This window comes from Carcharodon carcharias, assembly GCF_017639515.1.
Source record: "Carcharodon carcharias isolate sCarCar2 chromosome 36 unlocalized genomic scaffold, sCarCar2.pri SUPER_36_unloc_1, whole genome shotgun sequence".
NCBI lineage: Eukaryota > Metazoa > Chordata > Chondrichthyes > Lamniformes > Lamnidae > Carcharodon > Carcharodon carcharias.
In genome coordinates this window covers 473457-528743 of record NW_024470726.1, presented here as the reverse complement: position 1 = coordinate 528743, position 55287 = coordinate 473457, and the positions used below count along the sequence as shown (strand labels likewise).

The window sequence follows — 55287 nt, the reverse complement described above, 5'->3', positions numbered from 1 at the left end:
ACCCACCACCACCACAGTTGCCAACGTCACATCCCTCCAGCAAAGCCAGGCTTGCAAATTATAGAAACAACGATCAAAAGAAAAAAAAAAAGTGCTCATGGGATCTTTCACCACCCCACGAGGGCGGGGGGGGGGGGCAAGAAGGGTGGCCATGGTGCGGTGCTTACTCAGCACCACCCCATGACCCACCCCTCCACGACAGGTTTGAGGTTCCCACGGCAAGGCTCCCCCACGCCCCTTCCTCCACCCAACAGGGCAGAGCTCCATCGGCACTGCCCCACACTACCCATCCCCTGCCTCCAATACAGTTGGAGCTCTCCCCGCACTGCCGACAGAGCTGAGGCTTCCTCTGCACTAGCACTGGGCTGTCAACCTGGATTTTTCCCCAGGTCTCTGGTGTGGATTTGAACCCACAACCTTCTGTTACGGAGATGTGCAAGGTGCCAAGCAACGCCAACGAGAGAATCAAGCCATCTCCCCCTGACATTCAATGGCATTACCATCACTGAATCCCCCATTATCAACATCCTGGGGGCTACCATTGACCAGAAACTGAACTGGACCAGCCATATAAATACTGTGGCTACAAGAGCAGGTCAGAGGCTGGGAATCCTGCGGTAACTCACCTCCTGACTCCCCAAAGCCTGTCCACCATCTACAAGGCACAAGCCAGGAGTGTGATGGAATACTCCCCACTTGCCTGGATGAGTGCAGCTCCCACAACACTCAAGAAGCTCGACACCATCCAGGACAAAGCAGCCCACTTGATTGGCACCCCATCCACAAACATTCACTCCCTCCACCATTGACGCAGTGTGTGTACCATCTACAAGATCCACTGCAGCAACTCACCAAGGCTCCTTCAACAGCACCTTCCAAACCCACAACCTCTACCATCTAGAAGGACGAGGGCAGCAGACACATGGGGACACCACCACCTGGAAGATCCCCCGAGCCACACACCATCCTGACTTGGAAATATATCGGCTGTTCCTTCGCTGTCGCTGGGTCAAAATCCTGGAACTCCCTCCCTAACAGCACAGTGGGTGAACCTACACCACAGGGACTGCAGCGATTCAAGGTGGCAGCTCACCCACCACCTTCTCAAGGGGCAATTAGGGGTGGGCAATAAATGCTGGGCCCGGTCAACAATGCCAATGTAGGGCACTCATTGTTGAGGAATGGGCAAAACGCGGTAGCCATTTTGAAAGTGAATGACTCAATCTGTTTCTTTCAATTGCGTGTTCCCGGCATAGAATTTGAACCCTTGGCCTTCAGACCCAGGAACGGTCAGCGAGCAGAGCCAACATCATCGAGTCCTTCCCACTGTCACAGTGCTGGGCAGAGTGGATGCTTTCTTACCCCCCTCCTCCTCAAACCAAAACCACTCAGATTTAACAGTTGAACTGCAAGGACTCGCCAAAGAAGAGTTGAAGGGTTGCACTTTTTTTTTGAAAAAGAAAATCTTTTGACGGTCATTTAAACTGGAGACCCCACGTGCCCTCTATGGTGGATGTAAAAGTTCCCACGGCCACTATTAAAAAGGTCATTGGGGGTAGGGGGAGAGAAAAAGAGAGATCTCCTCGATGCCCTGGGACCCATATTCATGCCTCAACCAACATCATTTGAGAGAGAGAAAAAGAAAATCATGATTGTCGGAGCTTCCTGTGCTCAAACTGGCTGCTGCATTTCCTTCATTACAACAGCGACTACACAATTCAAAACAATTACCTCATTGGCTGCAACGCGCTCCGGAATGTTCTGGAGGCTATAGAAGTGCACTATCCAGACGTTCAGCCCATCGACTCTTCTACTGGCTTTTCTGAGGAGCGATCTAGTTATTCCCACTACCCCACCCCACCCCCCCGCCCCTCCCCATAATCATGTACTCTTTTTTATTCAATTCCCTTTTGGGATTTATTGTGGAATCTGCAGCGAACATCCCATCGGGAAGCGACTTCCAAATCATCGCCACTTTCTCGTGTTAATAATGTTTTCCTTGTAGCCCCCACCGGTCCTTTCGCCAGTCATTTAAATCAGTGTCCCCCTGGATATCGATCCTTCAGCCACTGCAAGGAGTTTCTCTTTATTTGCGCTCTAAATCTTCGATTTTTAAGCACCTCGGCCTGAAACCAAAAAGCAGGATACTGCGGATGCAGGAAACCCGAAACGAAACCAGAAAAGTGCTGGAAAAACTCAGCAGGTCTGGCAGCATCTGTGGAGAGAGGAACAGAGTTAACATTTCGACTCCGTATCACTTTTCTAAAGCTTTGAAGAGGAGTCATACAGACTCAAAACGTTAACTCTCTCCGCAGATGATGCCAGACCTGCTGAGTTTTTCCAGCGTTTGCTGTTTTAGTTTCTGCTTTTACTCCTCCCTAGCCTCCTCTGCTCTCAAGGGCTGGAGTATCGTGTCCATTTCTGGGCATTTTAGGAGAGATGCAAAGACATCGGAGAGAGTGCAGAAAAGATTGACCAGAATGGTCCCGGGGGATGACAAATTCCCATTACGCAGATAGTTACGTGGAGAAGTTGGGACTGTTTTCCTTGAAGAGAAGGTTGAGAGGAGTTTTGCAGGAGGTGTTCAGAATCACAAGGGGTCTGGACAGAGTAGACACAAGGTTGGGGGTGGGACAGGAATCTGTTCCCATTGGTGGAAGGATTGAGAACGAGAGGACACAGATTTAAGGTCATTGGTAAAAGCAGCAAAAATTATAGGAAAAAAAAATTTTCACGCAGTGAGTGAATAGGGTCTGGAACACGCTGCCCGAGAGCGTGGGGGGGACAGGGTCAATTGAGTGGTTAGGGTCTGGAACGCAATGTCTGAGAGTGAGGTGGAGACAGGGTCAATTGAGTGGTTAGGATCTGGAATGCACTGTCTGAGAGTGTGGTGGAGGCAGGGTCAATCGAGGCAGTCATCTGAAAAGGAAGAATGTGCAGGGTTACAGGGAGGAGAATGGGAGAATGGCACCAAGTGAATTGCTCATTCGGAGAGCCAGTGCAGACACGATGGGCCGAATGGGCTCCTTCTGCGCCATAATAATCCTGTGATCCTTTGAACCTCAGCTTCCCTGGTCCGTCCACACGTCTGTAACCCCCTCATCCAGGCAGCCATTCGACTAAACGTCCTCCGTGCCCCTCTCCGCAGACGTCACATCCATCCTGAGTGTGCTGTCCAGGCCTGGGAGACAATGCGCCAGCTCGCACTCTCACTTTGATGCTGCAGGTTCAGGCCAGGGAAAGGAGGAAACCATTCAGGAGGAAGAAAACCCCAGTTAAAAAAAGGGTCAAGCTGTACTCACCGGTTGAGCCTTCTCCACCTCCGAGCAGCCAAAACACAACCAAAAGTCACTCATTTCCACAGGCCTGCACGTGCGGCTCCCAGGTTCTTGTTCAGGTTCGTGTAGCAGCCAATTTCCTCTGCAGCACCCTCTCCCTCCCTCCCCCCCACCCCCCACCCCACCCCACCCGCCCCGCCCCCCCACCCCCCACCCCCGACAAAAGACACGTGTGTCAATTGGGGTCAATGGAGTACATGGGGCTGTCCGGGACTGAGAGCCGGGTTTAAACACCCCCCCTCTGCTCTCTGACTGCAGTCAATGTTTGTGCCTCTGCGGGAGCTGTCGGATGTCGGAGTTCAGGACGCCGGCTCCCTGTGGTCGTAAAAATTCCTTCCCCCACTTCCAATCGGGTCCGCACCTGTTCAGGAGGAGAAGCGGGTTAGTAATTGTGGCTGGAGATGAACGCCGGGCAGGAAATGCAACAGAAACTGGGACAGGGGGAAAGACAATGGCACAGCGGTAACGTCGCTGGTCTAGTAACCCAGAGTCCCAGGCTAATGCTCCAGGTTCACGGGTTCAAATCCCCCCACGGGCAGCTGGGGTGGAATTTAAATTCAATGAATAAAATCTGGAATTGAAAAGCGAGTCTCAGTGATGGTAATCATGGCAACCATCATGGATTGTCGTAAAAACCCCCCATCTGGGTCACTCATGCCCCTTTAGGGAAGGGAAATCTGCCGTCCTCACCCGGTCTGGCCTACATGTGACTCCAGACCCACAGCCATGTGGTCAACTCTTAACTGCCCCCCTGAAATGGCCGAGCAAGCCCACTCAGTTCAAGGGGCAATTAGGAATGGGCAAAAAACGCTGGCCCTGCCAGTGATGCCCACATCCCGTGAAAGAATAAAAATGAACGAGGATGGAATTCTTTCCTGGCACCTAAAAAAATAATAATTTAACCCATGCAGGATTTGAGTGGTATCCTAAATGTGATCATTCTTTCTTTTCCTCTTCTACTGCCCTAGATGTTGAGTACCAAAACACCAGAACACCACCACCATGCCCCTCTCAATATCCCAATGCCTCTGATCCAAACGGCCAGTCTTCCTCATCTCCAAAGCCTCTCTGGGCTGTTCAACCTGTGCCTCTCCTCTCCCCACCCCCAACCCAGCTTCCCAATTTCCTGGAGGGGGCAACCAGAGAACGACCAAGGATCCCGGCAACCACCCCCACCCAACCCATCCACTGCCCTCACGGTCCAAGGGTTCTCCCTCCTGCTCTGTGGTGGGCCTCAGCACCACTGATGTTCCAAACAGGACAGGACTGACAAACACGGCAGGAACTAAACTGGGGCCACATGGCTTTGGGAAAAGGACCAGCCTTTCCCCTGTGCAACTCCCTCATTGATCTTTCCATTGGTGCCTGGTACCTCCTCCCCTTCCTCTGGGCTGGGGCTAGCAGTAAGAGCTGTTCAGAAATGGGGTCAAATCATCCAAGTACAACAGCGCGTCCACAAAAGACCAGACAGTTCCATCAATCGGGTGTCCTTTATGTACAGAAAGATCCCTCCCTAAACCTCTCCGTCTCTCTCTCTCTCTCTCCCCTCCTCTCCTCTCCTCTAAGACACTCCTTAAAATCAATGTCTTTGACCAAGCTTTTGGCCACCAGTCATGTTGTAGCTCGGGGTCAAATTTTGTTTGATAAGGCTCCTATGAAGTGCTTTGGGGATGTTTTATTCAGTTAGAGGTGCCACAGAAATCAGAGTTGTTGTTGTTGCAACGTTAACTTGGGCCATCAGAAGCCACTACTACGTTAAAGATCCCCTCCGAGCCCCACACCATCCCACCTTGGAAATATATTGGCCGTTCCTGTACTGTCACTGGGTCAAAGTCCTGGAACTCCCTCCCTAACAGCACAGTGGGTGTACCTACACCACGTGGACTGCAGCCGCTCAAGAAGGTGGCTCACCACCACCTTCTCAAGGGGGCAATTAGGGATGGGCGATAAATGCTGGCCCAGCCAGCACCACAGCCCATCAACAAACGATGTATATTAAAAAAAAAAATCAGCAAGGAATGGACTCTTGGTCAATCTCCCTCCTTATTCATTCCAGTCAGATTGGCTGACACGCCGAGGAACTACCATACCTACAAGACAGAATCTAACCATCGCCCACTGACGTTCAATGGCATTACCAACACTGAATCCCTCACTAATGAACATCCTGGGGGTTACCATTGACCAGAAACTGAACTGGACCCAGCCATATAAATACTGTGGCTACAAGAGCAGGTCAGAGGCTGGGAATCCTGCAGAGAGTAACTCACCTCCTGACTCCCCAAAGCCTATCCACCATCTACAAGGCACAAGTCAGGAGTGTGATGGAATACTCTCCACTTGCCTGGATGAGTGCAGCTCCCACAACACTCAAGGAGCTCGACACCATCCAGGACAAAGCAGCCCCGCTTGATCAGCACCCCATCCACAAAAATTCACTCCCTCCACCACCGACGCACAGTAGCAGCAGTGTGTGTACCATCTACAAGATGCACTGCAGCAACTCACCAAGACTCCTTAGACACCACCTTTCAAACCCGCGACCACTACCAACGAGTAGGACAAGGGCAGCAGACACATGGGGAACACCACCACCTGCAAGTTCCCCTCCGAGCCATTCACCATTCTGACTTGGAAATATACCGGCCGTCCCTTCACTGTCGCTGGGTCCAAATCCTGGAGCTCCCTCCCTAACAGCACGGTGGGTGTACCTACACCACAGGGACTGCAGTGGTTCAAGGCGGCAGCTCCACCACCACCTTCTCCAGGGAGCAATTAGGGATGGGCAATAAATGCTGGGCCCAGCCCAGCCCAGCAACACCCACATCACGTGAAAGAATTAAAAAAAATACTCCTCCTGACTGAAAGCAATTCCACCAGCCTTTCAGGCAGCGACTGCCAGATCCTAAGCAACCCCTCAAGTGCAGGAATCTCTCTTTCATTTCTGCCAAGTCAGTGGATCTCAGCAGGTTTTAGCACTCCGGCCCACCCACCTCTCCCTTCCTCCCCACCATCACGACCATGCTTCCGAACAAAACATTCCCAGCCATCTCTCAAAGTAATCTGATATGGGACTCCCGCTTCTCTTTTCAGGGTTGGGGGGGAGCAAGAACGAGGGGGGGGGGGAATGAGGAGAGAGGGGGGGGGGAATGAGGAGAGAGGGGGGGGGGGAATGAGGAGAGAGGGGGGGGGGGATGAGGAGAGAGGGGGGGGGGGATGAGGAGAGAGGGGGGGGGGATGAGGAGAGAGGGGGGGGGGATGAGGAGAGAGGGGGGGGGGATGAGGAGAGAGGGGGGGGGGGATGAGGAGAGAGGGGGGGGGGATGAGGAGAGAGGGGGGGGGGGATGAGGAGAGAGGGGGGGGGGATGAGGAGAGAGGGGGGGGGGATGAGGAGAGAGGGGGGGGGGGATGAGGAGAGAGGGGGGGGGGGATGAGGAGAGAGGGGGGGGGGATGAGGAGAGAGGGGGGGGGGATGAGGAGAGAGGGGGGGGGGATGAGGAGAGAGGGGGGGGGGATGAGGAGAGAGGGGGGGGGGATGAGGAGAGAGGGGGGGGGGATGAGGAGAGAGGGGGGGGGGATGAGGAGAGAGGGGGGGGGGATGAGGAGAGAGGGGGGGGGGGATGAGGAGAGAGGGGGGGGGGATGAGGAGAGAGGGGGGGGGGATGAGGAGAGAGGGGGGGGGGATGAGGAGAGAGGGGGGGGGGATGAGGAGAGAGGGGGGGGGGATGAGGAGAGAGGGGGGGGGGATGAGGAGAGAGGGGGGGGGGATGAGGAGAGAGGGGGGGGGGATGAGGAGAGAGGGGGGGGGGATGAGGAGAGAGGGGGGGGGGGATGAGGAGAGAGGGGGGGGGGATGAGGAGAGAGGGGGGGGGGATGAGGAGAGAGGGGGGGGGGGATGAGGAGAGAGGGGGGGGGGATGAGGAGAGAGGGGGGGGGGATGAGGAGAGAGGGGGGGGGGATGAGGAGAGAGGGGGGGGGGATGAGGAGAGAGGGGGGGGGGATGAGGAGAGAGGGGGGGGGGATGAGGAGAGAGGGGGGGGGGATGAGGAGAGAGGGGGGGGGGGATGAGGAGAGAGGGGGGGGGGATGAGGAGAGAGGGGGGGGGGATGAGGAGAGAGGGGGGGGGGGATGAGGAGAGAGGGGGGGGGGATGAGGAGAGAGGGGGGGGGGATGAGGAGAGAGGGGGGGGGGGATGAGGAGAGAGGGGGGGGGGGATGAGGAGAGAGGGGGGGGGGATGAGGAGAGAGGGGGGGGGGATGAGGAGAGAGGGGGGGGGATGAGGAGAGAGGGGGGGGGGATGAGGAGAGAGGGGGGGGGGATGAGGAGAGAGGGGGGGGGATGAGGAGAGAGGGGGGGGGATGAGGAGAGAGGGGGGGGGATGAGGAGAGAGGGGGGGGGATGAGGAGAGAGGGGGGGGGATGAGGAGAGAGGGGGGGGGGATGAGGAGAGAGGGGGGGGGATGAGGAGAGAGGGGGGGGGATGAGGAGAGAGGGGGGGGGGATGAGGAGAGAGGGGGGGGGATGAGGAGAGAGGGGGGGGATGAGGAGAGAGGGGGGGGGATGAGGAGAGAGGGGGGGGGATGAGGAGAGAGGGGGGGGGATGAGGAGAGAGGGGGGGGGGATGAGGAGAGAGGGGGGGGGATGAGGAGAGAGGGGGGGGGATGAGGAGAGAGGGGGGGGGATGAGGAGAGAGGGGGGGGGATGAGGAGAGAGGGGGGGGGATGAGGAGAGAGGGGGGGGGGATGAGGAGAGAGGGGGGGGGATGAGGAGAGAGGGGGGGGGATGAGGAGAGAGGGGGGGGGATGAGGAGAGAGGGGGGGGGATGAGGAGAGAGGGGGGGGGATGAGGAGAGAGGGGGGGGGATGAGGAGAGAGGGGGGGGGGATGAGGAGAGAGGGGGGGGGATGAGGAGAGAGGGGGGGGGATGAGGAGAGAGGGGGGGGGGATGAGGAGAGAGGGGGGGGGGATGAGGAGAGAGGGGGGGGGATGAGGAGAGAGGGGGGGGGGATGAGGAGAGAGGGGGGGGGGATGAGGAGAGAGGGGGGGGGGATGAGGAGAGAGGGGGGGGGGATGAGGAGAGAGGGGGGGGGGATGAGGAGAGAGGGGGGGGGATGAGGAGAGAGGGGGGGGGGATGAGGAGAGAGGGGGGGGGATGAGGAGAGAGGGGGGGGGATGAGGAGAGAGGGGGGGGGGATGAGGAGAGAATGGGGTCCAAGAGATTCCCAATCAAGTAGGCACTGCCCCAGATTTCTGCCCTGAACCATTGCGAGCAGAAGACATGTCCAGTCAAGATTAAGGAACAGGGTGTGATGTGTCTGGGAAAGTGTCATGAAGCTGAATTGCTCAGAGGAGGAAGGGGGGGGGGGGGCGGTGTGGTGGGTGCCAGTTTAACCCCTGCACCTTCCGAAGGCTACATTCCTGCTGTAAGGGGCAGGGGTTTTTTTTTTTCAAATTTGGGGCAAAAGAGAGCGCATTTAATCCCCACAAAACAGGCAACCCACACCACTCTCGAAGCAGGTTCAACCTTTTTTTTGTTGGTTGTTCATCCACTTTGAAGAGGTGGTGCCAACAACGAGGCAGGTGCCACCCAGTCAGAGGGCTGACGGGGGTTGGGGGTGGGTGGGGGTTCGAGGCCCCACTCCCAAGCTGGAGCACGAAACTCTAAAGCTCACACTCGATTGTGGGCCCAGGCTTGCTGCCCGAGGGACTAGGCCCAGGCCTGGGGGAGTGGGAGGGGGCGCGCCCTGTTTGAGGGGGACATGGAAGCCAGGTCCACGCCTGCTTATAAAAGTTCTCACATCTAAGGAGGGGTAGGTGTCCTGTGACATTTATCCCTCAAATCACCACCCCAAAAAAAAAAAAAAAACGCCAGCTGATCTGGGCCATTATCCCGTCACTGTTTGTGGGATCTTGCTGTGCGCAAATTGGCTGCCTCGTTCCCTACCTTACAACAGCGAGCACAGCTTCGAAAAGTACCTCACTGGCTGTAAGCGGCTTTGGGGATGCCCTTGCAATTCTCTCTCTTTCAATACCACTTTCTGACTGCAAACCCCACCCCCCCCCACCTCCAACACTCACCACCCCACCAGCCCGCCCCCCCACTCCCCAGAAGTAATTGATCCCTGCTCGGGTTTGTTCTGCCTTCCATTATCAAACAAGTGGCAGGGGTTGGGGGAAGGCGGGGGAGGGGTGCAAAAGTCGGTGGGCTGATCAACCGCGAGCGGCATCGCAGGCCAGCCCGACGCTGCTCGTGCAGGGTACCCCTGCGTACGTTCAACGGAGAGGCCATCAGCAATGGGAGCCCCGACTGATTTCTCCCTTCCCCGCACCCTCCCTCCCTCCCTCCAGCCCATGGTCATCAAGGTCAGTTAACAGGAGCCCTCTCCTGCCCGGTGTCAGCCTTACATAGCACAGGGCAGGGGCCTTCTCCAGTCTGTGCGACTCGGTGCCGCGTTGGGAGGTGCTGGTCGCTGGCACTTGGCGGGGTAGAGAGGCCGCGCAGTAATGAGTTATGCAAACAGCTGGAGCTCCACCAGCACCCCGAACCCAAACAGCAGCCCACCCCGGCCCAGCGCTCGCTCAGTAAACCAGCTTGCCCAGTTTAACATGGACCCAACGCATCAAACCCCGAGCAAGGCTGGGGGTTCATAGAGTGACCCAGCGCAGGAGGCCATTCGGCCCATCGTGCCTGTACCGGCTCTGGAAAGATCTAATTAGTCCCCATCTTCCCCTCCCTGCTCTTTCCACCACATCCCTGCAAATGTTTCCCCTTCGAGTATTTAACCGATTCCCCTTTTGAAAGTTCCTATTGAATCTGCTTCCACCGCCCTTTCAGGCAGCGCCTTCCAGATCACAACAACTCGCTGTGTCAAAAAAAAAAAAAAATTCTCCTCATCTCCCCCTCTGGTTCTTTCCCCGATTCTCTTCAATCTGTGTCCCCTCTGGTTTCCGACCCTCCTGCCCAGTGGAAACAGCTTCTCCTTATTTACTCTGTCCAAACCCCCTTCCTGATTTTGAACTCCGCTGTTTAATGTCTGATCCAAACGATGGTGCTGACAGCAGCGCAGCACGCCCTCAGCACTGGCGACCGGGGCTCAAGCCCGCCAGTCTCTGACGCAAGGAGTCGGGGGGGGGGTCGCCAATGGCGTTAGCAGCCCTCCGGCCACGCTCTTGGCTGAGGCCTGACCTGCGTCATGTTTTCCACTGGCACACAGGGGCCTCCGCAGCCTCTCCTCCCTCCGCCAGCACTTCCGACGGCGCTTCACTAAAAAGCCTCGCCTTCTGGAAAACACGCCACGACCTCTTCACCTCGCCCCAGACTGGAGCGTGAAAAACAACAGGAAGAAACACTGAGCCAGGTGCCCAGTCTAACACAGCTTCTGTCTGGCCTCATACACACTCCTGACGTTCATCCAGTTGGCCAGCTTCCTAATTTGGAAGCAGCGGGGGCGGGGGTAGGGTTGGAGGAGAGAAACGACACAGGAAGGAAAGGTTGGCTGAATTTTAAAGTGAACAGAATCCGAATTGACAAGGAATTAAAGAGTGCGGCCTAGTTCAGGCCTCGTGGCAAAGATGACACCGGAACGCCCGCTCGAGGTCTCGCACGAGGGAGTTAACTTCCCCCACCATGCGCAAGTACCCCTTGACAGGCTCGGTCGTTAGGTTCGAAAGGGTGTAGAATCGTAGAGAGTTCACGGCACAGGAAGAGGCCACTCGGCCCATCGCGTCCGTGCGCAGCCGAGCAACCAGGCCCAACCCCGCTTTCCAGCATTTGGTCCATGGTCCTGCCGGTTACGGCACTCAAGGGGCGCATTTCCCAGCGCCAGATCTGCATTTTTATAGCGCCCGCAAACGAATGACAAAGTGCAATCACGGTTGTCATGCAGCCAATTCGCACCCAGCAAGCTCCCCTCCACAGCATGATACAAGTGCCCAGACGCTGTGCGTTCTTGTGGTGCTCGTCGAGAGCTAAGCGATGGGGAGACCGGGCGTGGTTACAGTCATTAAAGTACTTTCGACGTGTGAAGTGCTGAGGGAGCATCAGCCATGGCTCAGTTGGGAGCGCTCTAGTCCCCGAGACCAGAAGGCCATGTGATCTAGTCCCATTCCAGGCTTCATTTTAGCACACAAAAAAAAAAATCAAGGCAGCGCTCCATTGGATAGAGTGCACTGCCAGGGGAGAAGGGGGTCAGTACTGAGGGAGCGGTGCACTGCCAGAGGTGCCATTATTCAGATGAGAACTAAGAATCAGGGGCAGGAGTAGACCACTCGGCCCATCGCCATTAAATACAACCATGGCTGATCTTGGGGTTCAACCCCATTTCCCTGCCCGCTCCCCATATCCCTTTATGCCCCGAAACCCCAAAAAACTCTCTATCCCAGCCTTAAATATATTCAGCGATGGAGCCTCCACAACCCTCTGGGGTAGAGAATTCCAAAGATTCACAACCCTTCGAGTGAAGTAATTTCTCCTCACCTCAGTCCTGAACGATCGGCCCCTTATCCTGAGACTGTGCACCCCCCCGTGTTTTAGATTCTCCGACCAGCAGGAAACAATCTCCCAGTGTCCACCCTGTCAAACCCCCCTCAGAATCTTGTAGGTTTCAACGAGATCGTCTCTCATTCTTCGAAACTCCAGGGAACATAAGCCCATTTCACTCAGTCTGTCTGTGTGTGCCTCTGTCTGTGAGCTTGCTGTTAGCAAACTGGCTGCCACAATCCCCACATTATTACAAAAACAGCGACCGCACTACAAAAACACTGAAGGAGGCGCCACGCTGCCCGGGGCGGGGGGTCAGTACTTTGACACATTAATAGTCCGACCTTTATATGTTCCCGAGATATTGCTGACAAATAAGCTCTTCCTTAAATATAATCAGGAAACTGCTAAGAGCTACAAAAAAAGTCAGCAAGTAAATTCGCCGACATTGCTGCCGATCCCTCGGGACTCAACACGCAAGCAGGGAAAAAGAAAAAAGCTGCAGGACCGGTTTCTCCTGTGACAGGCACATGAGGAGACAGTAACTCAATCCGAGACACAAAACCCTGGAGCGGGGCCAAGGGCGCCCACAACCAGTTCGCTGCGAGCTGAGCAAGTTAAAACACTTCCAGTTCTCGTTTCACTTGCCTCAGCAGCTAAGATTCATGCCTAAGGGTGGCCGAGCAACCAGAATGAGGAACTTGCTAGCTCCCGGCCCCAGCTGTTTGTGGCTTTCTCGCAGCGGAAGGGAGTCAGAACTCGCACGGTCATGGTTCAGCAAGTCCTCCCTCTGCCCCAACCTTTGGTCTCCAGCGGCCTAGCCACCCACCCAACCTTTAGTAACGTCAGTCTGAGCCCCACACACCCCCCCCTCTGCTACCCACCTCCCGCCCTCCTCTTCCCCTCAACGCATTAGCCGGCCACCTCCACGTCTGCCCCCTCTCGGGGAAGGTCGTCGATTCAACTCCCACCCCAGGGGCTCGAGCGCGCCATCTGCGCCACGGACTGCACCAAGAGGCGCCGGGAGTAGGGGTTTGGGGGGGGGGGGGGGGGGCAGCTGCCACACCGGCGGAGGGAGCACCTCCGTGCTGAGGGAGAGCTGCACTGCTCTCTGGGAGGTGCCGCCCTCCGGGCGAGGCATTAAGCGGAGGCCCTATCTGTCCCGTCAGGGGGGTATAAAGAAGATCCCATCTGAAGAAGAGCAGGATGGGGGGGGGGGGGGCGTTCCCCCAGCTGTCCTGGGCCAAAACTTAACCACTCAACCAACGTCACTACAAACAGGTGATCTGGGTCATTTGGAGGAAGTGGTGGCCTAGTGGACTAGTAGCCCAGAGTCCCAGGCTAATGCTCTGGGGACACGGGTTCAAATCCCCCCACGGCAGCTGGGGTGGAATTTAAATTCAATGAATAAAATCTGGAATTGAAAAGCTAGTCTCAGTGATGGGAATCATGGCAACCATCATGGATTGTCATAAAAACCCATCTGGGTCACTAATGCCCCTGCCGTCCTTACCCCAGTCTGGCCCTACACGTGACTCCAGACCCACAACCACGTGGTTGACTCTTAACCGCCCCTCTGAAATAGCCGAGCAAGGCCACTCATTTCAGGGGGCAACTAGAGGCGGGCAACAAATGCTGACCTTGCCAGGGAAAGAATAATGATGAAATGTATCAGGTTGGTGTTTGTGGGATCTTGCCGTGCACAAACTGGCTGCCCCGTTTCCTACGTTACAACAGTGGCCGCACTTCAAACGGTAATTCACTGGCTGTGAAAGGCGCTAGAGAAATGCAAGTCTTTGCTCTCACTTTCTTCAGTGTATTATCGACCGACCGTCCCCCTTTCCTTGCACCCCCCCACGCGACCTGATTAATTTAACACAGACCAGGGCAAAAGTCTCAAGGCTCGACAACACAACTGGGTCCGCAATTAGGAACGCAGGACTCAGGAGCAGGAGTAGGCCATTCGGCCCCTCGAGTCTGCTCCGCCATTTGATAAGATCACGGCCGATCTGGTTGTGCCTCAACCCCACTTTGTCGTCTGCCCCCCAAATAACCCTTCACTCCCTTGTCGATCAAAAAGCTTCGAATATATTCAATAACCCAGCCTCCACTGCTCTCTGGGGAAGAGAACTCCACAGAGTAATGACCCTCAAGAGAAAATTCCTCCTCCTCCCCTCAGTCCATCTTGAACGGTAGACCTCTTATTCTTAAACTCTGTCCCCTGGTTCTAGTCCCTCCCACAAGAGGAAACATCCTCTCAGTATCCACCCCATCAAATCCCTTCAGGGACTTCAACGTTTCAATAAGATCACCTCTCTAAACTCCAGTGGATACAGGCCCAACCTGTTCAACCTTTCCGCATAAGAAAACCCCCTCACTGAACCGCATGAACCTTCTCCGAACTGCTTCTAATGCAGTTATATCTTTTTTTTTAAAAACGAATGGAGATCAAAACCGTACCCAATTGTGCTGCTTAATCCTCGCTTTCCTCCATCACTACCCCCCTCTGCCACCCGCCCTCCCACCCTCCCCCCCGCCAAGTATTGTCCTGATGGAGGCCAAGGGAAGCTGCAGAGGAACTCCTGTGGGTGAGGGCTGAGGTGGTGAAGCACAGGCACGCAGAACGAAAGCATGCGTTACGTCCGAGTGTTGGGTTTGCCATCAGTTGGCTGGGATAGATCAACGGACGCCCAAGAATGACGTGCAAGACTGGAACCTGATCGAGGTGGTTCAGTGGTATATGGGAAGCCAGCCCTAAAAGGCTCCCCTGGAACCTTCAGGAATTAAAAGATTAACCCTGCAGACACCGACGGTCAGGAAACATCCAGTTAGGCAAGAGAGAGAGAGAGAGAGAGAGAGAGAGAGAGGATGCTTGCGTTCTGATTGGCCAGGGGTGCGGCAGGGCACCTTGAGGATTGGTGCATGGGGCAAGGGGGCGTGGTTGGAGGTTGGGAGATCCACAGGGTAATGTTGCAGAATGATTACAGCGCAGTAGGCCACTTGGTCCATCACCTCTACACTGGCTCTCCAAACGAGCAACTCGCCTCGTGCCATCTCTCTGCCTTCTTCTGTAACCCTGCACGTGCTTCCTCTTCAGGTATAATCCAATCCCCTCCCGAACGCCTCGATTGAACCTGCCTCCACCACACTCTCTAGGCAGCGCATCCCAGCACTCGCTGCATGAAAATGTCTCTCCTCATGTGCCTCCTGAGTCTCGAGCCCCCTCGTTCACAGCTCTTCCACCAATGGGAACAGTTTCTCCCTATCCTACTTTGTCCAGGGCCCTCGTATAATTACGAACACCTCAATGGGATCTCCTCTCCCCCTTCCCTTCTCCAATCTTCACCAGGAGTTGGCAACTTATTTTTAGAACAGCAACGATGACCCAGGGTGAGTTACAGTAACTTTGGAATCTAATCCAGGGTTCAGACATCATAAATATTTGGAACAAAGTTCAAGATTCCCTACAGCCATTTCTCGAGCACTGAGCTTGGATTTAGTGTCGGGAATTCCAAGAGGGGTTAAAAAGAAATTGCTGATTTTGTACTTTGAAACACAGTTACTTCTTTATTGAGAATGTTATTCCATCCACGCCTGTTAGTGTGGCAATGCCAACTGCAGAACAGACTGGGCCTGCCCCTGGGCTGTGGACCACTGAGCAGGGTTTAATGATTAATGCAACACGTTGAATATAACGTCACAAGAGGAGCTACAATCACCGCTGTTGGGGGTGGGGGGGGGGGGGGGTGATGTGGGTGTGTGGAGAGGAGGAGGAGGAGGGAGGGAGGGAGGGAGCAGCCCCACCTTGTCCCAAGACCACGCCAAGGGTGACCCAACACAACAACACCACTAACAGGCCAGGTCAGTGTCGTCCTACGGTGAGCTGAACTGGCCAAAGCTTAAGCTGCAATGTGTAGCAAGGTCTACTGAAAGGGGGGGGGATGGGAATCATTCATTTTATGTGAATGCAGCGAGCTTTCTTGTCTTACCTACTCTACTCGATTGGGAGGTGGGCATCACCGGCAAGGCCAGCGATTGTTGCCCATCCCCAACTGCCCCTTGAACTGAGTGCCTCGCTTAGGCCATTTCGGAGGGCAGTTAACAGGCTTGCCAACTGCGATTAAGTGCATTCCTGGGAGGTGTCATCACATGACTTGCCCCCTCACGCTCCAGCCATTAGTTGGCCAACACATCCATCCTTGTGACGCACTGCCTTCCGGCGTCAATTGGAAAGCGAAAAAGCTCAGTATCCAATTGGATGATGCTTGACTGTCAACCAGTCAGACTCCCCCCCACCCCAACCATTTTCAATATTTTTATATCTGGTAAGGAGAAATGTTCAAAGAAAATGGCAAAAAAACTTTCTTTCAAAAAAAAAGTCCCGATGACTTCCCTTCAGGTTTGCACAGCAGCTTCTTGGAGATTGGTCTTCAATTCCGAGAGGCTCTAGGCCAATCCTGGTGGGTTGGCAACCCAAGCAGTTAAAAGTCAACCACTTTGCCGTGGGTCTGGAGTCACATGTAGGCCAGACCGGTTAAGGACAGCAGACTTCCTTCCCTAAAGGGGCATTAGTGAACCAGATGGGTTTTTATGACAATCGACGATGGTCATCATGGTTACTGAGACCAGCTTTCAATTTCAGATTTTTATTAATGGAATTTAACATTCTACTAGCTGCCGCGGTGGGGAGTTATAATCTTAAATTCACTGCTTGAAAGGGCGTGGGAGCAGGTTCAATGACATCTTTGAAAAAGGGGAACTGGATAAATAGAAAGATCTTGCAGCACCACCTCTGTGACACAAAATGGCCAAAGGGCCTCTCACCACCAACATAAACACCTGGACCCAAAACATGGAATATTTCCATTGCCTATAGACACATGAAACACCAACACCTGCATACACACACAAGGCAAACGCCTTACACCAACATCGCAACTGAGGCAAGCAATTAGGAAACACAAACCTCTTAAGGAAACACTGCTGGTGATCGCTCGCACAGAGAAACATATCCAGTCTCTGAACACAAGTTGCTAATTCACCCCAGTGGCTCTGGAAAGACTATATTGAGGACTATGCTAACACGTCTAGCACATTACCGAAGGAACACAGCAACAACAGATTACATTTATATAGCGCTTTTAATGGCACGAAGCAGCCTGAAGGCACTTCACAGGAGCATTATAAAACGAAGTCTGACCCCCGAGCCATGTGAAGGGGCATTAGGTCAGGTGGCCAAAAGCCCAGTCAGAGAGGTCAGTTTTAAGGACAGAGGGAGAGGTTGTGGTTTGGGGGGGGGGGGGGATTCCAGCAATTAGGGCCCCAAGTAGCTGAAGCGAAGGAAATCAGAGGATGAGCAAGGGGCTGGAATTGGAGGAACGCAGAGATCTCAGAAGGGTGTGTGCGCTGGAGGAGGTTACAGAGATAGGGAGGGGTGTATGCGCTGGAGGAGGTTACAGAGATAGGGAGGGGTGTGAGGGCTGGAGGAGATTACAGAGATAGGGAGGGGTATAGGGGCTGGAGGAGGTTACAGAGATAGGGAGGGGTGTAAGGGCTGGAGGGGGTTACAGAGATAGGTAGGGGCCAGAGGGGGTTACAGAGATAGGGAGGGGTGTAGGGGCTGGAGGAGGTTAGAGATAGGGAGGGGTGTAGGGGCCATGGAAGGATATGAAAAGAAGGGTGGGAATTTTAAAATCAGGGCATTGCTGGAATGGGAGACAACTTAGGTCAGCGAGCACAGGGGGTGATAGAGGAATAGGACTCAGTGAGAGTTAAGACAGAGAGCTTTGGATGACCTCAAGTTTATGGAGGGTAGATTGTGCAAGACCAGGAGGAGTGTGTCAGCATTGTCCACATTTGTTGCCCATCCCTAATTGCACCTTGAACTGAGTGGTCTCGCTCGGCCATTTCAGAGGGGCAGTTAAGAGTCAGCCACATAGCTGTGGGTCTGGAGTCACATGCAGGCCAGACCATATTTATGACAATCGATGATAGTTTCACGGTCACCATATGGGAATAGTGGTAATGTCACTGGGCTAGTAATCCAGGGGCCCAGGCTGATGCTCTGGGGGACTCAGGTTCAAATCTCACCACGGCAGCTGGTGGAATTTAAATTCAATTAATAAAATCTGGAATTGGAAGCGAGTCTCAGTGATGGTAACCGTGAAACGATCATGCATTGTCATAAAAACCCAATCTGGTTCACTAACGCCCCTTTAGGGAAGGAAATCTGCCCTCCTTACCCAGTATGGCCTACCTGGGACTCCAGACCCACAGCCCCTCTAAAATGGCTGAGCAAGACAACTCAAGGGGCAATTAGGGCAGCAAATGCTGGCCTCTCAGGTGGGCTGCAACGATCCCTCAACCACTTGAGCAGGAGGAGAGTTCAAAACAGTGTCCCGAGGCCAAGGCTTAAATGGCCCAACATCAACATCTCCTGTGGGCAAGTGGCTGCCACAGTTCACATTACAGTGCCCAAGCTCTTCATTAGAGGCTAAAGCGCTTTTGGCAACGTCCAGTGAAGAGCCATGAAGTTGCAAATCTCTCTTTTGAAGGCGAGGACCCCAATGATACTGACTGACCAAGCATCGAGGAGGTGCAAGGCAGCAGAGAGCAGCCAGCTCACAGCTCCGAAGGGCAAGGAGGTGACCCAGTCATATTTACTCAACCGAAAGGCAGAAAACTCTTTCGACAGATAAAAACCGATTTACATTAAAAAAGTGAGAAAATCTGCAAACAGAAAAAAAAAGTCAAAACTAGGTTGGGGGGGTCGGAGGTGGGTGATGTCGGCTCACCATGCTGGACATCAGCAAGTGAGGAAAGGGCAAATTTGCATTTATATAGCTCCTTTCACAAGACACGACATCTTCCAGCGGATGAGGTGCTTTTCTGATGTCTAAAAATGCAGGAAGTAGCTTAAGTGACCTTGGGGCTTGAGAAAGAGTCCAAGGAATAAAATGAAATGGGCGAGAGTGGGGAATGGGGTGAGGTTGTTGAGTGGGGGAGAACAACGAGTTTTGGCCTATAAAAGCAGACAGCCAAGGGAGAGCCAATAGACTAGCGACAAGACAAGGGTTTTGCAAGGCAGAGGAAGCACTGAAATTTAGCAACCCTTACAAAAGACTGACACCAAGGCCTACTACGTTCCTTACCCAGCCACTGCCTGCTAGCAGCCAGAGAGATTAGGAATGGACCAGCCTCCCCATGCACTGGGATACTAAAGGACTGGAATCTAAAAGCTTCCCCCCACCAACCCCCCCAAAAAAATAAGAGGAGTATCCGCTTTCTTTTCAACTACAGAGGTTTGAAATGTATAGGTCGACCTGCCTTCACACTTAAGAACAACTCCCTTCCCCCACCCCCCCCAAAAAAAAACAGGTCACCGGCTTTCCAGAAGGCCAAGGGGACATTCCCAAAGTGGCTTAACTAACAACTAAGTTTAAAGTTGCCACTTGGAAATGCAACTGCAAAGCAGCTCCTTTGAAACTCAAAATGTTGCCTTCAGATCCTGTACTGACAAGTTTGCAGAAGTTACTTCAACACCCCCCCCCCCCCCCCACCCTAAAAAAAAGGAGACAGACACACACATACACACAATCGGGAGTTAATCTGTCTCTGTTTCCACCCTCAAACCCTGTTTTAAACAGATAATTTCCTAGTTACACTTTGCAGACAGAACTCCCACTGAACAAGAGGTTCTCTCACTAGCCTACAACTGGAAGAACTTTTTTTTCTCTCTCTCCACAATCGGAAAAAGAAAACTTTTTGAAAAACATAAGGACTTGGAGAAGTTTGACCCATCTCCCCACGCAACCTCCTCCTCCCTACCTTTTGTTGGGCTTCCTTTCCAAAAGTGAATGGGGAAGTCGAGAATCTCCTTAAACTTTACATAAAATCAGGCCACTTTTTTCCAAAAAAAAAAGTCCAGCAAACTTCCACAACTCTTGAGCTTTTCTTTCTCTCTCTCTTTCTTTCTTTCTTGGGCTTCTTGAGATTTCTTCCTTCTTCTATGCCCCGTCTAAGGTGTGGCTCCGACTCTCACTCATTCGCCAGTGACTCATTAGCCCTTGATCCCAGTCTAACCGAATCTTAACTTCCCAGCGCCGGAGGAGGAGGGGTTTAAAATAAAAAGTACACAGGACGCCACCTCTGGGTCTAACTGGGTCTAACTGCGAACATTTCTCCTTTTTTTCAAACAAAAAATACGTTTGTGTAAGGTGCACCGCTTCAAGGGCGTGGTCTGCTGTGCTTGTGTTCCCATGTAAAGAGAAGTGGTTGGTATGCAATTTTTTGTGTCAATTTTTGTTTGATGACGTATCAGTGAAGCACCTCGGGTTATTTTACAACATTAAAGGTGCTATATAAATGCAAGTTGTTGCTATAGGGCAGACACTGTTGTCATCTTGTCCAAGATCTCAACCATTCTGTGGCACTCCTTCAGTACTGACCCTCCGACAGTGCGGCACTCCCTCAGCACCGACCCTCTAACAGCGCGGCGCTCCCTCAGCACTTACCCTCCTACAGCGCGGCGCTCCCTCAGTACTGACCCTCCGACAGTGTGGCCCTCCCTCAGCACTGACCCTCCGACAGCGTGGCTCTCCCTCAGTACTGACCCTCCGACAGTGCGGCACTCCCTCAATACTGAACCTCTGACAGTGCGGCCCTCCCTCAGCAGTGATCCTCCGACAGTGCGGCGCTCCCTCAGTACTGACCCTCCGACAGTGCGGCACTCCCTCAGTACTGACCCTTCGACAGTGCGGCCTTCCCTCAGCACTGACCCTCCGACAGTGCGGCGCTCTCTCAGTACTGACCCTCCGACAGTGTGGTGCTCCCTCAGTACTGACCCTCTGACAGTGCAGCGCTCCCTGAGTACTGACCCTCCGACCGTGTGGTGCTCTCAATGTGTGTCCCATTGAGCCAAGTTTGGTTGGAAGGATTAAGACTCGACTGTAATCTGGTGGATTAGCCACCTGATACCTTTTATCCCAAAGCGTGGCACTCACTGTGTCAGCTTAAAGCGGGAGAGTGGACAATTTGGCCGCTGTATTGGGCTGTGGGAGTGGGACCCTGGCACGAGTTAATGCTTGCCTTCATGGCCACGTGATGCTGGTCTGCCTGAGATCAGTGAAAGAAGCTGAGACTGGTAAGTGAGACTGGGCTGAATCATAACAACACCAACAAAACCACACAAAGCTCCTGAAGCTGCATGGGGATATTTACAGCCATTCGGCCCCTCTGCTCTGTTCTGGTGTTCCTGCTCCATGTGAGCCTCCTCCCACCCTCTCTTCATCCAACCCCATCAGCATATCCTTCTATTCCTTTCTCCCTCATGGGTTTATCCAGCCTCCCCATTAAATGCATCTCTGCTACTCGCCTCGACCAAGGATAGGGAATAAACTTTCAAACCTGAATCGCGTGGCTCTACCAAGGAGCCAGCACAGGCATGATAGGCTGAATGGTCTCCTTCTCTGCTGACTGATTAAAAACTAACCAATTCTCATCAGCGCCGGCTGGAGAGGTACAAAAAAATTGCAGGGAGACGGGGGTGGGGGGGGAAATAAATAAGTGTTTTTTTATATAAGTAACGCGCTCGTTGTTATTCTGTGTAGGCTTGTAGCCATATTGTCTCAGGTATGGCAATGGTGACTCGATTGAAGCAATCTAAGATCCTGAGGGGTCTTGACAGGGTGGGTGTGGAGAGGATGTTTCCTCTTGTGGGAGAATCTAGAACGAGGGTTAGGGGGTGGGGGTCACTGTTTAAAAATAAGGGGGTTGCCCCCATTTAAAACGGAGATGAGGAGAAATTTTTTTTCCCTCAGAGTCTTTGGAACTCTCTTCCTCCAAAGGTGATGGAAGCAGAGCCTTTGAATATTTTTAAGGCACATCTGGATAGATTTTGGATGAAGGGTTATCGGTGGGGGGGTGGGGTTAGGCGGGAATGTGGAGTTGAGGTTAGATTCAGGTCAGTCATGAATGGTGTAGCAGGCTTAAGGGGCCGAGTGGCCTACTCCTACTTCTAATTGGTCTGTTTGTAATAGAGTGATTGAACATCTTGAACATTCTCAGCTGATCAGGGAGGGTCTATACTCGGTGGAGTTTAGAAGGATGAGGGGGGTGGAATCTGATTGAAACTTACAGAATACTGAAAGGCCTGGATAGAGTGGACGGTGGGGGAAGATGTTTCCATTAGTAGGAGAGACTAGGACCCGAGGGCACAGCCTCAGAGTAAAGGGTAGACCTTTTAGAACAGAGATGAGGAGAAACTTCTTTAGCCAGAGAGTGGTGAATCTATGGAATTCATTGCCACAGAAGGCTGTGGAGGCCAGGTCATTGAGTGTATTTAAGAGCGAGATAGATAGGTTCTTGATTGGTAAGGGGATCAAAGGTTACGGGGAGAAGGCGGGAGAATGGGGTTGAGAAACTTATCAGCCATGATTGAATGGCGGAGCAGACTTGATGGGCCAAATGGCCTAATTTCTGCTCCTATGTCTTATGGTCTTATGGGTCAGTGTGGATTTGTAAACGGTAGTTCATATGTTCCAATGTCTTTGTGTAGGAGCCTCATTATGTGAGAGAGTGTTTGTTTCTACAGGTCAAACAAGCTGTCCACCCGCTAAACCCCCATTTCTCCCTCTTCCAGGCCAATTTACTTTCCTGGTCCCAGGGCTCATGTCACTTTGATTATCAGCTTGATGATAGCCCTGGCTCAGCTACTCTCTCTCTCTCTCTCTTTCACTCTTGAGCCAAAAAGATTTGTGTGTTTGAGTCCCCAGTCCCGAGACCTGAGCCCGCTAATCCAGGCCGACACTCCCAGCGCCAGCGGAGGAGCTGTTGGACCGAGGCCTCATCGGGCCCTCTCAAGCAAACATAAAAAGATATTTCAAGGGAAGGAGAGCACGGGAGTTTTCTCCAGTGGCTCTACCCAGCATCATTTAAAGAAAAAGACAAACTATCTGGACATTAGCTTGTTGCGGATTGTGGGAGCTTGCTGTGCGTAAATTGGCTGCTCCCCTCCCCCCCCCACCTCCCGTTTCCTACATTACAGCAGTGACTGCACGGCAAAAGTATTTCATTGGCTGTTAAGTGTTTTGGGACATCCCAAGAATGTGAAAGGTCCTATAGTAATGAAAATCTCTCATCCTTCTGACAATGGCTCAGTTGATAAGTCACTATCTCATGTGGGTCCCAGCCATACATACCATAAGGAGCTCATTCAGCTTTAAAACCACAAAAGCTGAGCTGCATTCAAGAGCAGCATTTGGTGGTTTTAACAAAGGACTTTAGCATCTCTAGGTTGAGGATTCGTGCTGTCCGGTGACTGACTGGAAAATCACTGGGAAGAGCCCTATGACTCTCGGTATCTGAGGATTGGGGAGGAACCGTGACTGCGGTTTGGTGAGTAGCACACTCACATCTGAGTCAGCAGGCTGTGGGTTCGAGTCCCCACTTGAGCACATAGTCATAGGCTGACACTCCTGAGGGAAAAGCTTGCTCCTTTTGCAGGCATTCCCTGGCTGTCTCTGTTAGAAACAGCAGAACCATTTAGAAAGGTCAGCCTTCAAGCTCTACTACACATTATGGCTCACCTCAAGTTCAGCCATTGTCACATGGTGCTGACATCATAAGTTCAGCCATTGTCGCATGACGCTGACATCATATGTTCAGCCATTGTCACATGATGCTGACATCATAAGTTCAGCCATTGTCACATGCTGACATCATACGTTCAGCCATTGTCACATGACGCTGACATCATAAGTTCAGCCATTGTCACATGTGGTGACATCAACTTCCATCATTATCATATGATGCTGACATCGTAAATTACGTGATGTTGACATCATAAGTGTTGCCATTGTTATGTCATGACATCATAAGTTCTTTCATTATCATAGAACATAATTATCATATAATTATCATATAACACTGACATCATAATTTACATGGCACTGACATCATATGCATTGCTATTGTTATGTGATTACATCATACGCGTTGCCATTGTTACACATGTCATCATATGGTGCTGACATCACAGGGTGCCGCCACATGATGTAATTGTAACTGACAGACATCTGGGAAACTGAAGGGTATGTTTGAATTGAATTTCAGCATTTAAGTACCACACAAATTATATTTATGTATTTGGATTAAGAATAATTAATAGTTGATTGTATTGAACATAAGAAATTGGAGCAGGAGCTGAATGACCCCTCGAGCCTGCTCCATTGTTCAGTAAGAACATGGCTGACCTGGTTGTGGTCCCAAATCCACTTTCCTGTCTGCCCTCCAAAACTCTCAACTCCCTTGTCGATCAAAAGTCTGTCTAACTCAGCCTTGAATATATCCAATGACCCAGCCTCCACTGCTCTCTGGGGAAGTGAATTCCACAGACTCACGACCCTCTGAGGGAAAAATTCCTCCTCCATCTTCATTTTAAATGGGCAACCCCTTGTTCTCAAACTGTGACCCCCCTCATTCCAGATTCCCCCTCAAAGGGTAACATCCTCTCAGCATCCACCCTGTCAAGATCACCTCTCATTCTTCTAATGAGTATTGGCCCAAGTGACTACTGACAATGCAGCTGGTATCTGGTCTGAATTGGGCAGGGTGACTACGTTCCATCCTGCGCTTTGACAAGGCGCAACTTATGGGTGAGGGGTTGGGGGGCTGCTATTGACACCCCCATGTTGTCACCAAGAGCGACCAAGATGCCTCATGTAAGTGACATTGGACCAAAGTCTCCAACACCGACGTTTTTGTAGACTAACTGACGCATGCTGATTGCTGAGATGGTCAACACATCATTTTTGGATCTTGAGACTTCTGGGAAGGTGAACTAGATTCTTACCTCTTAAAGGATGATGTTGGATTTCCTGCCTTAAGGAAACCAATGGTACACAGCCACCCATCCAAGGGAGCAGCTCCTGTACATTTCTGTGCTGGGACAAGTCAGAATCACTAACTGCTCTGGGAGCTTTTCCAAGCCCAGTAAATTGGACCCAACGGTAGCATTAAAGGTCCAAGCCCCCACAACTGCACAAACTGCAGAGCTTCCTCCAACGACAGGCTGCTCCTGGTAAGGGACCTCACCTGAGCAGCTTTGGATGGAAGCCAGAATCAAAACAACAAGGCTAACAAAACAAGGGATTAGACAATGAATGGTAGGGCCCTGGAAAATACTGAAGGTCAGAGGGACCTTGGTGTGCTTATCCACAGATCCCTTAAGGTAGCAGGGCAGGCAGATAAGGTGGTTAAGAAGGCACGTGGGTTTCTTGCCTTTATTAGCCGAGGCATAGAATACAAGAGGGAGGTTATGCTGGAACTGTACAAAATGCTGGTTAGGTCACAACTGGAGTACTGTGTGCAGTCCTGGTCAGCACATTATAGGGAGGACGTGATTGCACTGGAGAGGGTGCAGAGGAGATTTACCAGGATGCTGTCTGGGCTGGAGGGTCTGAGCTATGAGGAAAGATTGGATAGGCTGGGGTTGTTTTCCTTGGAGCAGCGAGGGTTGAGTGGGGACATGATAGAGGTGTATAAGATAATGAGGGGCATAGATAGGGTGGATAGGAAGGCACTTTTTCCATTAGCAGAGGGGTCAATAACCAGGGGGCATAGATTTAAGGTAAGAAGTTGAAGGCTAAGAGGGGAGTTGAGGAGAAATTTGTTCGCCCAGAGGGTGGTGGGAGTCTGGAACTCACTGCCTGAAAGGGTGGTTGAGTCAGAAACTCTCGTAACATTTAATAAGTATTTAGATATTCACTTAGCGTTGCCATAGCCTCCAGGGTAGGGGCCAAATGCTGGAAAACAGGATTAGTGTAGACAGATCTTTGTTGACTGGCACGGACAGGATGGGCCGAATGGCCTCCCTCTGTGCCGTAAACGTCTATGGGTTTAAACTGGCGGACTGTACAGGGTGGGACTATTTGGGCATTGACATTCCGAATGACAGTCTTAACTCGAAAGGTTGACTCTGTTGCTCTCTCTGCAGATGCTGTCAGGGCCTGCTGAGTCTTTCCGGCATTTTCTGTTTTTAATTCCACATTTCCAGCGTCCGCAGTATTGTGCTTTTATCTGACATCCTGAGATTATTAGGTTCTAGAGAAGCCGCACATGGAAAGCGATTTGCATTTATCTTGTGCCTTTTTTTTCTCCCACCATCACTGGACATTCTCAAAGTGCTTTACAGACAACGGAGTCCTTTTTGAAGTGTAGTCACTGTTGTAATTTAGGAAGCGTGCTGCCAGTTTGTGCACAGCAAGATCCCACAAACAGCAATGTGATAATGACCCAGATCATCTGTGTTTTTAAAAAAAAAATTAATTTGATTAAGGGATAAATATTGCACTTCCCCCCTCCCCCAGGGAGCACCCCCACCCCCACTCTGCTTTGAAACAGTGCCATGGGGTCTCTTACATCCGCTGAGCAGGGCAGGTGGGGGTCCTCATTCAAAAGACAAACACCTCCGACAATACAGAACTCCCTCGGTGCTGCACTGGAGTGTCAGCCTGGGGTGGAGGGGGGGTCTTTGTGCTTAAACCCTGGAATGGGACTTGAACCCAGAGATTCAGAGGCAAGAATGCTACGAACTGAACTACAGCTGACATATGGGTGGGCGTTGGCAGGATGGGGGGATGGCCGGTTGCGGACTGCCAGGTGTGGAGGGATTTTCATACAAGGAGAGTTTGAGCAGGTTAGACTTGTGCTCATTGGAGTTTAGAAGAATGAGAGGTGACCTGATTGAAACATATAAGATTCTTAGGGGACTTGACAGGGTAGATGCTGAGAGGTTGTTTCCCCTTGTGGGAGAGTCTAGGACCAGAGGGCATAATCCCAGAGTAAGGGGTCACCCATTTAAAATAGAGGTGAGGAGGAATTTCTTCTCTCAGAGGGTGGTGAATCTGTGGAATTCTTTACTGCAGAGGGCTGTAGAGGCTGGATCATTAAGTATATTCAAGGCTGAGATAGATAGACAGATTGTTAATCAGTGAGGGAATCAAGGGTTATGGGGAAAAGGCAGGAAAGTGGAGTTGAGGATTATCAGATCAGCCATGATCTCACTGAATGGCAGAGCAGACTCGATGGGCTGAATGGCCTACTTCTGCTCCTACGTCTTAAGGTCTTATGGCCTACGGTAGTGAAGCCTGTATCTGTTCTTCACAAGATACAATTGGTTCAAAACTTCCTGTGTCCACAAACCCGCACCCCTTTCATTGTCATCTGCCATTGGCTCTCCACCCCTCCACTGCATCCTCATTTACGAGTCCCTCGATGATTGCGCTCCTCCCTACCTCTGCATCTGCCTCTAGCAATGAGTGCCCTCCATTGTCAGCCCTCCATTCAGATGACTCAACCCGCTTGGCACCTTCCATCTTCCGTGCCGAAGTGTCCAGTTGTCTCGGATCCAGCCAATGGGATGGTCTTCACCTCTCTCCTCTCAATTAAAACCCCGAAGGCTTTGCCAGTTTTCCCAGTTTGGACAGCTCCCCGCACCACTTGGTACTTGCTTACAGCCTGCGATTGTTGCATTTATTCTTCCTTTGGGGTGCTGGCCTCACTGGAAGGGCCCAGCATTTGTTGTCCATCCCTAACTACCCCTTGAACTCAGTGTCTTGCTCAGACATAACTGAGGGCAGTTAAATATCAACCACATGGGCTGTGGGTCTGGAGTCGCATGTAGGCCAGACCGGGTAAGGAGGGCAGATTTCCTTCCCTAAAGGGGTACTAGTGAGCCCGGTGGGGCTTCTATGACAATCGATAAGAGTTGTCATGGGGAGGGGGTGGCATCGTGATATTGTCACTGGACTGGTATTCCAGAAACCAACCATGGTCTGGGGCCCTGGGTTCGAATTCTGGGGTATATTCAAGGGCAGGGCGGGTAAGGGTGGCAGATTTCCCTCCCTAAGAGGATAAACTGATGCTCAGCGTCTCTAGCCCGTCCCTAATTGCCCTGGGTTCTGAGATGCATTTAGGAGGCAACCACAAGGTCATCGGATTTCTATTGAATTCAAATTTCACCACCTGCCGGGGCGTCTTAGGGAGGGAAATCTGCCACCCTTACCCGCCCTGCCCTCGAATATATCCCAGAATTCGAAAGCTGGTTAGGCATTTCGTAAACAAGATTAGAAGGCAGCCTCCGTCCAAATTACAGCCCTTGCTTGTGTCGAGCGAGGGCTGATGCTCTACATGAACCTTCCTGCGCACCTGAATTCACCTCACCCGACCTAAATATCCTCTCTGCCATGTGCATGTATCCAGCGTCCCCTTAAATGCACCTATGCTATCTGTGGGAAGCGCTCCAACATGATGCCGAGCTGCTTATTCTGCTGTTCCCTCGTTTTATTTGAGTGGAGCGCTTTGAGACCCTTTGAGAGAGGAAAGGGAGGTGGTGGCTGAAGGGGGGTTTAGGCGGTAGGTGGGTTGGGGGGGGGGGGGGGGTGGTGGTAGCTGGCTGGGACAAAGGCGGCAGAATACAGACAGCTGCTGCTACTACTGCAGATCAAGTAGTTCAGGCGTGACAATCTCAGCAAAACCCTGGCTGTATTGCAGCAGCGAGCGATCAGCTGGCTCAGTGAGACGGGAGGCATCTATAAGGACCGTCCAACCTCCCCCTTACCCTGTCTCACAGACACACAGACACACACACACCAAGAGCTCCCTTCAGCAGCCAAACCTGTGCTCCCTGTGAGAAATACAATTCCGGTCTCAGAAAAGGTCAGTACTTAATTTTCCTCCAAAAATGAAACGTTATTTTTCCGAGTATTTAGTATTTACTTGCGTGCAGTGACTGTCTAGATTCGGATTTCGCATCGTCATGGCAATGGGTTAGCTATTTCTCTCATTCGCCTAACACATTGTACCTGGAGATTTTTTAAAAAAATAATAACACATTGGGTTATGTTTAAAATGAGTTCGTTTTAGCAAAACCATTTCCCCCACTCCCAAAAGCAAATTTCCTTTTTTTTTGCAGTGGTTTTGAAGAAGCCAGTTCACTAAATCTTCAGAGGAAAAACCAGCCTTTCCCGAATCTATTTTAGATATCTATTTCTGGGTCAAATGCTGGTCAGAGCCTGATTTGGGCTTGGCTCTGAAAAAAAGAGTCTGGAAACGTTAACTCTGGCCTTTCTCTCCACAGATGCTGTCAGACCTGCTGAATTTTCCCAGCGTTTTGTTGGGGTGTTTTTTTTTTGCTTTAGTTTTAATTTCAGATTTCCAGCATCCACAGTATCTTGCCTTCACCTGATTTGGGTTTGATGTCTGGGAGGAGGAGGCTCTCCCAGTGGAGAGTACGGAAACAGGGGATGAGGCTGGGGGCCGGGTTGGCATTCACCGACACTGTGGCATACCACACACACGCCCTGAGCCTCCTAAGGACTTTCCACTGCGGATTTCCTTCAGTTCTTTATTGAGGCTGCACAAGGGGAAGGGTGGTGGAGAGTGGGAGTGGGCGAGGCGGCGAAGGGACATTTCTCTGCCCCCCCCCCCCCCCCCCCCCCCGCCCCCCCACCTCAAACTGCCCACCCATCCTCCGGAGACTGATCTCACCCTGCACAGCCAACCCCCACCCCTGGCATCCATGGCTTCATCTCCAGGAATTGTAAATTTGTTCTCTCCGGGATGCCGCTGTGAGAAACCCCCGGGGGGGGGAAGAGAAGAAAAAATCACAGGGGAAGAATTTTCCTTTAATACTGTCGCTTATTTTGTTGCGTAAAAGAAAAAATATATTGGAGATATGGTGGGGTGGTAAGGTTGTTTGACTGACAGTTCAGAATCGGTCGACCAGAAGGAGAGAATGGCAGTGTCACCGGGGACTAGTAATCCAGAAGCTCCAGGCTAACGCTCTGGGGGACACGGGTTCAAATCCCACCACGAGCAGCTGGTGGAATTTAAATTCAATTAATAAAACCTGGAATTGAAAAGTGAGTCTCAGTCACGGTGACCGTGGTAACCATTATCGATTGTCCTAAAAGGCCATCTGGCTTATTAATGTCCCTTTGGGGAAGGAAATCCGCCATCCTTATCCACTCCAGGCCCACAGCCATGGGGGTTGACGCAAAAACTGCCCTCTGAAATGGCCGAGCAAGTTACTCGGTTCGAGGGGACAATTAGGAATGGGCAGCAAACGCTGGCCTTGCCAGTGATGCCCCGACACCCCCCACCCCCAATCCCCCTTGAAAGAATGCATTTTAAAGAAGGATCTAAATAAGCTGTCCACTCCACTATTAGCTGAACAAGGTGGGTGCCTGTACAGATGAACGTGTCAAGCGGCTGGTGGAGGAGGGTCACTTGATGTGGATCAGCCAAGGTTATATCGAACCAGAGCTGGAGGCCTTATTGGGGGGGGTGCCTCGGGGAATTTTTTGAGTTCCTCTGTTCCCACAGGGCCCCCCTTGTCTTGGGGGGGAACCTGTAAAGTCGTCCTCCCTCTAGTTAGCAGGTCCTTCCTGGAGGATCTGAAATCTTCTCACTCTGGCTGCATCGAGGGTGGCTGCCAGCTCACTTTGAAATCATAATAGAGGCCAGGGATCTTTGACATTCACCTCAGAGGCAAATGGTTTAAAGTCCCATCCAAAAGATAGTGCCTCCAACAGTACAGCACTCCATCAGCACTGACACTCCGACAGTACAGTGCTCCCTCTGAACTGACCTTCTGACAGTGAGGCACTCCCTCAGTACTGACCCTCCGACAGTGCGGCACTCCCTCAGTACTGACCCTCCGACATTGCGGCGCCCCCTCAGTACTGACCCTCCGACAGTGCGGCGCTCCCTCAGTACTGACCCTCTGACAGTGCGGCACTCCCTCAATACTGACCCTCCGACAGTGCGGCACTCCCTCAGTACTGACCCTCTGACAGTGCGGCACTCCCTCAGTACAGGAGAGGAGGTGGGAAAATCATAGCTAATGTGTGAGCAAGGGAGCGGCCGCTCTCCGGACCCTCCTCCTGGGGAATTGATCCATCCAAACTGTCTTTTCTTTTCAGAAAATGGCATTCTGGGGGTCACGCGTAGGAGTCGTTTGAAACACGATGCGTGGTTAAGACTCGTGTGACCGAGAGGAACGGGTGCTTTTTGCCCCTGTGGTTTCCAGAGCTTTCCACCAGCGGGGACTTGTCTCACATCCTGCTTCTGTTGTCATTGAGTCATTACAGCACAGAAGGAGGCTCTTTAACCCACCAAGTCCATGCCTGCTCTCTGTAGGGCGATCCGGCCCTGTTCCCATTCTCCCCGCTCTGTTCCCCTCCCCCCAACCCCCCCCCGGTGGCCCTGCAAGTTTATCCCCCTTTAATTGTTTTTCCCTGCGAGATTTGGCACTCTTGGGAATGTGTCCTGCAAGATGGGAAGTTTCAGTAGCATTTTTCGTTAGCAGTGCCCAAGTTTATTTCCTCCAAGTGCCCTATTGAGATCGTCCATCTTCTCCGCTTCCACCACCCTCGTGGGCAGCGAGTTCCAGGCCTTTCACCGTATCACAGTATCTTTACAGTGCAGTAGGAGGCCATTTGGCCCATCGAGTCCGACACTGGCTCTCTGAAAGAGCATTCCCCTTTGTCACCACCCCCCCCCCCCCCCAACAGCTGCCTTATCCCCGTAACCTTGCGCATTCCCTCTCTACAGGTAGCAATCCGATTCTCTTTTGAATACCTCGATCGAACCTGCCTCCACCACCCTCTCAGGAAGCGTGTTCCAGGCTCCAACCATCCCCTGGGGGAAAACATTTTTCCTCCCATCACGTTTACTCCTTTTGCCAATCGTTTTGAATCTGTGCCTCTAGCTCTCGATGCTCCCTTGAGTGGGAACGCTTTGTCCCCCATTTACCCTGTCCACACCCCTCGGGATCTCGGATACCTCCATCGAGTCTCCTCTCGGCCTCCTTTCACTCCAAGGAAAACAGTCCCCACCTCACTGTGTAGAAAATGTTCTTACTCGCATCCACCACCCCCCACCCACATATTTGGCCCCAAACCTTCAACCTGTGTCCCTAACCTGATTACATAAGAGCTAGGAGCAGGAGTGGGCAATTCAGCCCCTCGAGCCTGCCCTGCCATTCATTACGATCAAGGCTGATCTCATTTCGGCCTCAACTCCAATTTCCCGCCCTCTCCCCACAACCTTTCATCCCCATTACTAATTAAAAATCTGCCTATCACCTCCTTTAAATTTATTCAGCGTCCCGGCACCCATTGCACTCTGAGGTAGTGAATTCCACTATTGTGATTGGCAGAGACTGATTGGAATGATGAGTTTATTAACTCCAGCTTTTGTTGTATCATGTGACATCTGAAGGGAAACTAGACAGACAGGGGTCTTTCATGTGCGAGTGACTCATCTTTCACTCTCGAAGCCTCCGCTGAAAGCTGAACTGATGCCCTTCCCACCCACCTCCCACCAACTCAAACACACGATGCCGATGCTGCTCACCAGACATATTGACGGCACCAACTGGACATGTCCTGGGAATCAGGGATTGCCGTGCAACGGTGCCAAATACAGTCCAAATCAGGGAACGATTCATCGGTTTATCACTGGGGCAAACCACAAAGAGCTGCCTCAAGAGGGGAGACTGTGGTAATCCAGAGGCCCAGGCTAATGCTATGGGGACTCGGGTTCAAACCCCTCCACGGCAGCTGGTGGAATTTAAATTGAATTAATAAAATCTGGAATTGAAAGTGAGTCTCGGTGATGGTGACCATAACAACCATCATCGATTGTCGTAATCTGGGTCACTAATGCCCCATTAGGGAGGGAAATCTGCCGTCCTTACCCAGACTGGCCTACATGTGACTCCAGACCCACAGCCATGTGGTCGACTCTTAACTGCCCCTCTGACATGGCCGAGCGACACCACTCAGTTCAAGGGGGCAATTAGGGATGGGCAACAAATGCCGGCCTTGCCAGCGACACCCACGACCCATGAAAGAATAAAGAAAAACTAATTTTTTTTACCCCGTCAGAATTTCTCCTCCCAAGCTTTTTAATACAGACCCGTGATTATATAAAGCACTATGCATCATTTCATTATCTGTGTGCGTGTGGGTGTGTCTGTATATTTATACATACATGTATGTGTTTTATATATATGTTTTTATTTTATTCATTGGACGTAGGCGTCGCTGGCTAGGCCAGCATTTATTGCCCATCCTTAATTGCCCCGTGTTCAGAGGCATTTAAGAGTCGACCACGTGGCTGTGGGTCTGGAGTCACGTGTAGGCCAGACCGGGTAAGGACGGCAGATTTCCCTTCCCTAAAGGGGACATTAGTGACCCAGTTGGGCTTTTACAACAATCGACAATAGTCTCATGAACTTCATCAGACTTTTAATTCTAGATTTTTTATTGAATTCAAATTCCACTGGCTGGTGGGGTTTGAACTTGGGGATCATTGCCCTGGGTCTTTGGATTACTAGTCCAGCAATAACACCATTACACCATCTCCTAAAATATATGTGCTATATATATATGTATATATATATATATATATATATATCCCCTTGGTATGGGATACAGTCTCATGACACATTCCAGCATCTATTTCCAGTAATCTGACTGTTTGAGCTTGCAGTAAGTGGCGGCAGACTATTCAACTGTGGTAGCTATGTCTAACCCTCTCCTTTCCCCACAGGGGGGCAACAGTTATGAGCAGGAAAGCTGGGCAAATGTTCCTCCCTCCGCCCAGGCCTCCCTTAGCCCGTGGAGGCGACTCACGACTCCACCCCAATGTCGTCTGGCCTCACCTGGCGATGGCAGAGTGGGAGGGGGGTGTGTGGGAGGGGTGCCATGTTGCCCTTCCGCGGGACTGTGGCTGCCGTTGGTTGAAATCTCCCTGGGTAGGCCGGCACTTTCACACTGGGGGTCGTCGTAAAAAATCTCCATCCGGGTCACTAATGCCCCTTTAGGGAGGGAAATCTGCCGTCCTTACCCGGTCTGGCCTACAGGTGGCTCCAAGAAACACCCTCTGAAAGGGCCTAACAAGCCAATCAGTTGTATCGAAAATAAACAGCTACGAGGTTCCCTCCCTAATGGCACGGTGGGTGTACCCGAACCAGACGGACTGCAGCGGTTCAAGAAGGTGGCTCCCCACCACCTTCTCAGGGGGCAATTAGGGACGGGCAACAAACGCAGGCCTAGCCAATGTCCCGTGAACGAATAGAAAAGAAACTCAGGGGAGTACCAGCCTATTCATGGTCAGTCTAGATGTTCCAATGCAGGTCCATTACCATCCTGGCATCCGGCACCTCCCCCAGGCAGCAGCTTCAGAGAGAGAACAACGCACCCACCCCCCCCCACAAACCCCCCTGCCAATACATCTTACTCTTGCTCTGCATTTTTTTGGCCACTGCGTCTCTCTGCGTGTGCAGTATTGGCGGCGCCTTCAGAGAGTGTGAAGCCTCTGCGACATCGCCCTGTGCATTTGTATAGCGCCACTCACGACCTCAGGACATCCCGAAGCGCTTCACGGCCAATGAGCAGAAGGGTAGTCACCGTCGCTGTGTGGGAAATGGGGCAGCCAATTTGCGCACAGCAAGCTCCCACAGGCAGCACATAAGCTGTTTCCAGTCATGTTGGCTGAGAAGGATATTGGCCAGGAGTACTCTCCTGCCCTTCCTCAAATACTATCACAGGACCTTTTAAGTTAATGGTCCAATATCTTATCGGAAAAATGCAACCTCAGACAGTGTAGTGCTCCCTCATTAGATGCCTGAGTAAGCAAGCTAGGCTAAGGTTAGACTGTAGTATTACATGAAGTAAGCAAGCAATTAAGAAGGCAAATGGTATGTTAGCCTTTATTATAAGAGGATTTGAGTATAGGAATAAAGATGCCTTACTGCAATTAAATAGAGCCTTGGTGAGACCACACCTGGAGTATTATGTGCAGTTTTGTTCTCCTTACCTAAGGAAAGATATAATTGCCATAGAGGGAGTGCATCATAGGTTCACCAGACTGATTCCTGGGTTGGAGGGATTGTCCTATGAGGAAAGATTAAATAGGCTGGGCCTTCATTCTCTGGAGTTTAGAAGAATGAGAGGTGATCTCATTCAAACGAACAAAATTCTTAACAGGGCTCGACAGGGGAGATGCAGGAAGGTTGTTTCCCCTGGCTGGAGGCGGTCTAGAACCAGGGGGCACAGCCTCAGAATAAGGGGCAGGACTGAGGTCAGAGGGTGGTGAATCTTTGGAATTCTCTGCTCCAGAGGTCTGCAGAGGCTCAGTCATTGAGGATGCACAAGACTGAGATTGATCGATTCCCAGAGAGCGGGGAGAATGTGGGACTCGCTCCCACGGGGAGTGGGGAGAACGTGGGACTCGCTCCCACCGGGAGTGGGGAGAATGTGGGACTCGCTCCTGCGGGGAGTGGGGGAGAATGTGGGACTCGCTCCCACGGGGAGTGGGGAGAATGTGGGACTCACTCCCACGGGGAGTGGGGAGAATGTGGGACTCGCTCCCACGGGGAGCGGGGAGAATGTGGGACTCGCTTCCACGGGGAGCGGGGAGAATGTGGGACTCGCTCCCACAGGGAGTGGGGAGAATGTGGGACTCGCTCCCACAGGGAGTGGGGAGAATGTGGGACTCGCTCCCACGGGGAGCAGGGAGAATGTGGGACTCGCTCCCACGGGGAGCGGGGAGAATGTGGGACTCGCTTCCACGGGGAGCGGGGAGAATGTGGGACTCGCTCCCACGCGGAGTGGGGAGAATGTGGGACTCGCTCCCACAGGGAGTGGTCGAGGTGAATCACAGAGAAGGATCGAGGTGGGGGGGGGGGAGCAGGATAAACACACGTGGGAGAAAAGAATAAAAGGATACGTTGATGGGGGGAGATGAAGAGAGGGTGGGAGGAGCCTCGTGTGGAGCATAAACACCAGCATAGAGCAGAAGGGCCGAATGGCCTGTTTTTTTTCAACGTACAAGAGTAAGAGGTGACTTGATTGAAACATTTAAGATCCTGAGGGGTCTTGACAGGGTGGATGTGGAGAGGGTGTTTCCTTTTGTGGGAGAATCTAGAACTAGGGGGGTCACTGTTTAAAAATAAGTGGTCACCCATTTAAAACTGAGATGAGAAATTTTTTCTCTCAGAGGGTGGTGAGTCTTTGGAACTCTCTTCCTGAAAAGGCAGTGGAAGCAGAGTCTTTGAATATTTCTAAGGCAGAGCGAGATAGATTCTGGATAAGCAAGGGGGTGAGAGGTTATCGGGGAGTAGGCAGGAATGTGGAGCTGACGTTACACTCAGATCAGCCGTGATCTTATTGAATGGCGGAGCAGGCTCGAGGGGCCGAATGGCCTCCTCCTGCTCCTAATTTGTCTGTTTGTATTTCACAGATGGTCACAGTGGACACATCGATGAGGCACTCTTGGCCTGATGCTGTTAAATTGTCTTCCCCCACCCCCTTCCCTCTCCTCCGCCCACCCGCAGCCGAATGGACCCTGTCTAATGGCTTTGGCTGGAATGTGGCCTCTTGACACAATAAGCATTGTTCCTGGCTTCCCTAGGAAATAAATAATTCCTTATCAAAGGAATTGTGCTCCGCTACAATTCTTCCTGTACAATTCCCAAGGTGGGAACTGTGCAGAGGAAAACGATTTAAAAAAACAAAAAAAACCTGAAAAATATGGGAGTGTCCGTCAGCAACGAATGTCAACAACTCCCTCTCTGGCCGTGGACAAGGCAAAGTCGATGATTCTACAGCTGCTGGTCATTTTCTGGCCTCAGGGGTTGAAAGGCCACAGGCTCCAGGCCAGCCTGTGACACCTGAGGTGAGCACACCATGGGGAGATGGTGGCGTAGTGGTGATGTCACTGGACTAGTAATCCAGAGGCCCAGACTAATGCTCTGGGGACATGGGTTCAAACCCCACCACGGCAGCTGAAGGACAAGGGGCAGCAGACGCATGGGCAATACCACCACCTGCAAGTTCCCCTCCGAGCCCCTCACCATCCCGACTTGGAAATATACCGGCCGTTCCTTCACCGTCGCTGGGTCAAAATCCCGGAACTCCCTCCCTAACAGCACGGTGGGTGTACCTACACCACAGGGACCGCAGCGGCTCAAGAAGGCGGCTCACCCACCACCTTCTCAAGGGAGTAATTAGGGATGGGCAATACATGCTGGGCCCAGCCCAGCGACGCCCACATCCTGTAAATGAATAAAAAGCTGGCGGAATTTAAATTGAATTCATAAAATTTGGAAAGGTTGTGAGTGGGATAGGAAAATTTGGAGTGTCAACAGACTCTTAGCGTGGGACATGGGCTAGGCCAGCATTTATTACCCTTGCATTTAAGAGTCAACCACATGGCTGTGGGGTCTGGAGTCACATGTAGGCCAGACCAGGTAAGGACAGCAGATTTCCTTCCCTAAAGGGGCATTAGTGACCCAGATGGGTTTTTACAATAATCGACAGTGGGTTCATAGTCATCATTAGACTTTTAATTCCGGATTTTATTGAATTTAATTCAGGTTCCACCATCTGCCTTGGCAGGCTTCAAACCCAGGTCCCCAGAGCATTACCTGGATCACTAGTCCAGCCACAACACCACTACACCATTACCTCCCCATTGGTGACCAAGCCAATCATCACTGATTGATGTTTAAAAATCATATCCCCATCTGGTTCACTAAAGTCCCTTTAGGGGAGGGAAATCTGCCATCCTTACCCGGTCTGGCCCTACACGTGACTCCAGACCCACAGCCACGTGGTTGACTCTTATCTGCCCCCCTGATATGGCTGAGCGAGACCACTCAGTTCATTGGGATGAGCAACAAATGCTGGCTTTGCCAGTGATGCCCTCGTCCCGTGCAAGAATTAAAGAAGTAACTCCCTCATTGACACTACAGCAGAGGTGCTGCATTGTCACTGGTGCCTCCTATGAGACGCTACATCTCAGCACCCCTCCCTGCTGTGAGGCTCGTCTTGGCACAATGTGCTGGTTGCTGAAGGCCCCCAGTGGGAGAGCAGGGGTTAGCTCTCCTGGTGTCCCTGGTCAACATTCCCACCACCCCACACACACACACGCCCCCCACTCCCCACAACACAATGAGCACCACCAAGAATGGGTGAGCTGGTCATTCACCTGGTTTGCTTTTGCATGGGATCCTGCTGTGCACATGCCAACGTCACAGGGCATTACGCCTGGTGCTTTGGGAATGTCATCTGAGATATACTGAGAAAGTCATGCATTTTTATAGCACTGTCTGCAACCCCAGGACATCCCAAAGCATTTCACAGCCAACAAAGTATTTTTGGAGGGCAGTCACTGCTGTAGGGGAGGAATTGTGGCAGCCAATTTGTGCACAAAAGATCCCACGAACAGCAACATGATAATGACCCAGATTATCTGACATTTTCAAAGGGGTAAATATTGGTCCCAGGACACTGGGGAGAGCTCTCTGCTCCCCCCTACCCCCTGCTAATCTTCCAATAGTGGGCTGGGGGATCTTTCACGCCCGTCTGAGAGAGCAGGTGGGACTTCGGTTTAACATCTCGCCCTGAAGACGGCACTGCTGACAGTGCAGTGCACCCTCAGTACTGCTTTACTTCAGCTTCAATGCGAATGAGGAGCAGGAGTAGGCCACTTGGCCCCTCGAGCCTGCCCTGCCACTCAATAAGATCATGGCTGATCTGATTATAGTGGGGCTTGAGCCCAGAACTGTCTGACATATAAATTAAGTTGTTGCTATGATAGAATGCTATATTAATGCAAGTCTTTTGTTGTGATTGTTAAAAATTCATTTATGGGATGTGGGCATTGCTGGCTAGACCAGTATTTATTGCCCATCCCTAATTGCCCTTTGAGAAAGTGGTGGGTGAGCCGCCTTCTTGAGCCGCTGCAGTCCCTGTGGTGTAGGTACACCCACCGTGCTGTTAGGGAGGGAGTTCCGGGATTTTGACCCAGCGACAGCGAAGGAACGGCTGATATATTTCCAAGTCAGGATGGTGAGTGGCTCGGAGGGGAACTTCCAGGTGGTGGTGCTCCCCCTGTGTCTGCTGCCCTTGTCCTTCCAGATGGTAGAGGTCGTGGGTTTGGAAGGTGCTGTCGAAGGAGCCTTGGTGAGTTGCTGCAGTGCATCTTGTAGATGGTACACACACTGCTGCTACTGTGCGTCGGTGGTGGAGGGAGTGAGCGTTTGTGGATGGGGTGCCAATCAAGCGGGGCTGCTTTGTCCTGGACAGTGTCAAGTTTCCTGAGTGTTGTTGGATGTACTGTTCCCCATGTGCCCCTTTGCATTTCCCCCAATGATACCGGATCTGTAAGGTTGTTGTTTAATTGATTGAAAACTTCCACCCCTCCCCACCCCCTTCCTTTTTTTATCTCTCTCTCCCCCCCCGCCCCCCCTCAGTTTTGAAGATGCTGGACCTCCTGAACAGCCAGTTCGACTCCTTCCTCTTCTGGAGGACGCCCATCCCCATGATCGACCCCGCCGAGATCGAAGTGCTGGGGCTGACAGTCCCAAAGTCCGGCTCGGGAGGCCAGGCCTCAGCAGGCAAGCCTTACGCAGCGCAGACCCTGTCGAGGGAGGAGGAGGACGGAACCCTCGCTGAGTACAACGCCTTCAACTTCTGGAGATCTCCCATCGCAAGTTTCAATGGATTGGAGTTGGAGCTGCTCTGAGTTCGCTAACGCCTTCAACTAGCTGATAACATGTTGTTCATGACTCATAAATTTTACTGTGTTTATCAAAATATTCGCTCGCTTGACCCCTATTTTGTTTAATCTCCCTCCCCCACCCCCACCACCTCCAAAATATACTTGGCAGGGAGAGTGTTTGAATTGCAAAGGTTGTGCAGGGCTCCAATTAACCCTCTCCTTGCAACGCATGATCACTGTTCATTCTTCAGCTGCCTATGAGAATGATACGGTGCAAGAGGAGGCCATTCAGCCCGTCGTCCCTGTGCTGGCTCTTTGAAAGACCGATCCCATCATTTCCACCGCGCCCGCCCTTTGCCCCGAAGCACTGCGTAGCAACTCACCGTGTTTATACATGTATATATAAAAAATATCCTCCTCCTCTCCCCACCCCCGATTATTTTGCCTATTGCTCCATCGCCAAAAGCATAAGGGACAGGCTGAGGCCATTCAGCCCGTCAAGCCTGTCACACCATTTCAGTGGCACCATGGCTGATCCTGTATCTTAACTCCCATCTACCCTGCCTTGGTTCTGTAACCCTTAAAACCCTTCCCCGACAGAAATCTATCAATCTCAGTTTTGATATTTCCTATTGACCCCTCCCCCCAACCCCAACCCCAGCCTCAGCAGCTTTTTGAGGGCCCCTGTGTGTGCATGAGGAGGTGCTTCCTGACATCACCCCTGAACGGCCTGGCTCCCATTTTAAGGTTCTGCCCCTCACCTTGTTCTGGACTCTCTCCCTCCCCCCCACCAACCACCAGAGGAAACAGTTTCTCTCTATTGACCCGATCGAATCCTTTAATCTTCTCGAACCCCTCGATTCGATCACCCCTTAATCGATTAGATGGGAGGGATCCCAGAAAAGCGACAGGAAGAGGGATGGGTCGCTTGGAGCATTAACATTCGGGAGCAAGAAGGAAAAGCCAGTACAACTTGCAAATGAAGGGGGGTCCAGTAAAACGCGTCCAAACTGGTCTTGTAGAGCTTAAAATGGAACCCCAGTGTTACAGGCGCCAGTATGACTGATTTCTACCGGGATTTGAATAGTCTGAACTGGTTTTTCCTTCCGCATGGTCGATCGGTTTACACAGTCGTCTGCCGGGGCTGCCAATTACCTCCTCCATGTTAAAACCATGAGCTCATTGGCAGCTTTGACGGTAAATCCCAGGACGAGGGGGAGGGTGGGGGGTAACCCCATCTCCTTCTCTTCACGGCTACAAAGACCCAGTTGCAGTCCAAGGGAGCAGCGCTCACTCCGGTGCAGCTCTTCCAAGGGAGCTAAGCACCCAGCCCAAAGCGATTTGCCACACCGGGGGCGGGGGGGGGAGTTATTAACTCGACTGCCCCTCCCACTCCCCCACACCACCCGACCGCCACCCTCCACGCCCCGGCAGCCAGTGCAACCAGCTTGAACGGGGCGTCAACCACCGTGTGAGCTTCTCGTTCCCCCTCTCAGTCTGTGTGTTTTCTTCCCCATCGCCCCCCCCCCCCCCCCCCACCCACCCAAAACAAAATTGAGGCTAAGTTCAGGTACCAGGTGCAGCCGACGCTTCTCAATGTGGTGCCTCAGTGTCGCCCTCTGCTGCAGGTGAAGGGTCCATCCCGGTGGCACCACGCCCTTTTGAGGCAGTGCCGCGCCCGTCCCTTGAAAGACGACCGGAGCGACCGAAGGACGTTATTGTCGACCTTTTCGGGGAGGTCCCCTGTTGCTTTAGCTGCCGGAGCAGGGTGCTCCTAAAACGCCCGGGGGAAGGGTATGGCACTCGCAGCTCGCGGTGAGGTGACTACTTCCCTCCCCGCCTCCCTGCGGCACTGGCGGCCACCATGTGCCTCACTACCTTGATATTTCCCCAAATGAACAAGAGCGGCTGCGGTCGGCGGCGTTAAAATTGCAAAGCCGACGAAAGGTCGATACCTCTTTAAGAGGCGAGTGCCAACCCCAGCGCCACATGAATTAACAGGCTTGGCCAGGTTTCATGAGTCATAAAGTGATTGTTTTAAACCCTGATTAATGTGAATTATTTATGTAACGTTTTTAATGTCTCGTGTATTTATTTGATGCCTTTTGTTCGTTTTTAAAAGTTTGACTTATCAGGCGACGGGGTTTCCGGGGACTGGGGAGCATGGAATGCCAAGTCTGAATACAGAATGCCAGCCGAATAAGTGAAGAGAGAGGCAACGGCAGAAAGAAGCAGCTCGCTGATGCTTAACGTTGGAGCGTAAAAGCTTATAGACTGCATAAGGGAGGACAAGAGTCCCAGCATTTGTGCGTGAGGAGTTGGCGCTCAGCCTTGCATTCAAGTGATTGGCAGGATTCTGTTGTTCAAGAGTATCAAATATGACGTAGAGAACAGAAGCAGGCTGTTCGGCCCCTCTGCTCCCCTGCTGGTGTTTCTGCTCTACACCAGCCTCCTCCCCCTCCCCCCATCACCGTGGGGTGCTTTATCGATCCTCTTAATCACATTTTGGTTTGATGTTTGTAAGTTTTTTGCAGTTTCCCTTTAAGGGGCTGCCCTTTAATTTGTCCCTTCAGTTGTTAATTCAGCCTATTTATTTTGACTCGAAAGAGTTACAGGGTTGGTGGCAGTGGAACTACAAAATGCTGGATTCAGCACTGCTTGCTGTCGAGCACTCGATCTGTAAATGTTACATAGATTTATAGCCAGTAGCAATTCAGGCGGAACCATACATACAGCATGGGGGAAGGCCATTCGGCCCATTGTGCCTGTTGCAAGCTCTTTGAAAGAGCTAACCAATTAGTCCCTACTTCCCCCCTTTCCTCACAGCCCTGCAGATTTATCCAATTCCCTTTTGCAAGTCACCACTCAGACAGCTTCCACCATCCTTTTGTCTCAGATTACCCGGACTCAGCTATGAAAACCGTGATGGGATATTTTGTTTGTAACTCCGGGTACTCCTGCCTCTCCGTAGGATGGTCCTTTCTCATCAAGCCTACCCTTCCTTTCATCTTAATTTAGATTTCTGTAAGCCTTTCCTGTTTCTCTTTCTGTCACCTATCCACCCGCCTTCAGACACCCTCTCAACCTTTGCGATCTGCATTTTACCTTCTCCCCTATAAGAGCCAGGACTGCGCCATTCGGACATATGCAAGAGCCGACAGTTAACTCTCTTCCCCCTCCCCAGGTTGCCATCAAGGTTCTCAGTGGCTGCTCGACCTCACTCTTTCCCAGAGCTATGGAACTCCCCGCTTCCCTCAATCCTCCCTTTCCGCTTCCCTCCAATCTCTGAAACACAAGGCTGCTGCCAGCCCTAACACAGCACCCTCCTGGTTATCTTTACCTGAGCTTCTCTCCGACTCTCCTCAAACTCGCCCCGCGCCCATTACGATGGTATTTAAGAAAGACGCTTTCAAGCCTGATCCATATCCTTTGGGATTTGAGAGGGAAAGACCTGCGGCAAAGTAACGCATAGAAAAGCTTTGGCACAGAAGGAGGCCATTCAGCCCATCGTGCCTGCGACGGCTGTAGACTAGCCGTCCATTCTAATCCCGCCTTCCAGCACCTGGTCCGTAGCCTCGCCGGTTACAGCGTTTCAGGTGCAGATCCAGGTCGAGTAAGTTGAGAGTTTCTGCCTCCACCACCAAACTGGGCAGTGAATTCCAGACGCCCACCACCCTCTGAGTAAAAAAGTTTTTCCTCATGTCCCCCTACTCCTACTAACCACCTTAAATCTGTGCCCCCCACCCTCCCCCCGATGGTAATTGACCCCTCCGCTAGGGGAAATGGCTCTTCCCTCTCTACTCTATCCAGGCCCCTCACAATGCTGTGCATCTCAATTAAGGTGTGGTAGAGAATTTGCAAAATGCAAGCGCTCCAACTTAACTCGGGTGACTTCTTAGCAAAGCACACCCTTTGCCTTGTGCGTCAGAGGCTGTGGCCGATCTCTTGTGGGGTCGAGTTCCGGTCGGGGAGGTGGGTGCGCAACAATAGACAGCCCCACAACGTGGGCCCCCACGTTATTTTGGAATGGTCTGTCTCTCTCTCTCTCTCTCTCTCTCTCTCTCGCCCCTCCTGGGGATTCCTTGGCAATTGAGAGTAATCCAAGGGCCACCTTCTGAGGAAGGGGGGGTGGGTGGAATTATTGCCCATGCGAGTGGTATTCCCGCCATGGCCAGCCACACAAATTTGCCAAGGGTCATTCGAGAGATTCCCCCCCCCAGGGGTTTTCCAAAGGGTCTTATGTACCTCCCCACCCCCCCCCACCCCCATCCTTAAATAAACTCAGCCGGGGATTAACCTCGTACCGCGCTGCAGGTGCTCGTACCGCGCTGCGGGTGGCGAGTGACTGGTTCAATTTCACCCCTGCCATCAGCCTGACAGGCGATGATTATGGGCGCGAAGACACCAGCAGGCACGGAGACAGCGCGTTGGAGGGCCTGCGGGACTCGCCCTGGCATTGCCCGCCGGGTGGTGGTGGTGGCGCGCCACATAGCGACAGGTTCCTTCTTAAGCCTTTGCGTTCCCCGACAACCCATGCAGTGCGGGCCCCAAAACAACCCCGATGCCAAGCCCCCTACCCCACAACCACCCCCACCCCACACCCCACCTCCCACCCCAACCATATGGCAGCGGTAAAGAATTGTTCCTGGCTCTCTACCTCTTTATTGAACTTCTAACATGTAAAACCCACAGATATCTGGAGACACTGACTTTAGCGTACAGAGTTGACATCCCTTGGCTGTGTGTCTACTTGCAGATACTTTGCTTGGGCTAACCAATAAATTTAAACCGTGAAGTTAAAGGAAACATGTCGCCTAAGTTACTTCGGCAATTTTGTGGTGACTCCAAATAAATCTGATTTAACGACAAAAGTCCAGGAGTTTTTATTGGTGTTTTGGTGGGGGGGGGTGGGGAATTCGACTCCTGCCCACAGTCGAGGCTGGCTAGTCAGCTGTGGCCGGTGCAGTCAAATTCAGTTGTTATTCAGGGTTACAAATAAAACCATTCGCCCCACCCACCTCCCCCCTCAAGCCTGTTCAGCTATTCAGTTAGATTATGGCAGATCCGTATCTTACCCGTGCACCATCTACAAGATGCACTGCAGCAACTCACCAAGGCTCCTTCGACAGCACCTTCCAAACCCATGACCTCTACCATCTAGAAGGACAAGGGCAGCAGACACATGGGGAACACCCACCACCTGGAAGTTCCCCTCCGAGCCGCTCACCACCCCGACTTGGAAATATATCGGCCGTTTCTTCACTGTCGCTGGGTCCAAATCCTGGAACTCCCTAACAGCACGGTGGGTGTACCTACACCACAGGGACCGCAGCGGTTCAAAAAGGCAGCTCACCCACCACCTTCTCAAGGGGGCAATTAGGGATGGGGGTAACAAATTCTGGCCTAGCCAGTGAGGCCCACATCTTGCGAAGGAATAAAACAAATAGTCTATTAACCTGCCTGGGTTCCATAGCCCTTAATGCCCTTACCTGGCACAAACCTCATCAATCTCTGCTTCGAAAATTTGATGTGACCTCTGGTTCTTTTGGGGGGGGTGGGGAGGTGTGGGGAGGGGAGCAGTCAGAAGTGGGGAGCCCGAGCTAATTTTTACACTCCTTGCCCTGGTTTGAGGCCAATTGGAGCCACTCCACCACCCCAAACAAGGTGAGAGTTCAGACCCAGGTTTAAACTTGGAATATTCCCCCATCGCGGTTGCTGCATTTTCAAAAATTCATTTACGTGATGTGGGCATCGCCAGCTGGGCCCAGCATTTATTTCCCATCCCTAATTGCCCCTTGAGAAGGTGGTGGGTGAGCTGCCTTCTTGAACCGCTGCAGTCCCTGTGGTGTAGGTACACCCACCGTGCTGTTAGGGAGGGAGTTCCAGGATTTTGACCCAGCGACAGTGAAGAAACGGCCGATATATTTCCAAGTCAGGATGGTGAGTGGCTGGGAGGGGAACTTCCAGGCGGTGGTGTTCCCCATGTGTCTGCTGCCCTTGTCCTTCTAGATGGTAGAGGTGATGGGTTTCAAAGGTGCTGTCGAAGGAGCCTTAGTGAATTCCTGCAATGCATCTTGTAGATGGTACACACACTGCTGCTACTGTGCGTTGGTGGTGGAGGGAGTGGATGTGGATGGGGTGCTGATCAAGTGGGCTGCTTTGTCCTGGATGGTGTTGACCTTCCAAAATGCATTACCTCGCATTCGTCTGGAGGAAAATGTAACCAGGCTAATTAGTAAGTTTGCAGACGACACTAAGGTTGGAGGAGTTGCAGATAGTGAAGAGGATTGTCAAAGGATACAACAGGATATAGATCGGTTGGAGACTTGGGCGGAGAAATGGCAGATGGAGTTTAATCCAGACAAATGTGAGGTAATGCATTTTGGAAGGTCTAATACAGGCAGGAATTATACAGTAAATGGCAGAATCCTTAAGTGCATCGACGGGCAGAGGGATCTGGGTGTACAGGTCCACAGGTCACTGAAAGTGGCAACGCAGGTGGATAAGGTAGTCAGGAAGGCATATGGCATGCTTGCCTTCATCGGCAGGGGTATTGAGTATAAAAGCTGGGAAGTCATGCTGCAGCTGTATAGAACCTTGGTTAGGCCACACTTGGAATATTGCGTGCAATTCTGGTCGCCACATTACCAGAAGGATATGGAGGCGTTGGAGAGGGTGCAGAGGAGGTTTACCAGGATGCTGCCTGGTCTGGAGGTTATTAGCTATGAGGAGAGGTTGGTGAAACTTGGATTGTTTTCACTAGAGCAACGGAGATTGAGGGGCGACCTGATAAAAGTTTACAAAATTATGAGTGGCATGGACAGAGTAGATTGTCAGAAGCTTTTTCCCAGGGTGGAAGAGTCAATTACTAAGGGACATAGATTTAAGGTGAGAGGAGAAAACTATTGAGGAGATGTGCGGGGCAAGTTTTTTACGCAGAGGGTAGTGAGTGTCTGGAATTCGCTGCCAGAGGAGGTGGTGGAAGCAGGTACGATAGTGGGGTTTAAGAGGCAGCTTGACAAATACATGAATAGGATGGGACTGGAGGGTTACGGACCCCAGAAGTGCAAAATGTTTTAGTTGATGGGCAATACGATTGGCGCAGGCTTGCAGGGCTGAAGGGCCTGTTTCCTGTGCTGTACTTTTCTTTGTTCTAAACTCCATCTGCCATTTCCCCGCCCAAGTCTCCAACTGATCTATATCCCGTTGTATCCTTTGACAATCCTCTTCACTATTTGCAAATCCTCCAACCTTAGTGTCGTCTGCAAACTTACTAATTAGCCCAGTTACATTTTCCTCCAAATCATTTATGTATATCACAAACAGCAAAGGTCCCAGCACTGATCCCTGCGGAACACCACTAGTCACAGCTCTCCATTCAGAAAAGCACCCTTCCACTGCTAACCTCTGTCTTCTATGACCAAGCCAATTCTGTATCTATATTGCCAGCTCACCTCTGATCCCATGCGACTTTACCTTCTGTACCAGTCTGCCATGAGGGACCTTGTCAAAGGCCTTACTGAAATCCATGTATATAACATCCACTGCCCTTCCACCATCGATCATCTTTGTCACTTCCTCGAAAAACTCGATCAAGTTAGTGAGACACGACCTCCCCTTCACAAAACCATGCTGCCTCTCACTAATACGCCCATTTGCTTCCAAATGGTAGTAAATCCTGTCACGAAGAATCTTCTCCAATAATTTCCCTACCACTGACGTAAGGCTCACCGGCCTGTAATTTCCTGGATTATCCCTGCTACCCTTCTTAAACAATGGAACAACATTGGCCATTCTCCAGTCCTCTGGGACCTCACCCGTAGTCAGTGAGGATACAAAGATTTCTGTCAAGGTCCCAGCAATCTCCTCCCTTGTCTCCCTCAGTACTCTGGGGTAGATCCCATCTGGCCCTGGGGACTTATCCACCTTAATATTCTTTAAGACGCCTAACACCTCTTTTTTAATCTCAACATGATCCAGGCTATCTACACACTCTTCCCTAGACAAATCGACCGCTTAGTCCTTCTCTTTGGTGAATACTGATGAGAAATATTCATTTAGTATCTCTCCCATTTCTTCTGGCTCCACACACAGATTCCCACTTCTGTCCCTGAGTGGGCCTACCCTTTACATATGTATAAAAGGCCTTGGGATTTTCCTTAATCCTGGTTGCCAGTGACTTCTCATGACCCCTTTTAGCCCTCCTGACTCCTTGCTTAAGTTTCTTCCTACTTTCTTTATATTCTCCACGGGCTTCATATGTTCCCAGCCTTCTAGCCCTTATGAATACTTCCCTTTTCTTTTTGACTAATCTCACAATATCCTTCGTTATCCAAGGTTCCTGAAACTTGCCATACTTATCCTTCATCCTAGCAGGAACATGCCGGTTCTGAATTCTTATCAACTGACGTTTGAAAGCCCCCCACATGTCAGTTGTTGATTTGCCCTCAAACATCCGCCTCCAGTCTAGATTCCTCAACTCCTGCCTAATATTGTTATAATTAGCCTTCCCCAGTTAAGCACCTTAACCCGAGGACTCCTGTTATCCTTATCCACCAGTACCTTGAAACTTACTGAATTATGGTCACTTTTCCCGAAATGCTCCCCTACTGAAACTTCGACCACCTGGCTGGGTTCATTCCCTAATATCAGGTCCAGTATTGCCCTTTCCCTAGTTGGACTATCTGCATATTGTCTCAGGAAGCCCTCCTGGATGCACCTTACAAATTCTGCACCATCCAAACCCCTAGCACTAAGTGATTCCCAGTCAATATAGGGAAAGTTAAAATCACCCACCACAACAACCCTATTGCTTTTACATCTTTCCAAAATCTGCCTACATAACTGTTCCTCAATCTCCCGCCGGCAATTGGGAGGCCTATAGTAAACCCCCAACATTGTGACTGCACCCTTCCTATTCCGGATCTCTACCCATATTGCCTCGCTGCATGAGCCCAACGAGGTGAACTCCTGTTGCACAGTTGTGATATTCCGCTTAACCAGCAGTGCAACTCCCCCACCTCTTCTACATCCCTCTCTGTCCTGCCCGAAACATCTAAATCCTGGAACATTTATCTGCCAATCCTGTCCATCCTTCGACCAGGTGATTGAAAATGGGACTGGGTAAATATTTTTGAGTGCTTTGGTTGCCTAACTGGGAAAATGTTTTAGTGATGGGGGAAGAGTAGGGGAAAGTTGCAATAAAGGAACAGCTCTTTCAAAGGGCCGGCACAGGCAAAATGGGCTGAATGGCCTCTCTTTGTGCTGTGGGATTCATATGTCTCAAAGTTTCCACTGAATACATGACTCACTTACATGTGCTAGAAGCTACATATATTTACACACAGACAGGAGCATGTCCACGCATTGCTTCGTTTTCAACCAATCCCAAGCATAGGGGACAGCCATTCCCTGGTTCATTCCCCAGGACAATGCCTTGACCAATCAGGGTCAACCTGCCTGGTTTTGAATTTAAAAAGAGTGGCAGTTAACTGTCCCTTGTACATTCTCTATGGCAACGCCTGTACCAATCAGAGTCCACTAGCCAGCCAATCAGCACTCTCTTCTCATGCAGTATAGATTGTTGTTCCCTTTACAATTGGTATTCTTGTGCATCTGTCCTGATGAGTGCAGGGTGAAAAGCTTCGACAGCCTGTCTCCTTTTTTCAGCCATATGGCGAATGATTGATTCAGCCAAGTTGCTCTGTGGGATCAGTCCTCTGGGAATACCAACCCATTGCCAGCGATCCCAGTGTGAGCTGCCCAAAAGGAATTAGTACTATGATCACAGAAAATATTTATTATTCTATAACTAACAAAACATAATATGTTTTTTACGCAATCCTTATCACTCTGGAACACAGGAACCAGATGGTCAGTCAGCCCCTTGGATCTTCTCTGCCACTTAATAAGATCATGGCTGATCTGTATCTCAACTCCAGCTATTCAACTTTGATCCATACTCCTTGTTACTCTTACCCTAAAAAAATCGATCGATTTCAGCTTTGAAAGCTTCAGTTATCCTCCGGTCTTTGGGGGGGGGGGGTGGGGAGAGAGATTTTGAGTTTTCCACTACCCCCTTGTGTTGAAGAGTGCTTTCCATATTCCCTCCCGTATGACCTACCGTGAATTTGAGCATACAAACAAGGAGCAGGAGGCCATTCAGCCCCTCGAGCCTGCTCTGCCATTCATGATCTGACAGTAACCTCAAATCTGCATCCCGCTAACCTACCTCCCCGTTGCTTATCAAGGATCAACCCCTCTCCACCTTAAAGACATTCAAAGACTCTGCTTCCACTGCCTTTTCAGGAAGAGAGTTCCAAAGACTCACCACCCTCTGAGAGAAACATTTCACCTTGTCTCCATTTTAAATGGGCGACCCCTTATTTTTAAACAGTGACCCCCTAGTTCTAGATTTTCCCACAAGAGGAAACATCCTCTCCACATCCTCCCTGTCAAGACCCCTCACGATCTTATAGGTTTCAATCAAGTCGCCTCTCACTCTTCTAAACTCCAGCGGATACAAGCCCAGCCTGTCCAGCCTTTCCTCATAAGACAACCCACCCATTCCAGGTTATAGATAGGAAGAGGTTGTAGGGGCTAGAGGAGGTTACAGAGATAGGGAGGGGAGTAGGGGCTGGAGGAGGTTACAGAGATAGGGAGGGGAGTAGGGGCTGCAGGAGGTTACAGAGATAGGGAGGGGTGTAGGGGCTGGAGGAGGTTACAGAGATAGGGAGGGGTGTAGGGGCTGGAGGAGGTTACAGAGATAGGGAGGGGTGTAGGGGGCTGGAGGAGGTTACAGAGATAAGGAGGGGTGTAGGGGCTGTAGGAGGTTACAGAGATAGGGAGGGGTGTAGGGGCTGGAGGAGGTTACAGAGATAGGGAGGGGTGTAGGGGCTGGAGGAGGTTACAGAGATAGGGAGGGGTGTAGGGGGCTGGAGGAGGTTACAGAGATAGGGAGGGGTGTAGGGGCTGTAGGAGGTTACAGAGATAGGGAGGGGTGTAGGGGCTGGAGGAGGTTACAGAGATAGGGAGGGGTGTAGGGGCTGGAGGAGGTTACAGAGATAGGGAGGGGTGTAGGGGCTGGAGGAGGTTACAGAGATAGGGAGGGGTGTAGGGGCTGGAGGAGGTTACAGAGATAGGGAGGTGTGTAGGGGCTGGAGAAGGCTACAGAGATAGGGAGGGGTGTAGGGGCTGGAGGAGGTTACAGAGATAGGGAGGGGTGTAGGGGCTGGAGGAGGTTACAGAGATAGGGAGGGGTGCAGGGGCTGGAGGAGGCTACAGAGATAGGGAGGGGTGTAGGGACTGGAGGAGGTTACAGAGATAGGGAGGGGTGTAGGGGCTGGAGGAGGCTACAGAGATAGGGAGGGGTGTAGGGGCTGGAGGAGGCTACAGAGATAGGGAGGGGTGTAGGGACTGGAGGAGGTTACAGAGATAGGGAGGGGTGTAGGGGCTGGAGGAGGCTACAGAGATAGGAAGGGGTGTAGGGGCTGGAGGAGGTTACAGAGATTGGGAAGGGTGTAGGGGCTGGAGGAGGTTACAGAGATATGGAGGGTTGTAGGGGCTGGAGGTTACATAGATAGGGAGGGGTGGAGGGGCTGGAGGAGGTTACAGAGAGAGGGAGAGGTGTAGGGGCTGGAGGAGGTTACAGAGATAGGGAGGGGTTTAGGAGATGGAGGAGGTTACAGAGATAGGGAGGGGTGTAGGGGCTGGAGGAGGTTACAGAGATAGGGAGGGGTGTAGGGGCTGGAGGAAGTTACAGAGATAGGGAGAGATGTGGGGGCTGGAGGGGGTTACAGAGATAGGGAGGGGTGGAGGAGTTTACAGAGATAGGGAGGGGTGGAGGAGTTTACAGAGATAGGGAGGGGTGGAGGAGGTTACAGAGATAGGGAGAGGTGTAGGGGCTGGAGGAGGTTACAGAGATAGGGAGGGGTTTAGGGGATGGAGGAGGCCAGAGAGATATGGAGGGTTGTAGGGGATGGAGGAGGTTACAGAGATAGGGAGAGGTGTAGGGGCTGGAGAAGTTTACAGAGATAGGGAGAGGTGTATGGACTGGAGGAGGTTACAGAGATAGGGAGAGGTGTAGGGACTGGAGGAGGTTACAGAGATAGGGAGAGGTGTGTCGGCTGGAGGAGGTTACAGAGATAGGGAGGGTTGTAGGGGATGGAAGAGGTTACAGAGATAGGGAGGGGTGTAGGGGCTGGAGGAGGTTACAAAGATAGGGAGGGGTGTAGGGGCTGGAGGAGTTTACAGAGATAGGGAGGGGTGTAGGGGCTGGAGGAGGTTACAGAGATAGGGAGGGGTGCAGGGGCTGGAGGAGTTTACAGAGATAGGGAGGGGTGTAGGGGCTGGAGGAGGTTACAGAGATAGGGAGGGGTGTAGGGGCTGGAGGAGGTTACAGAGATAGGGAGGGGTGTAAGGGCTGGAGGAGGTTACAGAGATAGGGAGGGGTGTAGGGGCTGGAGGAGGTTACAGAGATAGGGAGGGGTGTAGGGGCTGGAGGAGGTTACAGAGATAGGGAGGGGTGTAGGGGCTGGAGGAGGTTACAGAGATAGGGAGGGGTGTAGGGGCTGGAGGAGGTTACAGAGATAGGGAGGGGTGTAGGGGCTGGAGGAGGTTACAGAGATAGGGAGGGTTGTAGGGGATGGAAGAGGTTACAGAGATAGGGAGGGGTGTAGGGGCTGGGGGAGGTTACAGAGATAGGGAGGGGTATAGGGGCTGGAGGAGGTTACAGAGATAGGGAGGGGTGTAGGGGCTGGAGGAGGTTACAGAGATAGGGAGGGTTGTAGGGGATGGAAGAGGTTACAGAGATAGGGAGGGGTGTAGGGGATGCAGGAGGTTAATCTTTCACAGGGGTGAAAGATGAGTGGGGCTTGGTGAGAGTTAGGACATGGACAGCAGGGTTTTGGAGCACATCATGTTTATGGAATGTGGGAGACCAGCCAGAAGCGTGTTGGAATAGGCGAGTCTGGAGGTAACAAAGGCATGAATGAGGGCGTCTGCACAAGATGAGTTGATACTGGGGTGAAGTTACGGAGGTGGAACTAGGCGATCTTCGCGATTGTACGAATATGTCGTGAGAAGCTTATCTTGGGGTCAGATAGGATACTAAGGCTGTGAACAGTCTGGTTTAGTCTCAGACAGTTGCTGGGGAGAGGGACAGAGCTGGCAGCTTGGGTTGGAATTTGGAGCAGCGACCAAGAACAATAGCTTCAGTCTTCCCAATATTTAATCGGAGGACGTTTCTGCTCATCCTGTACTGGACGTCAGAAGCAGTTTGATAATTTAGAGACGGTGGAAGATTCGAGAGCAGTGCTGGTGAGGTAGAGCATGTGTGCAAAAACTAGCTCAGTCAAACCTCCTCTCAACCTCTCTTCCCCAGGAAGAATAACCCCAGGTTCCCCACTCTATTCATGTAACTGAAGTTCCTCGTCTCTGGAACCCGTCCCATAAACGTTTTCTGTCCCCTCCCTGAAAGGCTCCATGCTTTCCTGTAAAGTGTGGTGCCCAGAATTGGGTCACTGAACGCCCACGAGGGTGACCAACCATCCCAGATCTCCCTTGGGCCTTTTGCCCTATGTCCAGAATCATACTTTCGTGACACACATTTCGTCTTCCTTGGAAGACCCCCGATTTGTGCTCGGGGATGCGAGGTGCGTTTCTGGGGGCGGGGAAAACAATGAACTGCTCTTTCAGCAACCACCCCACCATCCATCCTTTTAGAGGCTCTAAGTGTCCTTTAAATGTTTCTCTGGGTGTTAGACGCCCCCCTGACGTCAATCAGGTACATGAATCACAAAAAGCTAGCATGCAGGTACAGTGAGTGATTAGGCAGGAATGTTGTCATTTATTGCAAGAGGAATGGAATATAAAAGTAGGGGTTTTTTTATTCATTCATTGGATGTGGGTTTCGCTGACTGCGCCAGCATTTATTGTCCATCCCTAGTTGCCCCTTGAGAAGTTCTTGAACCACTGCAGTCTCTATGGCGTAGGTACACCCACTGCGCCGTTAGGGAGTTCCAGGACTTTGACCCAGTGACTGTGAAGGAACGGCCGATATATTTACAAGTCAGGATGGTGAGTGGCTCGGAGGGGAACTTCCAGGTGGTGGTGTTCCCCATGTGTCTGCTGCCCTTGTCCTTCCAAGTGGTAGAGGTCAGGGTTTGGAAGGTGCTGTTGAAGGAGCCTTGGTGAATTCCTGCAGTGCACTGTGTAGATGGTGCACACACTGCTGCCACTGTGCGTCAATGGTAGAGGGAGTGAGTGTTTGTGGATGTGGTGCCCATCAAGTGGGCTGCTTTGTCCTGGATGGCGTCAAGCTTCTTGAGTGTTGTGGGAGCTGCACTCATCCAGGCAAGTGGGGAGTATTCCATCACAGTTGTACAGATCCTTGGTGAGGTCACATATAGAACAGTGTACAGTTTTGGTCTCATTTAAGAAAATATATAAATGCATTAGCAATTCAGGGAAGGTTCACTTGACTGATGCCTGGGATGAAGAGGCAATCCTATGAGGAATGGTTGATCATGTTGGGCCTGTTGGGAGTTTAGAAGAATGAGAGGTGATCTTATTGAAATATATAAGATCCTGAGGGGACTTGACTGGGCAGATGCAGAGATGTGGGAGAATCTAGAACGAGGGGACACAGCTTAAAAATATGAGGTCTCCCATTTGAGATGAGGATGAAGAGGAATTTTTTCTCTCAGTCGGTGATGAGTCTATGGAGCTCTTTTCCCCCAGAGAGTGGTGGAGACAAGGCCATTGACTAATTTTAAGGCTGAATTAGACAAGATTCTTGTTTTTCTTTTGTTATTCGTTCATGAGATATGGACATCACTGGGTGGCCAACATTTCTTGCCCGTCCCTAATTGCCCTTATGCAGGGGGCATTTAAGAGTCGACCACACGGCTGTGGGCCTGGAGTCGCATGTAGGCAGATTTCCCTTCCCTAAAGGACATTACAGTGAAACAGATGGGGTTTTTTTTTTAATAAAATGACAATCGGCAACGGTTTCACGGTGATCAAATTTCACCACCTGCCGTGTCAGTATTTGAACCCGGGGTCCCCAGAGCATTACCCTGGGTCTCTGGAATACTAGTCCAGTGACAATACCGCTACGCCAGCGCCTTGGGAGGCAAAGTTATCGGGGGGGGGGGGGGGGGGGGGGGGGGGGGGGGGGGGGGGGGGGGGGGGGGGGAGAAGAGTGGCGGGTAGGAGGGAAAGTCCAGTTGGGGGCCACCATCAGATCAGCCGTGATCTTACCGATTGGCGGGGGGGGGGGGGGGGGGGGGGGGGGGGGGGGGGGGGGGGGGGGGGGGGGGGGGGGGGGGGGGGGGGGGGGGGGGGGGGGGGGGGGGGGGGGGGGGGGGGGGGGGGGGGGGGGGGGGGGGGGGGGGGGGGGGGGGGGGGGGGGGGGGGGGGGGGGGGGGGGGGGGGGGGGGGGGGGGGGGGGGGGGGGGGGGGGGGGGGGGGGGGGGGGGGGGGGGGGGGGGGGGGGGGGGGGGGGGGGGGGGGGGGGGGGGGGGGGGGGGGGGGGGGGGGGGGGGGGGGGGGGGGGGGGGGGGGGGGGGGGGGGGGGGGGGGGGGGGGGGGGGGGGGGGTGGGGGGGGGGGGGGGGGGGGGGGGGGGGGGGGGGGGGGGGGGGGGCCAAAAAGGGGGGGGGGGGGGGGGGGGGGGGGGGGGGGGGGGGGGGGGGGGGGGGGGGGGGGGGGGGGGGGGGGGGGGGGGGGGGGGGGGGGGTGGGGGGGGGGGGGGGGGGGGGGGGGGGGGGGGGGGGGGGGGGGGGGGGGGGGGGGGGGGGGGGGGGGGGGGGGGGGGGGGGGGGGGGGGGGGGGGGGGGGGGGGGGGGGGGGGGGGGGGGGGGGGGGGGGGGGGGGGGGGGGGGGGGGCTACTCGTG

The 55287-nt window shown here is 52.3% G+C and overlaps 2 protein-coding genes across 4 annotated transcripts in view; one reads left to right on the top strand and one right to left on the bottom strand.

Moving 5' to 3' along the window:
* Positions 1–3429, bottom strand: part of LOC121274356 (CDC42 small effector protein 1-B-like) — a 14873-nt gene extending 11444 nt beyond the window's left edge. For both annotated transcript variants that reach the window (XM_041181632.1, XM_041181633.1), the window contains exon 1: positions 3303–3429. In XM_041181632.1, coding sequence (XP_041037566.1) covers positions 3303–3356 — 54 coding nt within the window. In that variant the 5' untranslated portion in view covers positions 3357–3429. The remainder of the gene's footprint in view (positions 1–3302) is intronic.
* Positions 3430–19972: 16543 nt separating this feature from the next.
* mllt11 (MLLT11 transcription factor 7 cofactor) lies at positions 19973–39499 on the top strand. 2 transcript variants are annotated; one of them, XM_041181663.1, is made up of 2 exons: positions 19973–20092; positions 39144–39499. In XM_041181663.1, the coding sequence occupies exon 2, from the start codon at positions 39152–39154 to the stop codon at positions 39413–39415; it is 264 nt and encodes an 87-aa protein (XP_041037597.1). In that variant the 5' UTR covers positions 19973–20092; positions 39144–39151; the 3' UTR covers positions 39416–39499. The 2 variants fall into 2 exon arrangements, with proteins under 2 accessions (XP_041037597.1, XP_041037596.1); XM_041181662.1 differs by lacking the exon at positions 19973–20092 and adding an exon at positions 28395–28531.
* The last annotated feature ends 15788 nt before the right edge of the window (positions 39500–55287 follow it).

Coding starts and splice junctions, on each gene's coding strand:
- mllt11 (XM_041181663.1), top strand. CDS start 39,152: ATGCTGGACCTCCTGAACAGCCAGTTCGACTCCTTCCTCTTCTGGAGG.